At 39.7% G+C, this 72,089-nt stretch overlaps 1 protein-coding gene across 1 annotated transcript; it reads right to left on the bottom strand.

The window, feature by feature from the left end:
• Window positions 1-53,531: 53,531 nt before the first annotated feature.
• On the bottom strand, window positions 53,532-54,017 carry LOC18426540 (uncharacterized). Its single transcript, XM_006833186.4, has one exon. The coding sequence runs from the start codon at window positions 54,015-54,017 to the stop codon at window positions 53,532-53,534; it is 486 nt and encodes a 161-aa protein (XP_006833249.2).
• Between the last annotated feature and the right edge of the window lie 18,072 nt (window positions 54,018-72,089).

Here is a 72,089-nt window from a genome sequence, read left to right as displayed (position 1 = left end):
TGGGTAATTTTGCTCGTATGGCTTCAGTTGTCTAGTGGCATAAGCTATGACCTTTCTTCGTTACGTCAATAGACATCCAAGCCCTTTATGTGAAGCGTCAGTATATATCTCAAAGTCTTTGTTGCCCTCGGGTAAGGTCAATATTGGGTCCGTGGTCAGTCTCTTCTTCAGCTCTTGAAAGCTCATATCACAATCATCTTACCATTGAAATTTTACCTCTATCTGAGTTAAGCGAGTAAGGAGAAGCACTATCTTTGAGAACCCCTGTACAAAGCATCTATAATAACCTGCCAGCCCCAGAAAACTATGGACCTTAGACACATTTGTCGGTTTTCCCCTCTTCAGGACCACTTTAGTTTTACAAGGGTCAACTGTGACCTCGTCCTTAGAAATAACATGCCCAAGGAAGGCCACACTTGAAAGACAAAATTTGCTTTTCCCCATCTTAGCATATAACTTCTCTGTCTTTAGGATCTGGAGGACCATTCTTAAGTGTTGTTCATGCTCTTCCAGATTCCTTGAATACACTACAATGTGATCTATAAAAACCACCATGAAATCATCCAAAAATGGCTTAAACACCCTATTCATCAAATCCATAAAGGCGGCCGGGGCATTAGTTAACCCGAACGGCATAACCAAAAACTCATAATGTCCATATCGGGTCCTGAATGCAGTCTTAGGAACATCCTCTTCTTTGACCTGCAGTTGATAATAACCTGACAGAAGGTCAATTTTAGAAAACACTTGAGCCCCTTGAAGCTGATCAAAGAGGTCGTCATTTGTAGGCAAGGGGTACTCATTCTTTATCCTGACCTGGTTTCAGTTGCCTATAATCTATACAAATTCTTAAGGACCCATCTTTCTTTTTCACAAATAAAATCGGTGCACCCCATTATGACACACTAGGTCGAATGAATCCTTTCTCCAATAACTCTTGCAATTGCTCCTTCAATTTTTTCAGTTCGGATGGGGCCATCCTATAAAGGACTTTAAAAATGGGAGAAGTACCAGAAACCACTTCTATTTCAAATTTTATCTCCCGGACCGGAGGCAGAGTGGTTAGCTCTTCAGGAAAAACTTTTTGATACTCCCTCACTACTGGTATCTCATCTAAATTTAACTGGGCATCCTGATTCTCTACTATATATGCTAGATACCCAACACATCTTTTGGCCAACAAACGGGAAGCACGAAGAGCTGAGATAAGGTGTACAGGGGAAACTTCCTTTATGCCAACATAATTCAATTCAAGCTGATTAGGTCATCTAAGAGTTACAGTTTTGCCATAACAATTCACTGTTGCATAGTGAGCAGACAACCAGTTCATACTCAAAATCACATCAAAGTCTCGAATGTTTAATAGTATCAAGTCTACAGGTGGAACATTCCCTTCAAGCAAAACCACAATGCTTATAAATAATATCAATCTCTATGGATTCCCCCATAGCTGTACCTACAACCAATGTCCAATCAAGAAGTGTGGGTCTAACATTTATGTGGTATGCAAAGTGAGGTGCAACAAAAGAGTGTGTGGATCCAGGGTCAATTAGAACTTTAGCTTCCATGTTGCAGACATAAAGTGTACCTCGAATCGCAGAGGTGAATGCCTTCGCCTCTCTTTCTGTCAGTGCGAACACTCGATCTTCAGTCTCGGGTTGGTCTCTTGGTCCCTTCACCCGACAGTCTTTGATTATGTGGCTAGGCTTGCCACACCTGAAACATGTTCCTTTCCTTCTTCAGCACTCGGCTACCAAGTGATTGACCTCCCCGCAGTATGGGCACGTCAGGCACTAGTTAACTCTTACATCGCTCGAGAAGGCTTTCTGTATCTTCTTACATTCTTGATTATTATTCCCCTTGAAACGCCTCTTTGGGGGTGGCCGAGTCCTTCTTCTAAGACTTCCAAACTGGGCTGGTCTCATCCTTCCCTCTTTCCTGAACCGGGACCCTTCATTTTCTCTTTCTATTTTCATGGCTAGGTCAACTAAAGGGGAGAAGGTCTTTAAATTTGCCGATATTACCCCCCTCCTTATTCTGACTTGATGCCTCTCTCGAACTTACAAGCCTTCCGTTCTTTAGTGTTGATAATGTTCGACGCATATCTTGACAATTCAGCAAACTTAGCTGCGTATTGCTCTACAGAGAGTCCCCCTTGTTGCAGCTCAATAAACTCCACTTCCTTTCTTTCTCGCATTGAGTCGAGGAAGTATTTCTCATTGAAGGCTTCCAAGAAATTCTCCCAGGTCACTTATGTCCCTGACCTTTCCCATGATTATTTTATTGAGCCCCACCAGTGCTCAACATCTCCCCATCGCTCTGCTTTTTCTACTCCCCTATGCCCTAGGAACGTTAGAGGTGCTAGCCTCCTAAATCTTTCTATTAGGCCACTGTCAGCTTGTTTCGGGGCAGGAGTAATCGGGGACGACATAATATCATTCATCATCTGGGTCATGGCTTCCAATGCTCTGAAGAATTCTCCAAGGGCTTCTGTATTCTCAATGTTGGAGCTCTCATTATTAGTACGAGTCATTGGCATTTTGGTGCTACAACAGGCGTACCTTAGTCACTAGTCTGCTCAAAACTATTCTAGAGACACCTTTACAATATTCTAGGCCAAGAATCATAGCAAGGTTGCTTTGATACCATAACTGTCATGACCCCACCCCCTGAACCCTGCCGTTCCCAACCAGAGGGCGGCTGAGTACGAGATCGTGACTGGAGGTCACGTACGTCACTCAGATGGGAGTGACATCAACACGGTTTATTAATGCGAAATCAAAGAAAACCATAGGTCAAAATAACTCATAAATAAAGGGCCACAAGCAGAGCAGAATAAAAAACATTTATACAGATTCAGTCTCCAAAATTCTTTTACAAAAGTTTCAAGGCACTACTGGTCTGACAACAAATTACAATATACGTCAGAATGACACTGTGGCAATGCCACCAGACACCTACAATCAACAAATTCCTGGACATAACTTGAACTCTAAAAGGCTGCTACCACCGTCCAGCAGTCCACACACGAGCTATCGACTCTCACTCTACAAAGAAGGGGAAAAAGAGATGTATGAGCTAAAGCTCAGTAAATAGGTCACTACTCTTATGTTCCTGACTAATAGCATGAGGGATAGTCAAAGGTCGTACTGGCATCAGAAAGTAGAGTCATGCGATAGAATATGCACACTATCAGAATAAAATGAGAATTGCTCAGATTACAAAGTACTTAATAGTTCCTGAAATGGCAGTTACATTAATGCTTATCACAGTCGCTGTCCGACAATCATCCAGGGTACATAATTCAGACCGCCAAAAACATAAACAGAAACAGAAACAGAATAATTTACTCCCAAAGTAGAAGTCACATCGACCAGGCTAAGTCAATCCTGCAACTTGAAACTTCTACCCTCATTCGGGAGGGAGGACAATGACAAATGGAGGTCCCATTTCGTATTGTCCTCACTCACGCACACAATCCCTAGCACGCTTTGAGGCTTTTGATAGGCTGAGGCCTCGCAAGACACAACCATCTCCTTATGCCTTGAGGCGAGAGGGTGTTACACTACCATTGGAGAATTCAATGCGTCATGCCCATAGCAATTTTGGGGGCACGACCCACCCTGTTATTTACAGTTATCTCTCGACTCCACTACTATCACTGAAGGGAAAAAACCAAAATTTTTCGACAATACAGTATCCACTACCAATGGAGGACCCATTGCGTAGTGGCAAAAAATCACATGTGTCAGAGTTCATATAACAGAATCATAATATCCACTAGCAATGGAGGATCCATTGCATAACGGCTAGAAGTCACATTGTAACAATCCTAAAATTTTTTAAAAAAAAAAAAAAAAAAAAAAAGGAGTAAAGATGCTTTTAAATAGGTGATGGTCTGTTTGAGTATGATGGTCCTTGGGGACCATCACTATTTTCAAAACTTTTGCTTTGGATTAACTTTTGCTTTGCCTTTACTTTTTTTCCTTTGCCTGCTTTTGCCTCCTGCTGCTTGCAGCTGGTAACGTCCTTTAGCGGACGTGCTTTTCGTACGATAAAAGTCTACTTTTAACGCGACACCTCAGGTATGAGGTAGAGCGTAAGAAAATAATATAATAATACGTTATAAGAATTTAAATAGGGGATGTGAGCACTCCCACCCTAAAACAAAATTTTGAGATCTCTCTCTCTGGTCGAAACACAGTGAACTTCTCTCTCGAACCAAATTTTTTTATCGGAAGCTCCCTCTCAAATAATTGTGGGTAAGTGACATCGTCTTTCTGAAAAATAGTCTATTTTTAATAAATAGTGATATTTCCGTCTAGGATCTTTATTTTATGAGTTTTATGTGTAAGTGACCTCATTGTCTCGAAAAATAATCCATTCTTTTTAAAAATGAAATGAAATAATTATTTCTGCTTATTATCATGAATTTTAGGCGCGATAAATTTTATGCGCACGTGACCTCATTATCATGAAAAATAATCTTTTTAATAAAAATTGTGATATTTTATCTATGTTAGAAATTTTGAATGCTGTAAATTAGAAAAATAAATTTATTTATTTTTCTTGTTTATTGTTAGAAATAAATGTGATATTTCTGCTTTTAGTAAAATTGTGATATTTCTTTCTACTGTTTTGAATATTTAGACATTGTAAAATTCGTGTGCAAATAATTGCCGTATTATTTAAAAATTGACATTTTTGCAATTGATTATAGTATTGTTGTGAAATGTTTATTTGCAAATTAACATCCCATAAATTGTGATAATTCTGTATTCTTGAATTTTTATAAGAGTTTTTCTATACATATTAAATTGGCAATTATGCTAGAATGCCTTTACAAACTGCTACCTTTCTAAATTTGAGCCCAAGATATTTGATTGGTTATTTTTGAAATGTTATATAGAGTGATTGTTATTAATGGTTTAAGTGAAATTCATATTAATGATTTTAGTGATATGTTGAGTACATGATATTGCTGCTTTCGAATGTTTAAAGAGATTTAGAAATAATTTAAGTATGCAAGTGGACTCATCCGGTTCGCCGGTGAGGTATAAGTGGACCTATCTGAGACGCCGGTAGGGATTAAGTGGACTCATCCGGTACGCCGGTGAGGTATAAGTGGACCTGCAGGGATTAAGTGGACTCATCCGGTACGCCGGTGAGGTATAAGTGGACCTGCAGGGATTAAGTGGACCTATCTGGGACGCCGATAGGGATTAAGTAGATCCATCAGGACGCTGATGGGGTATATAGGTGACCTACTTGGGACGCCAGTAGGGTATTTTGTGAAATCCTTTGAATTATGTACTGCCGTTAAAAGTGTTATAAGCATTTCAATTACTCGGATTATACTTAATTATGCATTTATTGAAAGTGAAACTGTTGATGCATTTCTGTTAATAGATCTCATTTTTGGAAAATATTGATATCTTTCAATCATGATTATTTTTAGGATTATGATGATCACTTGCTAAGTAGCCAAACTCATCAAACTATGGTAAACATTTTTTTCAGGATAACTATGGATTCATTTTGAGTGCTAGTCAAGATCAACCTTGGAAGATACTGTTGTTGTGCTAGCTTTCTTTATTTACTATGTAAGACCTCGCCACTGTAAATTTGTCCTATCAATAGATGTATATATATTTTGTTCGTCACATCTCAGGAATAATAGTATTGTAAATTCTTGGGGTGTGACACACATATATCAGAGTTCATATAAAAGAATCAGAATATCCACTAGCAATGGAGGACCCATTGCATAGTGGCCAGAAGTCACATATATCAGAGTTCATGTAACATAATCATAATATCCACTACTAATGGAGGACCCATTGCGTAGTGCCCAGAAGTCACATATCATTGCATCGTGTATAAGCATGCATAACATTCATTCATTCATACTTTACTCTTTTCAAAAGGTTAGGAGCATTCAAAATTTGTAAGATCATAATCATGCCATTTCAGTGTCTTATAGCAGAAACTTCAATCACCTTGCAAAAGGCTCATGTTATGTTCAAAACATCAATGCAAGGCATGTGCGTAGTTCATATACAATCATAAAATTCATTGTCATTCTTATCAATCATGGGCATATATAGAATGAGGCATAACATTTAAATTATGAGGGGAAGTTAACTGAATTTTGATTCCCAATTTGTTAACTGAACATTTTATTACCAATTGAGGATTTAGTATGTCATTTAGAATCATACTGAATTCTGTCAAAAGTGACATAGGTTCATAATTCAAGTCGCAACTTTAAACCTAGCAGAATTTTCAAAATAAATCAAACATGAAACTTTTAATAGACATTCTAAGCTTTCAAACGGCTTTGGTTTCGGAGTAATTGGACTCCATTTATTCTACCAAAGTTCATCGCAATAGAGACCAAATTCATGGGTTCGTGTGAGGTCTGTCCACAGTGACATGCTGAAAAAGTTTGGAGCATAGCTCCGTATTGACATAGAATTTAGGCAAAGTTAAAACATGAAAATCATAAAGGGCTCATGCATCTAACACAGGGTTATGCTTTTGTTTCATTTGGACTCCAATAGCTCAGTTAACGTTTTAGTATAACAAGAGGAATATTTTAGAATTTGTCATAGTCTGCTAACAATGACATACATGCATAAAATAAGACATAACTTCCAAACTAGTAAGAATCTCAACTGGGAATAAACATCAAACTCAAATTAGATTCAAAGATCTTTCAAATGGTGGTAATTTGAGGCTGAATGGATATAATTTTTTCAATCAAAGTCTCATTAGAAAAACATATAAGTTCCAAAAACATATAAGTTCCATGGAAAATCACAGTCTAGCCATAACACCATTCCCAAAATCCCCTCCTAATGCTTTCTTCTCTCATCTCCGCTTGCTTTCTTCTTTCCATCGCCATGGACTCTCTTCCTTCCCTCCTATTGCCGCGCGTTCTTTTCTCCCATCGCCGCGCGCTTTCTTCCTTCCCTCCTATCACCGTGCGCTCTCTTCTCCCATCGCTGCGCGCTTTCTTCCTTCCATCGCTGCACACTCTCTTCCTTCCCTCCTATCACCGCGCACTCTCTTCTCCCATCGCTGCGTGCTTTCTTCCTTCCATTGCCGTGCACTTTCTTCCTTCCCTCCTATCGTTGCGCGCTCTCTTCTCCCATCGTCGTGCTCTTTCTTCCTTCCATCGCCGCATGGTCTCTTCCTTCCCTCGTATCACTGAACGGTAGCGACTTCATCAAGCTCAAGAAATTTAGGTTGTTACATTTGCATTAGCCCACTAGCTAATGCTACATTTTAGGCTAATGGCCCAGATTGAATATGGGCTGATCCAATGGTCATAATTGCATTGCGTATTTGAATTTTTTCTTTTTTATAAGTCCAGATCACTTAAAATTTTGGCCGTCTATACTCTAAAAGTAGGAGAATCAAATAAAATGCAAAAACAATAATAGGAAAAAAGAATAAATTGACCAAATTAACCCAAAAATCATTTAGGGGTATTTTGGTGAATTTATATTTTATAAATTATTTTGTTAATATTTTTATTAAGTGTGTCTTGATGAGTAGAGTGAGCACTAAAAATTTTAAATTGATTTGTAAAAGGATAATGAAAATTCAAATACGAAATGATGTTGTAACCATTAGATCGGCCCAGATTCAATCTGGGCCATTGGCTACACCACTATAGTTATTAGCTAGTGGGCTAACACCAGCCTTTCCCATTGTCAAAACCCCTTATGCCATTAATGTCATGGTGTAGGGCGCATAAGTAGACCACAGATGCCCCACTTGATTATTTGAAAGGTTTCATAAGCGATCACCCCACATGAAAAACTTAGGATTTTCTTGTGCCCTTGGTCGGTATCCAACGCTTCCTTGATAAAGGTTGTGGAATTCCTATTCAATGGTCTCTATGTATTGTTCATTGTACCTTTGATCCTCAGGCTTGGATCACTTTGAGCTTCCTAGTCCTTCAATCTCTAATTAAGCTTATTCGTTGGATTCTATTTTCTTATAACCCCTTAGGTCATTATTGTCGTGAAGTAGGGTTCCTACACAGACCATGGATGCCCCACTTGAGTAATTGAAAGGCTACATAAATGATGGTGCCTTAATTAAGTGGTTTGCTGGGGCACCCCAATAGGGTATTTTTCTTTGGATGAGATCGCTCTTATTCGAATATTGGATGGCATTACCTGAATTGTATTTTCATCTATTTGGAGGATCGCTATCGATCAAGTATTTGGGATTCCTTCTACTGGATCTTCTTCGACATTTTATCTTTTAAGGGTTAAGTCTTCTCGAATATGGGGGGCCTTAATTAATCGAGTCGTGCCCGTACCCCTATACTCAGTTTGGGGTCCTTTTTCTTGAGGGAATGACATAATTTGAGCTACAATATCCATTTCTAAATACCAAATGTGTGGGTTATTCAATAAATCTTGTGAGAGTAGCCCTGATGGTCCAAAACTTCTACGGGGGTTCTATTTCTCCCACCGGCTCTTATGAAAACGATTCTTCTTCTAAGCTTGCGTCTTTTAAATGGTCTTTCATTAATTGAACTTGATAAGGACATTGTTTAAAGACATTTTTCAGCACCTTGGGTCTCCGATGCGGAATAAAAAGAGAAGTCGGTCATTAAAGCCAGAATTACAGTGGAATTCTCAACAGTCTCATAATTGTCCCATAACAGGTGAAAATATTTATGAGGACTTCAAAAGGCCACCTGCTATGTTTCGTCTCAATTCGACATGTCTAAGGTAGTGCAGACAAAGAAACAATTTCAAAAAAATCAGCCTCTCGCACCCTGAAACAGACCCTGTTACTAGAACTCTTTTTTTGGTACATCAAATTGCTGTGGGACTATAGTCATTGAATCCGACACTGTCAAAAACCCTTATGGGTCAAGTTTCGGCTTAATCAGGCGCTCCAAGACAAAGTTATGGATAAAAGACCAAAAAGGGGTAGGCCGCACCCTATTCTAGTGCGCCCTCCCTGCACCAAATCACCATTAATGGTGACTGTTTTTACAGTCTCGGGTAGTAACTTTCGAGATCGACATCTCACTCATCCTAAGTCAGATCGCTGTCAAATTTTGTAAGCGTGTTCGTCTCGTAAAAATGAGCATTTCGATATGTGGCACGCCCCATGACCACACCCGAGCAAGGAGAAAATCTAGAGAGAAGTCGATGATTCGTGAAGGAAGTGTGCAGGAAATTCAGCAGCGACACGTCCCACTCGAGCGACCATATCACTGCGCTCACACATCGAATTGACACGAGACCAATTCCATCGAGTGCGTAAGGTCTAGGGCTACCATTGGTCCAATCCCCGTGCATGTTGAATGATCAGATTTCACACACGAAGCTAATAAAGTTGCTCTAAATTTTGGTTGTCGGAATTTAGATTCCGGCCAAAAACCCAAGACTGTAAAATTTTCGTTCGGCCATGAAATCGAGCTACGTTTGTTGCCACGTGATCGTGACGGCATACTCAGTGTAATACATCGAAGGAATCATGAAGAAACATAAAGATATGAGAACACTACCAATCCAAAGTTTTCTAGATTCATCCAAATTTCAAGTCGCATGATCGTGGATTAAAAGCACGATCTGTGGCTCGAAGTTGGTATCAAATCGATTTCCATGATAAGCCCTACAAGAAAGCAATCATCTTTTTGTCAATTGAGCATTAGAGCAACCCTGGATCATCTATGGAAGATCATGCACGTTCTCGGGCAGCAGCATGGACTGTTTTGAAATTCTATGTATTGTTAGGCAGGGGCAAAACACTCATTTTGCACCCATTTTTAGAATTATTTTAATTCAAATAAATTGTAATTATCATGAATTAGGATAAATATTAATTACCATCAATTAGGACAATTTTTGAGCATTCACCCATGTTTGGGCTCAATTCTATAAATACATGCAAAACTTAATTGTAAAAGGATCCCCTCATACTTTCAATTCATCAATAAATTTTGAGTTTTTACATTGAGTTGGATAGTCATGTCTTAGAGAGAGAGAGTGGAGAGAGAAGAATTGACCCGGTACCTCTCTTCCCCAAGGTAATTCTCTCTCCTCCTTTTTCTCTCTACTCTTTCTCTTTTTTGGTTTATTTTCTCTCTCCTTATTTCTCTCTTTTCTTTCTTCTTCTTCTTTTCTCTGCTTCTCTCTCTTCTTCTCTGAGAACATGCACGGCTGTGGCAGAGCCGTGCATGCCTCTATCTTCCTTTTCTTTCTCTCTTCTCTCTCTCTTCTTCTTCTTCTTCTCCTTTATTTATTCTCTATCCACTCTACCTTTCTCTCTGTTTCTCTCTATCAAAATGTGCTTGGCGATGGAAGTTCCATGCATGAACTTCTCTCTCTATTTTATTTTCTCTCTCTAACACACATGGTGGTGGCAACACCGTGCATGTTTCCTTCTCTCTCTTTCCTTCTTTATCCTCTATCGCTTTCCTAATGTCTTTCCTTCTCTTTCTTTCTTTCTCCTCTGACTCTTTTTCCTAACCTCTCTCCTCACTTTCCTTTTCTCTCTTCTTTCTTTTCATCTCTCACTGTTCACTTTCCTTCGCTCTCTACTTTCCTTTCTTCTTTCTCTTACCTAAACCTTCTTTCTTCCTCTCTATCTTTCTTTCTCTCACCTTATTATTTCTTTTCTCTCTCCTCTCCAGTCATGCACGACGATACCCATCGTCGGGCATGACATTCTCATTCTTCCCTTATCTGGAAACATGAATAGTGAGTCGAGCCTTAACATGAGTGGTTGGCCGAGCCTTTGTCCAAGTTTCCTGTTCCCCATGTTGTACCTGATGATGCTCATCGCCATGCATGACATTCCTTCCCTCATTCTTTGACAAATACATTGAACCGAGCCCTTCCCCGAGTGGCGGGTTAGATTGTGTCTGAGTCCCTTATGACATGAGTGGCGATGCCTAGCGATGTGCGTGTCTTTTCATTTCTCATTCCTATCTCTCTCTTTTGACATGGGAGGCAAAACCCATCGTCGTCCATATTCTTTTTCTCTCCGCTTTCTTCTGTCATGGGCGACAAAAACCCATTGATGTCCATATTCTTTCTCTCTTCTCTTTCCTCTGTCATGCATGACGGAAGCCCATCACCATTCATGTTCTTTCACTCTCCTCTGTCCTCTATCATGTACGGTGGAAGCCCATCGCCATCCATGTTTCCTTTATCTCTCTCTCCTCTGTCATGGATGGCGGAAGCCCATGGTCGTCCTTGCTTCCTTCTTCCTTCTCTCTTCTTTTTCTCGCACCTTTCTTCCTTCTCTCTCTTCTCTTCTCTCTTCTTTCTCTCCCTTCTCTTCTCTTACTCACTTCTTCTCTCTCCCCCTTCCTTCTATCTCTCCTTTCTTTTCTCTTATCCCTTCTCTCTCTTTTCACTTTTCTCTTCTTTTTCTCCATAATCCTCTCTGCTCTTTTCTTCTCTCTCTTCTCTTCTCTCTCCTTTCTCTCGTATCTCTTCCCTTTCTTTTCTTCTCCTTTCCTTCTCTCTCTTTGTCTCTTTGCTTTTCTTATCTCTACACTTTCTCTTTCGTCTTTTTCTTCCTGTCTCATTTGACCAAGGGACAAGTCTAGCACTATCACGGTACTCTCGTGAACAGTATTGCCACCATGTCAGTCTAAGTTACCGTGCTCGTCTTGCTGTCACGTCAAACTCGTCATTGTGGCAAGCTAGTTGGTGTTGGTGTTTTGTCGTCGAGTAGTATTGTCGTCGTGTAGTTCCACGTTTCTGTGCCCGTCTTACTACCACATCAAGTCAATCATCATACTAATAAAGCCATTGTGCTAGGCTATTCACCCAGTCAAATGTCTCTTTCTTTTCTTTTCTTTTCTCTTCTTTCTTCTCCCAACCCTCATCTCATCATTTCTTCACTTTTCTCCTCTTAATGTGCATGCCTGTGTGCATTCACCCAAAGACAAGGTGTGGCCCACTTGTCCTGTAAAATTAACCATGTGTGTGTGATCATGGAAATAGAACAACACAGGCCCAGGGAGGCGATTCCGAACCAGTTGTAGACTGGGGGGCTTTCTGACGTGATTTAAGAAGGCACCCATGCGAGCTAGCTCGAGTGATCACGGACCCAGGTGAGGTGTTTCTCGCCTCACAATAAATTCCTCTCTTATTGGTTGGTATACCTGCCCTTGTTCTTGAGCAAGGACCCTAAGAGAGAGATCTCAAGTCTCGGGTTCCCTTTGAAACCAGAGACACATGTCACCAGATCATCCAGTTCAAGGGGCGAGATCGAGGCACCTAACCAGCTTGGCAACTCCACTGGGGACTTGCTACCCCTTCGTTGGATCATACTTGTTTGGCTAGTTTCTCATTTTTTTTTCTTTTTTCACAGACCACATGCCTTATGGGTTCCTTAACCCATTCAACTGGATCGGGGATTTTATCATCTCGACATTCGTGAGCTTTCCACAAGAGAAAGTTCCTCAAACTTTGCTTCTGTGGGTCGCCGCAAGGCCACCCCCCATATTCCTTCACCACCTCGGGTCTGTTTGATTAGAGACTCAACACATCGAGGAGGAAACCCTAGGGCCTCCATGTCATGCATACACACTAAGGCTCATGGGTCATACATGGGCCACCTTCCTAGGCCATTGCTTGCTCCTGACCCAGACATCGTCCAGAGTCGAGCCCCTCTTCTTTCACCCTTTCTCCTCCCGGTAGATATCTCAAGACCTGATACTCGAAGGTTTTCCCTAAGAGTATCATCCTCAACCAGCCCCGTTAGGTCGGCTATGCCTTTGGAGCCCACAAAGGAGTTTGGGGCAATGGCTTGATGATCGATGAAGTTCTACAACTTCCAAGGCAACAGCCCAAGCTAGCCCCTGTCCATGGTCCACATTCACTGCGTTATCTTATGGACACGACCCTCTCATGCTCTAAGAAGGCAGGTCAACCTCAATTACTAGTCTCAGTTCTAGAGAGACGTCTACCGTAGCCTCAAAGATAAGCAAAACTGAGGACTGCAGATCTTGATTAAGGAGCAGACCAAAAAAGTCGGCGCACCCAGCTCCAGGGGTCTCCTTCCTGAAAATCCCTTCTACCGTATTTAAATCACAAAGACTAAAGACGAGGTGCGAGAATTCTGCACCCTGGTCAGTGTCATAGAAGATGACCAGACCACCCAACAGCCACGGTTCTAAGACAGTCAAGAATCAGTTCTTAAGCGATCAACATATAAGAGTCGAGTACAGTCGGGGCATGCTGAGCCCTTACTGACCGATCTACCGCGTATGACTCGCCAAGCTCAAAATCTTTCAAACTCACCTAAGGCTGACCACCTTGGAGAAACAGTCTGCATAATGGTTGTGAATGAACCTGGCGACTCATAGGAAGAGAGCATGAATAGGTTCGAAGACATGGGGAGCGCAATGACGGAGAAGATTGACCACATGGAAACCATGCAACACTCGATTAACCATGAGGCCAACTCCCATCACTCAGATGATGTAACGCCAAGGCAGTCTTCTCCCCTTGCCTCACTGAACAATTTGTCCCTCACCCTATATCACAGGTGGACATCGATGCGATGGTAACCCACAACTTAAAAAGAAGACAGGTATTCAGGGTTCAACACTCTATTAAAAATCATTGCCCTCTAACATTGATCAGGTTCTATTCCCCTCGGACTACAAAAAGGGGAAGTTTCCCTTGTTCAATGGAACAACATCCATGCACCAACATATCACGCATTTCCAAGCAGCATGTCGAGAGGCAGTGGCTGATGGGAGACTCCTCTTCCGTCAGTTTTTTGAATCTCTTGATGGCCCATCATTTCAGTAGTATGCTCGATTGCCCTCAAATTCAGTACATAATTGGGAAGAAATGGAGAAATTGTTCCACCAACTCTTCTATGAGGTCGAGAGGGAAGTCCAAACCATCGAGCTTCTTACCTTGACCCAGGAACCTGAAGAACATGTAGACCAATCCAGAGCAAGGTCGAGAGATCTGGTTGCTTGCCACCCTAATCCCATGCCTGATGAGTGTGAAACATGCGACCTGAGATCGCTCTACATGTTGAGGCCTCTAATCCGACCTCCATGTCAGAGTTGATCTCTAAGTCAGTTCACATAGAGAGTTTTTCATGCCACCATGACGGGTCATGACAACAGTCTTCAAGCTTGGGAAACAACAGGGGCAATGGTAATTCTCGAACCAACGCCCAGGCAACGAACAAAAAGGAGTGATCAGTGCTGCCGTAACCATAAGCGATCCAAAGAAGGCTTCCTCTAAGACTTTAGACCTCTCCTAATGAGTAGGCACAACAAAGACAACGTTTCAGGCAGGCAAACAACAACAATCATACAATCGGGTACCCCCACCTGCAAACCTTAATTGAAATGATTATTGGACTAACCATCAAAGTGAGGTATATCCTTTTGAAAAGAAATGGGTTTCTGCACTGCTTTGACTACTGTTGGAACAGAACATGATTGAGCTGCCCGAGACCAAGTTTCTTGAGAAAGTTGGACTCAACACACACATAAGACACTGTACTTGTCATCGAAGGGTAAACCACTCCACAGAAGAATGCTACACACTTAAAGTCCTCATCGAGGCTCTAATCTAGAAGGGTCAGATCAAGCACTAAGAACTAAAGAAAGCATTTAGGGCAACTGTGGCTTCCCACGTGGTAACAGTACAGGAGAAAGACAAAAGTATGCACCCTTCTGATGAGCTGTCAACAGATCTTCTCGATGCTCTGTTCGATATGATGCTCCAACAAGGACACATTATATCAAAGCCAATGAGGCAACCCAAGCATCTTGTTCAGGGAAGTGAAAATCAACTAGTGCCCATACCATCAGATATGGGGCCATGAGCTGAATGAATGCTATGGCTTCGAAGCTGTGGTTGTGAAAACAGTCTAGAGAGGTTACATTGAGGTTACATTACTTACGCCGAACCATGCCCATCCAATAGGACGTTTCAATGCAAGACTCCAATGATAAGCCTCTGATCCCACTGAACCCTCGACTTCCTAGCCATGGAAACTCCATCACGGGCAGAGCAGGCTCAAGTCTTCAAAGCGAGAAGCGATTCATCAAGCTAGGGCTATTAACAAATCTAGCAAGATGGACCAAGAACCTCCAAGGGTGACTAGAAGAAGATGAGCGCCAAGCGTTGCTCGCTGGAAGAACAAGCTTCCTCAGCCACTGGTCGAGCCAGAATTTCTCAGGCCTCTTCTTTCCTTGCCGACCTTACAAGACTTCATACCTGTCACCATCGACCTTATTCCTTCATCTCCTCAAGAGGATACCCCTGGGTCGTCTCTTACTCGGGGCACGGTCAATGAGGGTGAAGACATTAAAAGCACCCCCCAATGGTCTAAGCAAGGGAAAGACCTAAAAGACTCCCTGCACATATCCAACTCTGATGATGACGTAAAGAGCTGCCCAAATCAGTCAAATGAGGGGAACGACCTTAAAAGTACCTCACCTATTGACCCTTCTCCTTCTTCCTCTTCTTCTTCTTCTTATATTTCCTCTTTTATGTCTTCTACAAGTATAACCTTGAAATGTTCAGACTTCGATGCTTTTGACAAAGAGCTCGAAGGAACCAATATAAGCAGGATGGATTGGAGAAGGCTAAAAAATACGTTAGCCCGGGCAGCTGGATTCTTGTCAATTGTGGACGCCCTAACAGCTAGAGCCAAGTTAGATCCACCTTCTTCTATAAAGAAGCACAAGAGGTCAAAGCCAAGAAAACCCCAATGGCCTCTTGAGCCCGACTTTAAGCAGAGGCTGAGAGAATGAAGAGGGCAGAACTTCTATTCTCAGGAAGCTTACCACATGGTACAGTTCTATGAAGTATCAGTTAGTACGGGGCAAACACTGTAGACACACATGCAAAGACCGAGCAATTCATATCAGGGTGCCTCTGGCCCCACAATCGTTGAATCTCATCTTCCCTATAACTTTCAAGTCAAACATCTGTAGCCTGATATGCTATCCATGTTTGAGGTCGACCCTTTTGTTCCTCAGTTCGAGAAAGGTACAGAAATCATGACCTACGCTGAAGCTCTATTGGAAGTAGAGATGCTAGGATCATGGGTCTTCGCACTCTGAAACCATGATGAGGAGTTGCAGGAGGCCCCAAAAGAATGGGAAGAAGGTGGCCAAGCCACAACCAATGAACTTGAAGAAATAAATCTAAGGGATGAGGCTGATCCCAGACCCACTTTCATCTCAGCAAATATGTCCCCAAAGAAGAAAGAGAATTTCACTGCCTTCTTGCGAGCGAACCGAGATGTCTTCACCTGACATTACCATGACATGCCTGGTTTAGATCCTTAGGTTGCGATTCACTGTCTCGGCATCGATCCCTTTGTCAAGCCCGTCAAGCAAAAATCAAGGAGGTTCAGGCCTGATCTTGAAATGCAGATAGATGCTGAGGTGACCAAACTCAGGCAAGTAGGCTTCATCCGTGAAGTCAAGTACTCAAAGTGGCTGGCAAATGTTGCTCCAATCAGGAAGAAGAACAACCAAATTAGGGTATGCATTGACTTTCGTGATCTGAATACCGCCTCCCCCAAAGATGACTTCCCGTTGCCGTTCACAGAGATGCTCATTGATTCTACTGCTCATTATTAGGTCTTCTCCTTCATTGAAGGATACTCTAGGTATAATCCGATACAGATGGCACCAGAAAAGGAGGAAGCCACCTCATTCTTGACTCTAAAAGGGGTCCTATGCTACACAATGATGCATGCCGAAACCACATATCAGAGAGCAATGATGACCATCTTCAAAGACATGATGCACGAAGAGGTGGAATGTTATGTAGATGACTTGGTGGTGAAATCCGAAGAGAAAGACGCTCATATGAGAGATCTTGAAAAAGTGTTTGAACGGGCAGCACAAAATGAATCCGCTGAAATGCGCTTTTGCCGTGCATTCAGGAAAGTTATTGGGGTTCATTGTTAGACACCGAGGGTTAGAAGTTGAGCCAGTCAAGATTAAGGAAATCCAAGAAATTCCATCACCAACAACATTGCAAGAGATTCGATCTCTCCAAGGGCAGCTGGCTTATATTTGCATGTTCATCTCAAACCTCTTAGGTTCCTGTAAGCCTTTTACGCACCTGTTAAAGAAGGATACCCCATTCATCAGGGATAGAGCATGTCAGGCGGCCCTTGATGACATCAAGCGATATTTACTCAACCCTCTAGTGCTCTCTACACCAGTATTAGAAAAACCTCTCATCCTATATGTGACATCCCTGGACGAGTCACTTGGGGCACTATTGGTGCAGAACGATGACAAAGGGAAAGAAACCACACTATACTATCTCAGCCGCAAGATGTAAGGGGTTGAGAAGAATTATCCCCCTATTGAGAAGATGTGCTTGGCCCTAATCTTTGCAGTACAAAGTTTCGCCACTACTTGCTTGGTCATGAAGTAAAACTTATAACAAAAGTATATCCAGTAAATTTTCTCATGACACACCCATGCTTGTCGGGATGCCTTGCTAAGTGAGCATTATTGCTGATGGAATTCAACATCACATATGTCCCACAAAAGGCCATCAAGGGCCAAGCTTTAGCTGATTTTCTCGCAGCACATCCTGTACTAATGAAATCTCATGTATCAAGTGACCTCCTCGATGAAGAAGTCTTATGTGCAGAACTTGCTCAAACATCGGGATGTACTTTGATGGAGCCTTCCAATCTAATCGTGGAGGCACCGGGGGGGTATTCATGACCCCAAAAGGAGGAGTGCTTCCTCTCTCCTTCTCTCTCGCCGAAGATGCATAATGAGGTAGAATATCAGGCCCTTACAATTGGGTTTGAAATAGCCTTTGATCTAGACTTGGAGCAGCTCAATATCTATGGCAATTCTGAGTTGGTTATTCGGCAGCTTAAGGGGATCTATGATATGAGAAAGGAAACTCTTAAGACCTATCATGGTACTGCAAATTCGAATATGGCTCAGCTTGAGGATGTTTCTCTAAGTCATATCCCCAGGAGATTAAACTCGCAGGCCGATGCACTCGTAAAGCTCGATGCTACAATTCAATTGTCGTCACCAAGGCCTACGCCTGTTTGGGTCACATAGTGGAGACACATCGAACTGAGAACTAAAGTGGATGCAGATGGTGAGAGAATTCTCTTTCCCTAGTGTCTACCTTATCCATTCGAGGCACTTTTGGCAGCCAAAAATGTCATTAAAGCCAAGCAAAAAATGGCACGGAGTCAAAGTGCTGGAGCCAAAAGGCCAGAACCAAAGTTCTTTGATCCAATGTGTGCAGAAATTGAGGAAGTAGAAGATTGGAGAGAGCCCATCATTAATGTCATAAAACACGGTAGACTCTAGGAGGATAGTGTCAAGCGTAAAAATATGCTTTGAATGTCTACCAAGTACACCCTCCATGAAGGAGATCCTCTCTTCAGGTGGTCCTTTGATGGAATTATCCTCAGATGTGTAGACACACAAGAGGCAAATAAGGTGTTGGAAGAAGTACACTCAGGCATCTGTGAACTGCACCAGTCTGATCGTAAGCTCTATGAACGGATACAAGGAGCGAGGTGCTATTGGCCTTCGATGATTGCTGATTTCTTAAACTATGCCAAAATGTGTTGGGTGTGCTAAATACACTCAAGCCTTGTTCATCAGCCTCCAGAGTCCTATCACCCTACAGTGGCATCATGGCCCTTCTCACAATGGGGTATGGATATTGTGGGACCTATTGACCCTCCCTCTGCAATGGGTCATGTCTTCATTCTAGCCACAACAGATTATTTCTCCAAGTGGGCTGAAGCAGTCCCCCTTAAGCAAGTTCCTGGGACCACGGTGGCTAATTTCGTGCGACATCACCTTATCTACCAGTTCGGGGTGCTTGACCAGATTATATCTGACAACGGCCTTCAATTCAGAAGTCATCACATTGATCACTTGGTCAACCAGTTCAGTTTCGAGTGGAAGTACTCAACTATGTACCACTCTCGAGCCAACGGATTAGCTGAGGCTTTCAATAAGACCCTGTGCAACGTTTTAAGAAAGTTGGTATCGAAAATGAAGAAGAACTGGGATGAGAAGCTTCTTGAAGCGTTGTGGGCCTATCGTACTATCATAAGAAATTCCACCGATTCCACTCCTTATTCCTTGGTCTATGAGGATGAAGCAGTCTTACCCCTCAAGATTCAACTGTCCTCGCTTCATGTCGCCATACATCAAGGACTGGCTGAAGATGAGAGGGTCAAGCTTCATTACTAAGATGAGAGGGTCAAGCTTCAAGCTTCATCACAGGCTCAAGCAAGGAATTTAAATTTTATTTAATCTTCAAAGAATCCACTCAAGACCGAGAGGTGGGGGGGGTCTGGTTGTTTTTACTATGAGGCAGTGCCTGTTTATATAGAGTTGTGCCCAAACATGGGTGGATTGATCAAAATTAAACTAATTGCTATAAATTGATATTTAAGTAAATTAAAATAAATTCTAAAAATGGCAGCAAAAGGACCGTTCTGCCTCTACCTAACAATATATGGAATTCCAAAACAGTCCATGTGGCTGCCTGAATATTTGTATGATCTTCCGTGGCTGACCCGGGGTTGTTCTCCCGCCCGTTTGATCAAAAGAATATTGTTTTCTTATAGGGCTCAATATGGCGATTGATTTAATACAAACTTCGAGCCATGACATGTTTTTTAGTCATGATCACGAGCCTCAAAATTTGCTTGAATCTAGGAAACTTTGGATCGATAGTGCGGTCATTTCTTAATATTTTTCTGTGATTTATTCATCCTAGCGCACTAAGCATGTCATCACGATCGCATGGCAATAATCGGAATGTGATTTGGAGCCCGAATGAAGATGTCGCAACTTTTGAGTTTTGGTCGAAATCTAGAATCCGGAAACCAAAATTTCAGTATCTTCGTAGGTTTCATGCATGAAATCTGACCGTCCATCATGTACGTGGCTCGGTCCAATGATAGCCTTGAACATTACGCATATAATGGAATTGGTTTTGCATCGATCCGTTGCGCAAGCGTCGTGATTTTGTTCATCAAGAGAGGCATGTCACTACTGATGTTTCTGGAATTTCTTTACTGATCGGCAACTTCTCACTAGCTTTTCTCCCTGCTTAGATATCATCTCGGGGAGTGCAAAATATCGAATTGTTCGTCTTGATGAGACGAATACGCTCACCAAATGTGGGAGCGATCCGATTAGGAACAAGTTAATTACATGTGACAAAAGTGACTGCCTGTGACTGTAAAAACAGTCACCTTTAATGGTGCTTTGGTGTAGTGAGGCCATACAAAAATAGTGTGCGACCTCTCATGTTTCAATTTTTGCTCATATCTTTGTTCTGGACTGTCTGATCATGTCGAAACTTGGCCCATAAAGGTTTTCGATCATGTCGGATCCAATGGCGGTCGTCCCACAGTGATTTGAGATATCCAAAATGTAGCTCCAGTTTTAGAGTCTATTTCAGGGTGCTACAAGGAAATTTTTCGAAAATTGTTTTTTTGTATTTACTGCCTTAGACATATCTGATCGTGATAAAATTTGACAAGTGGTCTTTTGAAGTGCTGATGATGATCTTGAGAAATTCTTAGGGTATTTTGAGACTATCAGGAATTTTCCACTGTTTTGTAGGCTTTATTAACTTGCTTCCTACTAAGGACTAAGATGATGAAAAATACATTCAAACAGGGCTACTAGACAAGCTTCATCCCAGATGAATGGGGTATCTTTCTTTAGCAGATGTGCAAAGGGTTTACAACGACCTGAGTGGTTCGAGATGAGCCTGCGAATGTATGTCAGTTGCCCTTAAAGAGAATGCAGTTCTCAAAGTGTAGTGGGTGACGGCATTTCTTAGATTGCCTTGATCTTAACTGGCTCAACTTCAAGCCCTCGATGTATGATGATGAACCCCAAGAATTTTTCGGTGCACACGCCAAAAGCGTATTTTAAGTTGATGAAGGCGTAGTCACTCAAATATTTTTTCAAGGTCCTTCATGTGCGCATCCTTCTCTTTAGATTTTACCACCAAGTCATCTACATAATACTCCACCTCTTTGTGTATCATGTCTTTGAAGATGGTAGTCTTTACTCTCTGATATGTGGCCCCAACATTCTTTAATCCAAAGGGCATCATTGTGTAACAGAAGACCCCCTTTGGAGTTGAGAATACGGTGGCCTCTTAATCTTCGGGCGCCATCCTCATTTGATTATACTCGGAGTATCCATCCATGAAGGAAAAATTCTAGCAGTGAGTTGTAGAGCCGATGAGCATCTCGGTGAATGGCAATGAAAAGTCATCCTTTAGACAGGCGGTGTTCAGATCATGAAAGTCAATACACACTCTAATTTGACCATTCATTTTCTTGACAAGAATGACCTTTGCTAGCCATTTCGGGTATTTGACTTCACAGATGAAACCTGCATGTCTGAGCTTGGTTATCTCAGCATCTATCAACATCTCGAGGTCAGGACTAAACCTTCTCAACTTCTGTTTGACTGATTTGATAGTTGATCAATGCCGAAATGGTGAACTGCTGCTTGAGGGTATAACCCAGGCACAAAGCAAAGACGTCTCAGTTTTCTTTCAAGAAGGTGGTGAAATCTTCTTTTTCTCCTAAAGACATATTCGTTGAAATGAAATTGGGTCTGGGATCCGCTTCATCTCCAAGATTTATTTCCCCAAGTTCGTCAGTTGTGGCTTAACCACCTTCTTCCCATTCTTCTGGAACCTCTTGCAGTTCTTCATCGTCCTTATTTGAGATTTTTTGATCAACCTCAAGTGCGGAGACCCATGATTCTACCTCTGATAGAGGTCTAGAGTGGGTCATAATTTCAGCACCTTCCTCAAGTCAAGTGACAGAAAGGTCAACCTTCAACGCGGTAAACACGTCAGGTTGTCGATGCTTGTTTTGAACATTAGAGGGGGAATTGAGGTTCAGCGATGATGATGTGGAAAATGTCTTCGTACGAACCATATGGTAATTGTACGGATGCCTAGAGTGTTTGTTTCAAGCCAGTCGGTTCTTCACAGACTTGTATCATGTGGCAAGTTTTTTGAGAATTGAAGCTTTGTCCTCTTGATTCTCTCATTCTTTGCTCGAAGTTTAGGCTCAGGGAACCACTGGGGCATCTTTGGCTTTGACTTCTTGAGCTTCTTTGATGAAGGTGGCTCTGCCTTGGCTTTACCTGCCAAGGCATCATCAATTGTTAAGAATCCTGCTACCTGTGCCAAGGTCTTTCTCAATCGCTTCCGCTGCGTCCTGCTTATATTGATTCATTCGAATTCCCGGTCTAGAGACTTGAAGTCCTGCCACATCGAGGTCGTATCTACAGAACACATAAGAGAATGAGAAGCAGGGGAAGAAGGTGGGGAGGAGTTGGAAAGTGGGGGACTTTTAGGGTCATTCCGCTCATCGGATCGATTTGGGCAGTTTTTTACGTCATCACCAGGATTGGACGGGTACAGGGGATCTTTTAGGTCTTTCCCCTGTTCAGACCGTTGGAGAGTGCTTTGAACGTCGTCACCCTCATCGGACATTTGTTGAGTGGAAGATGTCACGAGGACGTCTTCTTCACAAGATGAAGAAGGAAAAAGGATCGTGTCATGGATGAAGTCCAGCAAATTGTGAAACGGAGTAAAGGGCCTGAGAAATTCCTGCCTGACTATGGGTTGAGAGGCCTTGTTTCTTCAGCAAGTAGCCCTTGGTTCCCGTCTTTTTCTGGTTTTTCGAGGTAATGTGTGATTCATCTCGTTTAGCTGGCGAACAGCCTTAGCTTGACAAACTGCTTCTCGCCTCAAAGACTTGAGTCTGCTTTGGTCATGGTAGATCATGACTGGGAATTTGAGGGTTTCATAGAGTCAGAGTCATTGATGGGAAAGTCCTGCCTTGTGAGATCTTCTTGCCCCGATGAGGAAATGATTTGAGGATCACTTACAGGAAGATTGTAGAACTCTTGATACTCCCACTTGCGAATATGTTAAGGAAAGTTGTGCATTTTGACAAGTAATGACATCTTATCTGGTGGTATGGACACCAACGATCTTCAGTCCCCTTAACAAGGCAAAGGGGTTGCCTTGCCTACTTTGGTGTATTATGACTTCTTGAAGCATTATAGTGAAGAAGGTGTAGAGAATTCCAGGCACTTCATCCTCCTTTTAGATGGTTACAACATGTTGCCCCGAAGGCCTTTTTTAGGTCTGCAAGCTTTATTTGACCCTTCTGAATCAGGGCCTCAATGATGTCCTTCAGCGTGTAGCAGTCATCCATAGGATGATTAATCCTCTGATGGTAAGCACAATAATTCGCTCGATTGTCAAGGCCAGATTGCTCGAGGAACTTGGTTTCCGGAAGCTGGATCATATTCAGCTACAAGAATAACTGAAACAATGAAGGGACGCATTCCTTCTCGAAGGGATAGACCTTATTCATATGTCTGAAGAGATAATCATTCTGATCAAAGTTGGCTAGTGGAGGTACCCTATTGTACAAGTTTGTTGCTTGCCAGCCGAGGGTGTTACTGTTGCCGCGGTTACCCCTTTAGAGGTTTAAAGTTTGGAGGGAAGCCTTCTTTGAATCAGTGACCATGAAGGCTGCGCTGATTACCCTTTCTAATGGCTGCCCCGTGTGTTATGCGAAGAGCTACCATTGCCCCGGTTACTTGCGAAACTTGTAGATGGGTGTCATGTCGCACCATGATGGCATGACAAACTTTTTATGCGAACTGATTTAGAGATCAACTCTGACATGGAGGTCAGATTAGAAGCCTCGACATGTAGAGCGATTTCAGGTTGCATATTCCTCACGCAAGTTTGGACTACTTCCTTCTCAGGCATAGGATTAGGATGGTGGGAAGCCAAGTTTCTCCATCTTGATAAGAACTGATCTACAAACTCATTGGGGTCTTGAGTCAGGGTGAGAAGCTCGATGGTTTTAACCTCTCTCTCGACCTCATAGAAGCGTTGATAGAACAGTTTCTCCATCTCCTCCCATGTATGCACCGAGTTTGGAGGAAGTCGGGCATACCATTGAAATGAACTGGCGGAGAAGAAGTCTCCCATCAGCTGCTGTTTCCTTACATGCTACTTGAAAGTGGCGATATGCTGGTTTTGGGAGGTGGTTCCATTGATCAGAGGAAACTTCCCTTTGTTATAGTCTGAGGGGAACAGAACTTGATCAATATAGGAGGGGTATGCTCTTTGATAAACCATTCCCACCTTTATGCCTGGAATTTATTTATTCTTTAGGCTATGGGTGACCATAGCATCAACATCAGATTGAGAGATCGGATGAGGGATAGAATTGTTCTGCGAGGTCGATGGAGGAGGTTGTCATGGAGGTATACCATTAGAGTGATGGGAATTGACCTCATGACTAGCCAACTGGCATGCAACGTCAATATGATCTATCTTTTCCATCATCGCACCCACCATATCCTCAAACTTGTTCATGCGATCCTCCTGCGCATCATTGAGCTCGCTTACGACCATTACGTTGACCGTTTCTCTAGTGAGGTCAATATTAGTGGCGATAGAAGGCTTACGAGCTTGACGGGTCGGACCTGCTATGTTTTTCAGTAAGCTGTCAGCATACCCTGACAGAACTCAACTTTTGTATGCATATCGCATTTGGAGTGGTTCTCGATGGTCTTGGGACTGTGGCAATGGGTTCGGTTCACGACGGTCTTGGGACCGTGGTTGTTCAGTGGTTGGGTTTTCTTCTACAACAGTAACCACAACACGGGGCTCATAGAACTCTTCTTCAGGCTTCATTGTCTGAAGGGGGTAGAAGGGATTCAGGTGAAGAGGGTCGTCAAAATTGACTGTTTGACTGCCTTGGTCACCACTCTAGTCAAAATTTGCAAACCTCTATCATTAGCCTTGAGGTTTTGATGGACCTCTTGCTAAATCTGTGATCTAGGTTGCAGTTGGTCAACTCTTCTTGCACAGGAGAGAGTTGTCTCCATCAGGTGTGATAAAGGATGAGGGCCAAGAAATGGAGTCATCTTGGGCCGAGGAGGATGAACGACTCAATCTTCTGTGAGGTCCATGCCCCGAGCTCTCTTATGAGCTCTGGAGACATGACCAAAGTGTTGGGGCTGGCTCAGGATAGTACTCTTGGGGAAAACCTTCGAGTATCAAGGCTGAAGGTGCTTGCTCGATGAGGAAGGAGCGAGCGGGAGCAGGTTTGACTCATGAGGAGGCCTGAGTTGAGGACGAGGGAAGGCCTGAGTTGAGGACGAGGGAAGGCCTGAGATGGCGACACGTGTGCGCCCCTGGAAGAAGGATCTTGAGGGACCTGAGGGTCCACCAGGGCTCGTACAGGTGAGCTGGCCTTAAGAGGCCAAGAACTAAAAACAAGCATCTGTAAGAGAACAGGTGCAGGCCTGCCCCTTATAAGGTGCGCTTGTGTGTGCATATGAGGAGGACGAGGAGGTCGTCTCCTATGTACTCAGGTTGGCGCAATAAAGGCGTTGCCCCGTGTAGTGAGATGCACATGAGTGGCGTGTGGAGGATCTGTCCTTGGAAAGTTCGATCTTGGATACGGACTCAAGGTAACACAAGGGTTGCCCTGAAGTGTGACTCGAGTGGGTGACCCACGAGCCTTTTGGTGTGTGTAAGGGGTGGAGACCGTGGGGTTTCCACCTCTCTATGTTGAGCCTCTAAGGATAGAGACCTCTACCGTTATGAAGACCCACAGAAGCAATGACAACTCGCTTACCTTTTGTAGAAAGGGACTCGGCAACCTTCCGGCGTACCTCAGAAGCATGACTAGTAAGTGACTTGCCGGTGGCTGAGTGCATGCTGTGTGGGGCAACATAAGTGTCGCCCATGCAAGGCACCTTGGTGAAATTTCAACCTGAGCGAGAAGATGGGGAGTGAGGGACCTTCAAGTCCCTGCTCACACCGGTCCAGGTTAAGACCTGAGAGCTAGACAAGGGGTCTTTTTCAAGAGGATGGTCAGGAACGAAGTCCAAGGACCTTGTTCCTTAAGGATACTCTGAATACGGGGATAAGAAAATCCCTGATCCGGATGAATGGGTTATAGAACCCAGCAGCCATAAGTGAATGTGAAAATTTGATGAAAGCAGATAAAGAAGAAACTCGCCAGACAAGAACGATCCGACTAAGGGGTAGTAAGTCCCTAGTGGAATCACCAAGCAAGTTAGGTGCCTCGATCTTGCCCTCCGGATCCCTAAGAGATCCGGCGGCTTGCGTCTCGGGTTTCAGGGAAGACCCGGGATGTTCGTGGGATCGCTCTCTCAGGAACCTCCTTCTAAAACGAGGGCAGGTGTTACCAACCGGTGAGAGAGGAATTTAAAAGGTGGGTTCGGGACTTACTTAGGCTGACTCGCATGGGTGCTCTATTAGATCATGAAGAAAGCCCCCCAGTAATGAAACTAGATTGAAATCACCTCCCTTGGCTCGTATTCTTCTTATTTTCTGCTTTCTGCAATCACACACATATATGGCAAAGGTTATGAGACAGGTGGGTCAGGCCTCACCCTTTTTCTCTTTTATAAACGTATGCAAGCATGCATATTCAAAAAGAAGAAAGAAAGACGGGGGAGAGAAGGATTTGACCAAGCGAGAAGGTCAAGGCAGTGACTAGACTAGTGGATAATTGACATAATGTGGTGGCGAAATGGGCTTGGTAACTACGACCGGCTCATGGGATCATTTTTAGATGTTATTGCCGATATCGACTAGCTAGGCACGGTGGTCGGTCTGTCATGGCAGTAAAGCAGGCCAAGTGAACCTGACGCAACAACATTACGGCTACACGATAGGACTATCATAAGATGCTAACCTCAATCCCTCTTGGTCGAACGAGAGAGCAGCAGAGGAATGGTTAAAGAGAAGAAGGGGATAGACGGAAGGAGCAAGAAGAAGGAAGAGGAGTCACAGTCGGCACTAGACATCACCGACTGTTTCAAGGGATGGGAGAGGGAGAAGACCAATCGACGCTAGGCCTCGCCGACTGGTAGGGAGAGAAAAGACAACTGGCGCTAGGCCTCGCCGACTGGTAGGGAGAGAAAAGACAACTGGCGCTAGGCCTCGCCGACTGGTAGAAAAAGAGAGAGAAGATCAACCGACGCTAGGTCTCGTCGACTGATAAAGAAAACGAGAGGAAACCATCTAGCATTAAGTCTTGCCGATTGATAGACGAAGAGAGAGAAGACTAACCGGCACTAGGTCTCGTCGACTGATGGACGAAGAGAGTGAAGACCAACTGGCGCTAGGTCTCATCGACTGACAGAGGAAGAGAGAGAAAACCAACTGACGCTAGATCTCACCAGTTGACAGAAGAAGGGAGAGAAGGTCAACATGTGCTAGGTTCATCAGTTGATAGAAGAAGAGAGAGAAGGTCAACTGGTGCTAGATCTCTCTAGTTGACAGAAAAAGAGAGAGAAAGCCCACCAGCGTTAGGTCTCGCCAGTTGACAGGGAGAGAAGAGAGAGAGAGAAGAGAGAGAAAGAGAGATGAGAGAGAAGAGAGAGGAGAGAGAAAGAAGAGAGAGAAAGAGAGAGAAGAGAAAGTTGCCTGTTTGAAGGGTACCGACCCTTTTCTTCTCACAAGCTCAAGCAAGGAATCGAAATTTTATCGAATCTTCAAATAATCCACTCAAGACCAAGAGGTGGTGGGGGGGGTCTTTTATTTTACAGTGAGGCAGTGCCTGTTTATATAGATTTGTGACCAAACAAGGGTGGATTGATCAAAATTAGACCTAATTGCTGAAAATTAAGATTTCATTGAATTAAAAGAAATTCTAAAAATGGGTGCAAAATGACTGTTTTGCCCTAGCCTAACAATGTGTAGAATTCCAGAACAGTACCTATGGCTGCTCGAGAACTTGTGCGATCTTCTGTGGCTGACCAGGGGTTGTTCTAATGTCCGTTTGATCGAAAGATTATTGTTTTCTTGTAGGGCTCGACATGGCGATTATTTTGGTACCAACTTTGAGCCATGAATCATGTTTTTGAGTCATGATCACGAGACTTGAAATTTGTTTGAATCTTGGAAACTTCAGATCGGTAGTGCACTCTTTCCTTAATGTTTTTCTATTATGTCTTTTTTGTAGCGCACTAAGCATGTCATCACGATCACATGGCAACAATCGGAATGTGATTTGGAGCCCGATCGAAGATTTCGCAACTTTTGAGTTTTGGCAAGAATCTAGAATCTAGCGGCCAAAATTTCAGTAACTTTGTCGGCTTCGTGCATGAAATCTGACCGTCCATCATGAACGTTGTTCAGTCCAATGATAGCCCTGAACCTTACGCACACAATGGAATTGGTTTTACGTCGAACCATTACGTGAGCTTCGTGATTTGGTTCATCAAGCGAGGCATGTCACTGTTAAATTTTCTACAACTTCTTCACAGATCGACAACTTCTCTATAACTTTTCTCCCTGCTAGGATATTGTCTCGAGGCGTGCCACATATCGAATTGTTCGTCTTGATGAGACGAATTTGGTCACCAAATTTGGGAGCGATCCGATTTGGATCAAGTGAGTTACAGACCCTGAAAATGACTGCTTGTGACTATAAAAACAGCCACCTTTAATAGTATTTTGGTGCAATGAGGCCATACGGGAATAGTGTGCGACCTCTCTTGTTTCAATGTTTTGCTTATATATTTGTTCTGGAGTGTCTGATCAAGCCGAAACTTGGCCCATAGAGGTTTTCGACTGTGTCGAATCCAATGGCAGTGGTACCACATGGATTTGAGACACCGAAAACATAGATTCAATTGTAGGGTCCATTTCAGGGTGCTAGAGGCCAATTTTTCGAAAATTGTTTCTTTGTATTCAGTACCTTAGACATGTCTGATCGTGATGAAACATGGCCAGTGGTTTTTTGAAATGCTGATGACGATCTTGAGTAATTCTGGGGATATTTTGAGACTGTCGACAATTTTCCACTATTTTGTATGCTTTATTGACCTGCTTCCTACCAGAGACCAACGTGATGAAAAATACGTTCAAACAATGATGATGGGAATTAAAGGTGAGAGGTGAGAAAGAAAAGAGGGGTTAAGAGAGAGAAAAGAGGACGGAAGAGAAGAAAGGGCGAAGAAGTGGGGGCGGCTAGGCCCCCCCCCTTTTGAGAGAGAAGAGAGAGAGAGAGATAAAGAGAAAGAGAGAGTAGGGGCAGCTACCCTTAAGGAGGGAAGAGAGAGAGAGAGAGAGAGAGAAAAGGGAGCAACTAGGGTGCCTCCCTTGAGGGGGAGAGAGAGAGAGAAAGAAAGGGGTGGGCTAGGCCAACCCCTTTGGCGGAGAGAGAAGGAAAGCAGGTGGCAAGGCCATCCCCTTTGGAGAGAGAGAAAGAGAGAGAGAGAGAGAGAGAGAGAGGGAGGAAGGGAGAAAGAAAGGGGGTGGCTAGGTTGTCCCGTTTGAAGAGAGAGAGAGAGAAAGAAAGGGCACGGCTAGGTCGTCCCCTTCGGGGGAGGGAGGGAGAGAGAGAGAGAGAAGAAAAGAGAGAGAAAAATGGGGTGCCTAGGCCATCCCCTTTGGAAATGGAGAGAGAGAGAGAAGAAAAGAGAAAAAGAGAGAAGAAGAAGAAGAGAAAGAAGAAAAAGAAAGAAGAGAGAGAGAAAAATTGGTTACCTAAGTGGATGTAAATAGGTCTCACGCACATAGGATAGGTTTACTCCTTAGGTCCTTTGAGTGCTTGTGAGAGAGACTAGGTCTTGGGGCTTGGGCTTGGAGTGTAGCCGAGCTTAGGTGGGCTAAGGTGAGGCTTAGCTAAGGTGGCCTAGGGTGAGGGCTTGTTTAGGTAGGCTAGGGTTAGGGCTAGCTTTGGTGGGCTAAGGTGAGGGCTAGCTTAGGTGGGCTAGGGTGTATAGTGGATGGGTTGAGTAAGGGTAAAGTGAAGTGTGGTGTAGGGAGTATGTGTATGGGGTGTAGGGAGTATGGGTGCAGTGGGGCGTAGGGAGTATGGTATGACAGGGTGTACGGAGTATGGGTGTAGTGGGGTGTACGGAGTATGGGTGTGGAGTATGGTATGGTGTAGTGTTGGGGGGACTAGGATGGGTGGACTAGGGTGTGTGGTGTAAGGTAGGGTAGGGAGTAAGGTGTAGAGATTTTAAGGGTATTTCTCTCAATGCTAAATGTTCTCTATCCTGTCTCTGTGAAGAATGAAAGCTCAAGACAAAAACTCGAACTATCAAACACCAGCTTTCAAATTATCTCTAACTTTGGTTATAAATAGTGAAAAAGAGCTTACATAAGATCTCCCCCAAACATTAGTGGATGATCAAAACCATGCCAAATTGCTGAAAATTACATTTTTCTAATTAAAAGTGAATTTCGTTTTTGAGGTGAAATGACCGTTTTGCCCCTCTCAACTTTCATAGAAATGACAAAACCATTTCTAAAAAGGGGCCTATTGACTTCCTTGTGGTTCGGGCCTCTTTTGTGCAAATTCCGACGAGCTTTCGAGCTATCCAACACAAAAAATGATGGTTGCATCACGATGATCATTTTGTTATTCAGTATTGAGCTTCAATCAAAGTTTTGAAGTTGTTCCAAAATCCAGCCAAACTCATGAACTTGAATTTTTTTTCACTCGATCTATCGCATCTTACCTTATTTCAAATCATTTTCTTTATCGCAAATCAAATGGGGGGGTCATTGTAATAGTTTTACAATGAAAACCCCTTGATTTGGTAGTCATTTGATCACTTTTATAATTATGTCCAATAACTGGAAAATATTCCTTCTTGCTAGTTAAAAATGGATAGTTTCTCGGCCTTCATCGCATGCAAGTTTTATCTCAAATCGAAGCTCTTTGAACCACGGTCGCAACAAACCCATATTTGAAGCTATCCGATGTCGGGGCTCTGAGATATGGCCGCTCGGATGGGACGATGTTTCACTTAAAAAATTCTGCAAAACATGAGCTTTTAGGTTCATATTCTCTCTACGATTTCTCTCATCTCAGTTGTCATCTCGAGCCGTACCTTATATCAAAAGATGCGGCTTAATAAGATCTACCACGTACTAAATTTTGGGTTCGATTGGCCTCCGGATTAGAGAGTTATAGTCATTACATGTTAATCGTTAAATTGAATGTCACAGTTTCCACAAATTGAAACTGGTTCATTGAGGGAAGCATGTGAATAGTGTTAAACCCTTTCATTTTGGATAAGTTGGCCCTAGAACGGTTCAAAAGCGTCAAAATGAGCCGAAATTTGGTAATCAGAGGGTTTTTCAGCCTCTTAATTCAATGGCGGTGGCTTGATTCTCATCTGAGACCTTGGGGATAGAGCTCATGTTATGAGATAGCTTTTGGCTTGAGAGATAGCGGTTTTGCAAAATTTAAATTTCATCCTGATCGGCTTTATCTGGATCGAATTGGGATGAAACTTGGCGGGCAGTCTTAGAACATCAAATGCCTATCTTTCATGCTATTAGAGCTAAGGGGACACCTTTTCAAAATTCCTCAAAAATTAAGCTTATTGGTGCAGACTTTCGTAGTCCACAAGTGTGACAAGTACCTATGGGCCTAGGTCGTAACGACCTCTTTTATTTTTCGACCTGGGGTGTTAGTGCGTAAAAAATGCGCTCAAACAGCTTGCCCTACCGAATGTCGATCTTCAAGAGGAGATAAAAAAGACACTTTCAAAACAAAATCACCCGAGTTCATCTTTCGAATCATTACCAATGCATTCTTTTTCTCCCAAAACTTCTCTATCTCGCACACCTACCAGGGTACTCGTGCCCATTGGAAGAGGGAGAATCACGGTTAGCCTTTCACAGAAGGGGTAGCTTGTGGCATTTTTTATTTCAATAATTGGGGGGGCCTTCTGTGGGGCTTGGTTCTAGTCCATCATAGTTTGGATGTATCTCGCAATTGGGAGCCTTGCATAAGGGCTTCAGTCCCAATGAGTCAAGTTTTCAAATTTCGATCTATTGGTGGGGGGCCATCTTTATTCTCAAAAGCAATTTTGTCCATTGTGTACATATATACTAAAATTTCGATCTATTGGTGGGGGGCCATTTTTATTCTCAAGGGCAATTTTGTCCATTGTGTACATATATACTAATGTATAAACCGAGAAGATAGGTATGGAATGAAATGCACTTAAGTGTGCTTTCGCTTTCTCTCTCCAGGGTTTCATAAACTTGACAAGGGGATCTCTTTAAAAGGAGAGATTGTCGAGAAAAGGGTGTCTCTTTCATTTTCGTTTTTTTGGAGAGTTGTGCAAGGCTCCATTGAATCATTCCCATCTCTTTCTTAGAAAACTACAGGGAATAGCCCCACATCCCTTTCACTTGCCTTCCTCTCATACTGATTCAAGAAACCCTAAAGATCCCTTCCTTGTGAGGTGAGAACTCTAGAACTATCCATCAAAACTTGGGATCTATGTTATGGAATCATCCTTGTGGTTCATGTAATCAAAGGAGAGGGACCTAAAGAGGTGGCGTCGAGATCTCCACTCAACATACAAAAGGGGGCAACAAGTACAAAATGGTAGATCAAATGTAAAAAGGTAGGCAACCTCCATTCGATCATATATTGTGACTTTTGTTTCTGCTGCCATGAGACACCCACCATGTCGAGCACCTCTCTCTCGATTAACTTAAAACTGGTTTTCTTGCAATAATTGCGCTTTCTTTTCTCTCTTCTTTGGATGTTTTACATATTTTATTCGAATATTTTTTTATTGGCCTTTATTTTTTGGATGTATATGGCATTGGAAATCAACACAATGCTTAAAATGATTTTTAAAGAAGAATCAAGCATAACGGCTGGTGAATCAAAGTGTTTTATTTCATGTCTTGCATCATTTGCACATTTATGGATCAAAATTGGTCGATCTAGATCAGGAATCGATCGGGCCGATCCCCATAAAATATCGGGAACTAGCTGGTTACCCCATGAATGCCGGTCCCAGCCGGTTCTCCGACAAAACCTTCTCTAAAGAATGAGGTGGTACCATTTTATCTCTGTACACACCACTTTTGTGCTAGTTCTTATACCATATACAAATTTGTTTTTATCTTACTACCGATAAGCCAAGAGGTTGCGAGTAAAACAAATGAATAGAAAAATGAAAAAGGTGTATTTTAGATAGTCAAGTAGAATACCTAGCACGGAAAGGTGAGTTTACCAAAAGCAAGACAGAAGGAAAATAGGACAGTATAAAAATGTTTCCGTAGAAGATTGATAAGAAGGCCGAGAGATAAAAAAAAAAAAAAAGAAAGGAAAATGGTTTGATATGGCTGCAGTCCTATCAGAACAAGTAAAGCATCACCTCATAACTCATCAAACATTGTAATTCAAGCATTAGAAAACACTTAAATGGAACATCTTGGCTAGAACATATAGTTGTGAAAAAAAATAGAAACTCAAGCTCTAAAAATATTGTTATTGTAACGTATTATCTAGACCATCCATTTCGCCCTAAAAATAAGTGTTTATAAATCCTCAAGATATGTACTCTTCTTCAAATTTCGAATTTCATTGTCAATATCGGAAAATGATTTTATAGCCATCATGTAGATATACATTGTCGAAATTGTTTTCCAGGTGAGGATTTGAGGTGAGGCTTTATTTTGTTTTCATAAAGCCTAAGTCTTAAAGAGACCTCATCCAAAAAAACATTGCGGAGGTACTCCGGGCTGTGGGTGTGCCTTTTACTTCTCAAAAAAAATCTTCATTGTCCAAATTAATGGATAGACTTGGAGCCCTATCAAACTGATTTCTTATACATGATTACATTAAGGACACGAATTCTATTAGTGGATGCAGAAATGAGTCACATCATAAAAATCTATTGTTGAAATGGATTTTTGAGCCTAATTTATAAAGATGTGTAATCTCTAACATGGAGATTATGAATATGAAAAAATAAATAATTTTTAAAAATTAAAAATAATAATTTTATTAAGAAAACATTTTGAACTATTAGTTTTAATTGTTTTTAAATGGACCACCTATTTACATCCATCTTTAAAATGATACTTTATACCTCAGGGATCTTAAATGACCTTAAATGGAGGAATGCCCTGCATGAAACAATTTCCTTACATTAATTAGGACCGGATAAAGTTTAAGTAAGACACGTAATGTTTTGGAAGCCAAAGGTAAGATGAAAAGACCTAGTTTTTGTGGGTTGTAGGACTAATATGTAGATATATCTCCCTTTGTAATTTATTTTTGAGATGGACTATAGATTTTATTTTGTATATTTAATCTCTAATATAGATATCCCGAACAAAACGAAAACAATATTTTCTGAAAGAAACTTAAGACTATTGATTTTTATTATTTTTTTGAGGGACATCCATCTTTAATATGAATGCGTTAATTTTATCTTTTTGGAAGCGTTTGGCTTGCATGAGGTTGCAACGTTAAACAAAGCATGCATTTCTAAACTTCATGCATTTCTAAACTTTGCCAAGAGGTGTAATTTTGATGCAAAAGTTATTAGGATAACCTAAAATCTATTTTCATCTCTAATTGCAAAATTTTGAACTTTAAAATGGTTTAGACGTAGCTATCTCGTGTTTTGGTTCTCAAACAATTGCCGTGTTATTATAACCGTGAGTTGCAGTCGCCTAAGCCGTGAGTCATGCTTTTTATTTATTTATTATTATCTCCATGGTAGGATAATTGTACCATCAATGATTTTTTTCCTCTCATTGCCATCTAAAAAAAACTTCCTCACGGATTCACCGCAATCTTGTGAAATTCACTGCAAACTTTGTGAATTTCACTGCAATCTTGGGAGTGCTTTTTGCAACCCACGGCCCTTCGCAGATTTCTTCTCTCTGTTCCCTTTCACTCTCTCTCTTTTTGTCCTGTTCTCAAGCAAACTTCATGCTTGGAGAAAAGAAACAAAATTTGTCTGATGCTTTATCATTTTTCATTTAATTTTTTATTTACCTCGCTTTGTCTCTCTCTACTGTAAAATTGATGCCGTCACCTACCCATTTCACCGTGGGCCTCTTTTGTCTAGTTGTTTGAGGCTTAATAAAACTTGAAGAAATAGCAATAGAAATATCTGCAACTCGCCGTGATTGAAAAGCGCAAGAGGGATGTATCTTTATAATGGAGAGGTTTGGAAGGAAAATTCTGAATTTTTACTTGAAATAAATTAAAAACAAGTGAAATTCAACTCTTGTTCCTGCTATGTATTATTCTGATTTATTTATTTATTTTGCATGCTTGATTTATAATTTAGGGATCATATTTATATGATTAATGGATACTGAGTCTCTTCAGAGAAACCCGACACTCTTCACATGGTATCAGAGCCGGATTCATCTTAGCTACATCCGTTCCTCGTCCCGAAGCATTGTTGACGATTTTCATTATAAGTCTGTTGCTCACTCAGTCGGTCCAACTTCTGTCGAGTTTTGTTTAGACTCTCGAATCTGTCTCTCGCCCGTGTAGTGTTTCTACTCTCTAATCTGTCCCTATGGCAAATCGTATTTTAACTCTCTTATCTGTTTGGTCTTCTCAGCCTCTTTTTCTGTCTTCCGAATCCTCTCATTTAAGCCTAGGGTTGTTTCAGAACAGCCGATCAACTTGTAAAAAGAGAAAAAAGAAAAAAAAGAAAGTACTTTACCATTTCGATGCTCAAATCCAAGAATGGATCAAATGTATTTGACTCATGGGAATATTGTGTGCACTTAACCTGACTCTGTAGACGCCCTTCAAATATCCTGCGAACCAAGCTTTTCTCATAAGCACCAGGATACTCGGTTAAAACACCAGACGAACCCAGCCATATGACAAGAAGATTTGTGCTTCTCACTCTGCAAATACGCAGCTAATGGATCCGTATTGGTCAGGCATTGAAGAACCGAATTAAGAAAGCGAGTGCTCCCCAGATTAGCCAAACCAGCACCAATCCGATGAAACCCAATTCCGAGATTGAGGTCGGGGTCCAAACTGAGCTCATGGCGGTCACTGTTGTCAAGCTTCTATCATTGCGGGTGTTTTCCGCCGCTGCTGCTTCTCTCCACGTGCTTGCCGCCCTCCTCTCTTACTCGTGGTTTTTTCGTTTACAACCTTGCTCGTTTTCTCTCACTGAGACGTTCAAGTGGGTTATGCTTTGAAAAGGGCAAATACAGTTAGTGGTCCACTGTGTTCATTTGGTCTTGCAGTTGTTGGGGACAAATATCATTTCCCGCTCGACCTAAATTGTGACTGACCCCTTTTATAAATTATGGCAACCAATTTTCTTTGTTAAAAAAATATGTTATGCCCTTCCGAAGAACAAGTTTGTTGTCTTTGAAAAAAATCAGCCAGTCTCCCAGACCTAGTAAGATCAGTTAGTAAACCCCTCTAAAAATTTGTCTTGAAAAATAAATAAATAAATAATAATAATAATAAAAAGGTCAGTCCCATCTATTTATCGAGACTTTTGTTTTATTGCTTGATTATGTCTGTTCTCGTCTGCGAGCTACTAAATCGGTCTTGGATCCACACCGAGTTCTGTCGGCTCTTCTAAGTGTCATTTTGTTCTCTCTGCTGACTTGATTGCTTTGTCTGGAATTTTTGTTTGATTGATCGAGCTGACTTTGATATGGTGCTCAATTCCTAAGGTCATCTGTTCCTGAGACTTGTTGATCTGCCGCTGTATTTTTTGCTTGTTATTCAAACAATCTGAGCATGGAAACTACTGCTTCTACTGGGCACTTTATGCACTTGAAGATTCAATTACTGATTTCCACAACTTGGTGTTCCAACACTAGCTGCTCTCTCTCATAGCATCTTGAGTTTGAGGGGGAATGTGAAAGGAAATTATATATTGTATACTAAATTGATATAGAAAGTAAATATTGCAATTAATATATATGGGAAGAGTTAGTAGAGTATCTATACTCTATGGTAAGTCTGGGTATAATTTAAGTATCTATGATTTAGTTTATATTATTGTCATTTATGATTTGTCTATAAAAGACAAGTTTGTATATTCATATGATTAATGGACACTGAGTCTCTTCAAAGAAACCTGAGACTCTTCACACTTTTATGGATATTCCATTTGCATCATAATCTTCTTTGCTCGTGTAATTTCCCAATGCTTTGATCTATTTGAGTGGGGAGAAGTCATGCTCTTGATTTTCTAGATTTTATGAAGTGATTTTCTTGGGAGTAGCAAATAATACCTATTGTAAACAATAACAATAGACCCTCTCATATTGATATATTGTTTTGAAAATGAGTCTTGTGTTGACTCGCATCATCTCTCTCTCTCTCTAGTATATTGAAGAACAAGTATTGGTGTAAACTAATTTGCTGCCTCATTTTTCTCTTGGTCCTTGCATAACATGGTACACACATCAGCTGTTCGAGTGAAGTCTTCATTGAGGTTAGGGACCATAAAAAGTCGCATCTTTTGGTTTGACTAGTGGATAATTCATTCTAAAATAGTGTTTATGCTCCGATCTGCACCAATTTTTATGATGAGATTTGTTTAAATCTTTGAAAAACTGAATTAAATCTGAAAAGATAGAGAAAGTAGGATCATCATAAAATCTCAGATTTATACAAATCCATTAGTCCACTAGCAACTCCAAATCCGTATTTTGACTTAAAAACGCTTCTAAATTTAATTAAATCTAATAATAAAATAATTTTCAGAAATAAAACAACGTGACCCGAAACTCAGAATTTCAGACTTGGATAAGGTCGCTTTTCTGATTTGGACCACCATATCCTTCTTTTGCATGCTTTATGCTTGTTGGAATTAATAGATCTACGGTTCTTTGACCTAAATCTAGGGTTTCTATGGTAGGACGAAAGCTTGTGAATCTTAAGTAGATTATTAAGGCAGGGGAAAAAGCTTGGGAACTTTAGGTAGGTTCCTAAGGCAATGGAAATAGCTTTAGAATTTAAGATAAGGTCTACCTAGGATTTTTTTAGGGTTTAGAAAGGATTTTTCTTAGTTCTCTAAGATTTTTGAGACCTTCAAAGATTAAATCCGAATTTTAAGATTTTATTGGTTTTTTGGAGATTTTTTTTGGTATTTTTCTTAATTTTTTAGGAATTTTCTAGAGCTTCTTCCTTATTTTAGGTATTTTTAGGCTAATTTTCCTAATTTCAAGAATTGTGTCCTATTTTCTAATAATTTATAAAGGATTTCTTATCTATATTTTTGGGCTCTTGAGGGGGGTATTTATAGGTTACAATTGGTAATTTTTCTTATTTTTTTTATTTTTCAAAAATTATCTTGATCTTTTGGCTTTATATAATTGGAAAAACACATTTACTGCATCATCTGATCTCCTTTGGACCTGATGGGCTGTGACACGGCCGGCCCCAGAGGCCCGACCTTGTAGGGTCTCTCAGGGACCAAATTGTTATTTTCTAGATCTTTTTAACTATAGCTCTGATTTTGGTGATTTTTGGACCGTTGGAAAGCTCTTGGGGTCTACTTCAACTAAGGATAAGCTGTGGGAAATTCTGTGATATTTTATTGGGTCTAGGCTGCCTTTGTTGTTTTGGGCAATTTTGGGATACTTTTATTGGGTCTAGGTTGCCTATGGTCTACTAAGGTTTGTATGGTCCTTTAGACTCAAAATCGAGGTTTTTAGGAGTTCCCTTAGTCAGAATTTAGAGGAGAGTGTCTACAAACACAAATCTTAATTAAAATTTTTAGCTCAACTTTCCTACATTTTTATACCTAGGAAACTTTAAAACTTAGATGGCGTCTAGGATCCTGATGGCAAAATTATCAATACCCTGAAAACATAATGGAATGAATTTTTCTGTGGAGTAAAATAAGCTACATCTTCTTGATAGGAGGTTATGTTCTAGAATCAAACCCACCAGTTGTAGAGCCTAATACCAGTGGTCAAGATAGAAGGTGATTAGACAAATAGTTAGTAGATGATAAAATAACTAGTACCACAATGTTGACTTTTATAGAGGATGAACTAATTAGGGTCTTTGAGGACTACACCACTGCTCAAAGCATGATGGGTGCCCTATTTGAGAAGTATGAGACTATTAATAAAGCACATGTGCAACTCCTACTAGAAAAATATAACTCTTGCAAAATGATGGGAACACTCTCATTGGCTTAGCATTTCAATAAAGTGACATTGCTCTTCATGGACCTTGCTACAGTCTGGAATCCAATCTTTGAGCCATGCAAGTGTCCATTGTCTTAAATAGTCTCCCTCCATCTTGGGAGCCTTTTGCGATTGTCTTAAACCATTTTACACATGTCATCACCATGCTAAATCTTCCCATGTAACTTAGCATTGAATGTGAGAAAAGGATGAGGAAGAAGTCAAATTAGCTTCACTTTGCTCAAAGTTCCACTTCTCAAAACCCTAAGAAACCTAACAATAATTAGAGCAATAATTACAATAGATATAAGGGACAGGGGAAAATTTTAAAAATTAAAAGAAGCAGATTGATAGGACATATTTTTATTATAAAGAAACTGGGCGCATCAAGGCTACTTGTCTTAGAATGGAAAAAAAAAATAGCAACAAGAATAGTAAAAATGTCGAGAATGATAATCATTAAACTAAAAGAAAGGACTTGATTTATGTTGTCTCAGATTCATTGGTTATCTACCATAACATGAGGAATTGGTGGGTAGCCTTAGCCTCTATTCGACATGTTTCAAGATCCAATGATGGATCAACAAAATTAAGTGAGATCGTCGTCGGTAACTGATAGATGTATATGGGAAATGACACCTATTGTGATGTACTTGGTATCAATACTTATAAGTTGTGTTCACTTGGAGGAACTAATTTCTTACTTATTGATACCTTATGTGCACCCAATATGAGGCATAATTTGATTTATGTTCCTAGGCTAAATGACAAGGGATATGAAATAAGGTTCAGGTCAAGTCGGCTAGTGTATGGTGCCAAAGTTAACAATCTATATTGATTATGTATTAATGAAAACTCATCTTATTCTAGTTATATTGATGCTTAGGTTTGCGAGGATGTTCCCTATTTATAGCATTTAATATTGGGACACATAAATTAAGATAAAATGAACAAAATGGTTAGGAGATAATTAGTTCCCAACTTAAGAGAAATTATTTTCAAAACATGTGAGGCATGTATTTCTGATAAATCAACTAAGAAACATTTTCCTAAAGGAATAATGTCTAGTGACGCACTTAATATTATTCGCTTTGATATATGTGAGCTATTAAATGTAAAAGCCCACAGAGGCATGAAATATTTCATAAAATTTATAGATGATTATTCTCATTATTAAAATATATACTGAATTAGTAGAAAATCAGATGTATTACAAAGACTTAAAGAATATCTGACCGACGTAGAAAACAAACTACGAGGACATATTAAAATTCTTAGAAAAGATAGGGGAGGTGAATATTGCTCCAACTTAGATATCGAATTTGTTAAGGAACATGGTATAATTCACCAAACTACCATGCCATATGCAACACATCAATATGGAGTAGCAAAAAGAAAAAATAAAACTTTAATAGACATAGTTAGGTGTATGATGAGTCATTTAGATTTATCACCTCATTTTTTGGGTGAGGCCCTCAACAATGCAATATACATTATTAACGATGTACCAACTAAATCCATAGACTTAACTCCCTAGGACTTATGGAATGGTAGAAAACCAAACCTTAGTATCTTCAACATTTGGGGTTCTTGGGTACAAATCCTCATACACCATAAAATATAGATAAACTACAAAGTAAAACTATCAAATGCTCCTTTATAGGTTATTTAGAATATTCCAAGGCTTACAAATTTTATAACAATGATAAAAGATCATTAGAAGAAAGTCATGATGCTCACTTTTTAGAAAATATAGATGATGAATATACTTTAAATAAGTTTATGAACTTACCCAAAATTGAAAAAGATAAGGGTCTTGAAGACCCTATTACTCAGTCTCCCTCAACAATTGGTGATAATGATTCATTTGAACCTAATATATTAGATAAACCTAAAACAACTAAAGCCCTAACAACCACTTTAGAAGGATTTTATGTGTCTATAAATGAAGACAATTATTGAATATAATATATGAACCTCAAAACTACAGTAAAGCTACTAGCTCATAGGACTCAACTGAGTGGAGTCAAACCAAGGATGAGAAAATTGATTATATTAAAAGAAATCAAGTTTGGGAGTTGGTTGATCTCCTTGAGGATAGAAAGGCCATTAGTCACAAACGAGTAGAAGCTTAATGTTGTTTTTACATCCATATGGTTCATCCTAGCATTAGTTGCACATTATGATTTAGAATTATTTCAAATGGATATTAAAACAACTTTCTTTAATTGATAATCCAAGGAAAACAAATACATGAAACAACCATAAGTATAGTAATTAAAGACCAGGAAATAAAGTATATAAACTTAAGATATATTTACATTGTCTAAAATAGTCTCCTAGGCAGTGGTATTTCACCTTTCGTAATGTTATCACTGAAATTGGTTATATAGCCAATAGATTAGACCGTCTAAAATAATGGGAGTAATTTTATTATTTTATCTTTATTCATAGATGATATTATGCTAGCCGGTAATGACATTGACATGATTAACCATACTAACTCTTGGCTAAGTTCTCATTTTGAGATGAAAGATATGGAAGAAGCATCATATGTACTAAACATTAAGATAACAAGAGTAGAAGTTCAAGACTTTATGTTTATCTCAATAAAATTATTCAGAAAGCATTTTAAAGAGATTTACAATGGAAACTTCTATAGTAAAGGTTTGAAATTGTGAAAGAAAATGTTTCCATCAACTAATAATGGAAAAACTAAAATAGATATAAATCCATATGCACATGCGATAAGATGTATAATGTATGCCATGTTATGTGCTAGATTTGATTTCAGTCATGAATTTGGTCGTGTAAGTGGATTTCAGAATAACTCTGAGATGATTCATTGGCAAGTCGTAAAAAAGATACTCAGGTATATTAAAAAATAAAAACTACAAATTGTGCTTTCAAGCTAATGATTTAGAGGTTATTGGGTACTCTAATACAAACTTTCCAAGAGACCTAGATGATAGAAAATTAACATCATGATATGTGTTCCTCAGTCAAGCAAGAAGCAAAAAGCAATTTGTGTATCTTAGTATACTATGGAACCTGAGTATATTGATTGTAGTATTGCTACAACTTATGCAATTTGGATTAGACACTTTATAAAAGATATGAAGACAGATATAAGCGACAGATATAAGTTTCTTTGTGATAATCAGGCTGCCATCTCATCAATTAGAAATTGAGCCTATCCTTCCAAGTGCAAGCACATTGAAATTGATTGACATTATATTTAGCATAGTATTGAAAAGAATGAAATAACTGTGAATTATTTACGATTAGATGATATGATTGTATACCCTTTGACTAAGGGAAGAATTATTTTCAAAGCATATACCTTTGATGGGAATTAGGAACATCTAAGTCAAGAACTCCCAAAAGGGATATGTTATGATGTCATCGTCATGAGAGGAAAAACCACATCAGTATGAAATCCCCATGACAAGACTTTGGATGACTTTTGGGTCATGAGATGTATAATCATACTAACATGAAAAGCGCGTGACAAGGATATACTCCTTAAGTGGTACGAACTTTAAGGCATATCTATGTATTTGGGTATGTGTAGCCATAAAGCCTCACATATGCTACATTTTTTTTATTTATCAAATTAATATTTTCTAAAAGTAATATATATTAATTATTATCTATCTTTTAAAACATTTTTAGAGAGAGAAAACCCTTTGTCCTATGGATACTGGATAACTCCCTAATCTCCTAGATATTGAAGGCCACTTCTCAAGGATTTTGAGAAAGAATGTCAAACGTTGGAGATTGACCTCGTCTCATCTCTCTATAAATTAGGATTTCATAGCTAAAACATAGAGAAAAATAAAATGCTTATCAATTGATCTGGAGAAATCCTGAGCTCTCAACGATACAAGACATTGCCCATCATGATCTCGAAATTTTAGTGAGTTTTTCACCTACTTTTATCAAAACATTTGCCCGGTATTTACACATGAAAAAAGACAAAGATATTCCTCTACGAAAACTCCCACATTAGGAAAGAAGTATATATCCCCCACAAATTGTACTTTCTAGGCATATACCCCTCAATACCTTTGATACCTCACTATTAACTCCAGGCCCTAGCCGAGTAGGTGGCTTGAGTCTGAGTAACTTGGCCCAAGTTGGGCGAAGTACTATTTAAACTAAAAAAGAATATTAAAAAATGTAAAAAATACTAAAAAAATACAAAGAGAAAAATAAATATATATTTACAATAAAAGTATACAAAACGTGTCTAAATGAGGTTAAAGAGGCAGTGGCAAAAAATCCAATTTGTGAGCGAGTATTTTAAAAATAATCTAAAATGTAGGAAAAATGTTGAAGTAAGTATTCATGACCAAAATATTTTCCAATCTTTGCCAAAATAAATGAAAACATAAAAATAAAATAAAAATAATAAAAAAAAATAAGAAAAAATGTTACAAATAGATTCCTTATTTTGGTTTGACATTTTTATAATGTTTTTGATTTTTTTTTAAGATCCTTGAGTTGGACGAGTGACCAAACATATATTTTTGCGTCCACCCGTCCAAGAAAAAAAGTTAGACTTTTTTTTTATATCCAAATGTCCTTTTTCTAACCCTCACACTTTTACTTTCTCTTTCTAAGCTGGTCCGACACAAAATGTGATAGACAACACAACTTCAATATAGAATTGTGTTCACCACATTTTGTACCAGAGGGACACAATTTCACTATATGCCATTGTGACACATTTTGCATAGGACAGGCAAAAATTTTAATATTAGAAGCCGGCCCGGCACATGAAGACCATGAATGTAGGTTCAAATGGGAGTATTTTCATCATAAACGATCTTGCGTTTTGACTTGAAGGATGGTTATTTAAATAAAAAGTTTTAGCGTTAGGGGTATGATTTACATAGCATTAGTGGGTGCCGATGACATGCCTAGTGTTGCATTTATGTAGCCTTTAAAGGCCTTACGAAAGCTTCTATGAGTATTTTATATAGTGAAACACAAACTTAGTGGGAGTGTGGTTCTCGTGTGGACCATACTAGGCAAATGCGATTTTTCAAAACTCGGACTAGGCTCAACGTGTTAGGTCAACGGAGTTGGAAAAACCCAACGTACCCAAGCAAAGGGATGTAACTGAGAAGGGTTTAGTAGGTTAGCCCTGATGAGGTTGGAGTATGCCCGGATGAGAGTCAAGGGACTGGGTGACCTTTGTGTGTGATGAATAGCCTTTAGAGACAGGGCTAAAATTTCATCGTTGTATCATCACAAGACATGTACATAGATATCCATATTGAGATAAAGATCCACCATTGAGGGTGGAGCATGTACATGTATGAGAGATTACCTCTATACACCATTGAGTCGTGATTGCATCATGATTTGGGGACCATGGTTTTATCTCTAGGGGAGAACTTGAAATCCACAAACTGGGATTACGTTCCCTAAATGATTCGCTGACTTTGGCGGTCCAATCATGAGCTTTTGCAGTGGACTGTGGACCATGGGAACTGTTGGGTCAGTTTTAGAAAGCTAGTGTGGATCGTGGTCCACAGTTGAAGGTGAAATACTCTTGTACTTTGATAAAATCTTAGGCCTATATAGATCACATTCCCATCAAAATTAATTTAATTTAATTAATTTTATATTTTTTTTATTTTTAGAATGTTTTTTTGAATTTTTGTGAATATTATGATATTTTAATTTTGTCATTTGGATTTATAAATCAAGAGAAATTCATTTTCTAAAGTTTTAAATAAATTAAGAGGTTTAAAAAATCTAAAAATCAAAATATATGTAGGACCTACCATTACACATGGGGCCCATTTAATATTTTTGTGATTGAGTGGGGCCCATGAGAGGCCACAATGGGCAGCACGCCCCACCCATGAGGAGGTGACCTCTTACTAAATATTGTGAGGGGATCTCCATCTTAGTTGGCTTTCCTTCTGTGGTGAAGCCTACTTGCATTAAAAGAATGAAATAAATGGTTTTAGAATATCTTGTGAATCAAGAAGACTTGGCTGTAAAGTAAAGAGTTATTTTCCTTATTTAATTTATTTGATGAGAATAGGTTTTGGAATAGGAGGATAAAGTTCTAATACCTTCCTTTGATTATTAATGGTGGATCAAACGAATGGATGACTCACATCTCTAACGTCATAAGTCTGCCTAGATCAACAATCAAGATTTGCTCCTACGAATTATATCAAACTCTAAGGCATAGAAAATCTATAAAATGAGGCTCTCCCATCTCCTAAATCTCTACACCTCTTTTCTCTTCTCTCTTTATGAATTATCTCTCTCTCAAGTCTCAAGAGGGGTACGCCCCAACCTAGGAAGCCATCTCTCTCCAAGAATTCTAAAGGTTGCACGCTCAACCTTAGCCTTCATCTCTCTCTCCCTAAGTTTCAAAAGTGGGACATGCCCCAACGTAAACTACTCTCTTTGAATACCCAAGGGGGCACACCCATGTTATCTTCTCTCTATCTCTCTTGTAGGTTCTAACGGGCACCACCTCGCTTGGGATTGGTTCTTGATATGTGGGTAGCAAAGGGGAGCATCCCCTTGCTAGTAGATCTCTCTCTCTCTCTTTGATTTCTATCTCTCATCTCTCTCTAAAGATCAAGCCCCTTGGCTTGAGTAAGACTAAGGCATTGAGGTCTTAGGTAGTTGGTTATAGATCAGGATTCATATGTTATTGAGTACAAGAATCAAGAGACCGATTATAGATCTCGAGTACCATCGGAAAGAAGAGACTCGACATGGGGTGTACTAAAGCCCAGTTGAGGTACTCTCCGGCAATCTTACTTCTTTAAATTTTATTTTTGTGTTGAGCTCTTCTATTCCCATAAAGTAATGAGTTAAGGTTATGATTTAAATAAGTGTATTCAATACTGGTAGTGATGCAGTTCAAATTTTGGTGGCTACAAAAATTTAATTTAATTTTTAAAATTTTATTTTTAGGGATATAGGTAGGTTTATTTATTTATTTATTAGGGTTGATTATTAGAAATAAAATTTTTAAGTTAGTTTGAATAAATCTATTTATTTAATTGTCAGTGAGTCCATTTATTTAAAATAAATAATCTTTTTGTGATAAATCTATACGACAAGTATTGTTTTGGTGCTCTTTGGTTGGTAGGCTCCTTTTGTTTTAAGATGGTGACGATCTTTTATTTTGTAGGAATAGATTAGGTTTTAGAAAAAGATGAAGTTTTTTGGAAAGATTACTATAGGCTTTTGGGATTAGTGTGGAAAAGTCGAGTTTTTCTTCTCAATAGACTTATCATCATCAAGATGAAGACTAAGTGCGTTGTTTTAGAAGGTGAATCTTGTCTTTTTAGTCAAGGCTTTTTGTAAAGGGATAAAAGAGTCCATGGTTTATAATTTTATCTTTTGGCAACGAGATAAATGTATCTTTTAGGAAAAGGGCATGGAATTTTCATTTTGGTGAAGGCAAACTCCTTCAAAAGGAGCACGTGAATTGTAATTGGGAGATTTGAATTCTAAAGAATAAAGAACATGTTTCTTGTAGAGAGAAGTCCCTTTGTTCTTCTCTTGTGTTTATAGGCCCGTGTCAGAATACTTGTATCTATGTGTTTTTGTTCTTTTTTCTTGTGATTCCTATCTCATTTTTATTTCTCTATTAAACGCTGTTATTTTTATCAGTGTTATTTGCAGATATATTTTATATTGTGTCAGGTAGCAAGTAAGAACCGTATTTATTTGTTTCAAGAGTTATTTGTTTGTAATTAGATATTGTGAGTGGTCTTGCCGGTGTAAGAATAAGAAAAAATAAGAAACATTTTAATTTATATAACAGTAGTTGATCACCAAAGTCCAACTTTCATTGGTATCAGTGCTAGATCTACTTGATGTCCTATTTCATTTATTTCACTACTTTTGATGAGTTGAAATGAGATATAAGAAAGCCAAGGACTTTTGTGGTCAAGTGATACACCTTCGGAAGAATTATTGGCATGTTCAGCATCGAAAAGGCACTCTGTAGATTGGGGTATTGTGTGCTACTGTGGAGTAGTGATATAAAGAAGATAATGAAGTATTTATCTTATGTTCAAACACTAAAAAGGTACTCTGCAGAATGAAATATTGTGTGCTATTGTAGAGTAGTGATATGAAGAAGATAATGAAGTATTTATCTCATGAATATGTCAATGATATTATGTATTTTTTAGAGTCTGATCTACCTACAAAATTGCAATAGGAGAAGCTAAGGGAATTGAGAGTTATGGACTCATCAATGAAGGGTGTCAGTTTTGACTTTTCAAAATTCAATAATTGTCTATTGCGTTCCATAAATTTTTCCACTTAAAATATAAATTTAGTTTTAGCTGAAATTTGACTCTGACTCATCAAATTGAGTCTTCAAACAAGAAATAGTTTCATGAAGAAAACCATTGTGGTTTAAAAGATATGCTTATTTTATTGAAGAGTGTGTAAGTGCAGTTTTTTGCAATAACTTTATTTCAATGACTTGGAAGTCATGATTTTATTTATATTCTTAACAAAATGTTTTAAGACTCACACCAAGTTTATAGAATGTCATTTTTAGTCTAGTTTCTAATAAAAATTATTTAGGAGAGATATATCCATGGGAAATAAGGAATAAAAATTTTGGATTGGAGAGAGGAAATCCTGAATTTTCTGCAATTTAGTGTGCTTTTTTTGAGATGTGAATATGTATTCATTTAGATGTGAGTATGTATATTCTTTAAGCCTACTTAACAAATTAATATCAGGCCTGTAGAGACATATTTGTTGTCCTTCTATGTTTACTTTCAATTAATATAGGTTTGAAAGGAAAACTCTATGAGGATGGAGAGGAAAATCAATTTTACTAGGTAGTGTTCATTCTAGAATTTTGCAGTATGATATATTTGTGATGTAAATGTTACTTATTTATTTCTATGAAGAAAAATATTATTTGGGATTCATACCATGATGTTATGCTTTAGTTTTGAGTCTAATTTTCAACATAAAAAAGTTATAGGAGAAATATTTTGTGGATTGAGAGGAACAATTATTTTATTGGGAGGTGTGCGTAACCTAATTTTCTGTTGAGAAAATTGTATTGTGATGTGAATGTCACTAAATCATAGACTCACTAAATGTTGTGATTTAGGGATGGAACTGAGCGCTATTTTGTATTTTTGAGTCTATTTAAAGGCTAAACAGTTTCAAAGGTAAACTCTTTATGAGTTGAGAGATATCATAATTTTATCATGGGCTGGTCATGTTCTATTCTGCAATAAATTGAAAGATTGTATTCCTCGTAATGGAAGCCTTTTAGGGCACATTCAAAAGTATCATAGTATGTCATGAGTATAGTTTATAACAAGTAAAACTTCAGAGAGAGATAATACAAGGTTGTTATGATATGGCACTCTATGTAAAGAAGTATTCAATCTGTGAATTGCATACTATAGAAGAAACACAATGCATGTGAAAATATCTTGGTTTTTTTGTAATGAATGGATATATAGAGAGACTTAGTGGCAGCATGGAAACTCTAAAGATCAGCGGCAAAATTAAATTTGTGATCTTTGGAATGATGGGATGAAGAAGAATATTTTTTTATGTGTATGGGAGAATTAAAAAGCCGAAGTGGTCAATGCTTCATCAACATTTAAAAAGATGATGACCAAGTGTTTCTTCATCAGTTGTGTGCTCTTCCAAGTTAATAAAAGTTCGTTAGCAAGTAAAATCAAAGAATAAAAAAAGCTTAGGTACCACACTACATAATTTAGATGTATGAAATCTATCTCACATTACATGGTAAGGTCATATAGAGAAAGATGATTCAATTTTTTGTTTTTTACATCTTTGACTATGTTTTGATTGTTTGTTTATGAATATGTATGGAGTGTATGGATATTAGGAAATAAGTGCCAACAAGTTTGAAAAAACTATTTTTTAAATACCCTGTGTTTTAGTACCTCATTGTGCTTGTAAGAACTACTTAAGGTAGTGATACACATGGAGATGTGGTTTGATCAAGGACTATGAGCCTAAGTATGAAACACAAGAGATGGATGTGGCTCATTCAAATATGTAAGCACGAAGGGAGTGTTCCGATGGAACGCGGTATTTGTGACCATCCTCCCAATAATGTTCAGCAATCTGATGTATTGCATGTGATGACGATCTCATGATAAAGTCTCCATATTTGCCAATAAGAAGTGTTTTGTTAGGTCTTGGTAACCATTATTTAGTCATCCTTTATTTTGGATAAAATTGTAAGATGGACTTTATTATTTGTTTTGTAGCTATAAACATGACAATAAAAGCGATTTATGAAGACTAAACATGTATTTAAATTTAAATTGGATCATTTATAAAAAAACTTAAGTCTATGGATATGGTTTTGAAAAAACCTCAGAGTCTTGTGAGGTCCACTAAGTATTTAAGAACAATCATTTTAAACCACTATGTTATTTTCTAATTATTTAAAAAAGTATATCAAGTCAAGAGTATTTTATATAAGGAAAAATATTGGGTCTTGAAAGTATTTTTTACACATGTGAAAATGTGTTATTAATCTATGCACTGTTTTCAAATACCCACATGTCTTGACTCATATTTTGATAGTATTGATTATGTGACCTAATTTTGAGTTCTTTAGAGTCCTCGATTATCTAAGGCCTTGAATCATAGGGTATGTCAAAGGATGGTCATCTTGCTAGGTCTGCTTGAAGTGTACTATGTGGGTTAGATAACTTGGTTTGTATAGGTATACTACTAAGAAAACTAGCGTGGCTGAACCTTTGTACTGCAGGAAGGTTTGGCATATTGTGACGCTAAACGGGCGTTGAGTTACTAGAGACTTACTATACTAGCTCATGACATATGCATATGAATAGTTAGATAATATTTCTTACGTGTTATGTTTGAGTAGGTGTTGTTAACAATCCCACGATTATCTTTAGGTACTTGAATATTCAGATATATAAGTATCATATTATGAAAGATCCAGATGAACTTAATATTCTAGTGGGAGCACCTGCTTGTGTTTGACGATCCAATTGGAACAACATACTGCTGTTCACCCATGGAACTCGGATGTGTAACGCAAGTTGTATGGCTACAAAAGGGAGCAGCTTGTTTGAAGAACTGCTTTAAGCCCTTGAAGATACAACCCCATGCGAAGAGGGTACGTGATAATCTTCTGCGACAACATGTAATGATCGGGATGAGATCCGAGCAGCAAAGAGAAAGAGGTGTTACCTCCATAAATCCTTTGTGAAAGGATTGATGGCAAAATCCATGATTAATGTAATAAGAGAGAATAAGAGAAAAATGATTGAGAGATAGATTGTAATTGGGGGGAAGACAATGTGAGAATGAGAGATTATAAAGCCTCCAAAGGCCAAGTGGGATATGTTAGATTTATATGGCCTTTCAAGGCCTTATGAGAGCTTGTGTGAACATTTTATATAGTGAATTTTGAAAATTTATAGACTTGTAGGGTCAAAAGGTATCTATAATTTTTCCCTTGACCCCACAAGTCTCTCTAGATCGACAATCATGATTTTGTCATACGAATTATGACAAACTCTAAGGCATAAAAAATCTATAAAAGGAGGCTCTCTCACCTCATAAATTTCTACACCTTTTCTCTCTTCTCTCATTAAGAATTATCTCTCTCTCTCTCTCTCTCTCTCTCTCTCAAGTCTCTAGAGGGGGATGCCCCAACATAGGAAGTTATCTAAGTCCAATAATTCTAAAAGGGGCACACTCCAACCTAGGGCTTCATCTCTCTTCCTAGGTTTCAAGAGGGGGACACACCCCAACCTAGACTACTCTCTTTCAATTCCCAAGAGGGCATGCCCAAACTATCTTCTCTTTATCTCTCCAATGGGTTCGAAGGGGCACTACTTAGCTTGGGATTGGTTCTTGATTTTTGGATAGCAAAGGGGAGCATCCCCTTGCTAGTAGATCTTTCCCTCTCTCTTTGATTTCTATCTCTCATCTCTCTCAAAAGATCAAGCCAAGAAACTTGTAGAAGACTAAGGCAGTGAGGCTTTAGGTAGTTGGTTCTATATCAAGATCCATATGCCATTGACAGGGTTTCTCAAAAGTAGAAGAATTAAGAGACTGATCATAGATCTCGAGCACCATCAAAAGGAGGAGACTTGACATGGGTTGTACTAAGTTCGGTTGAGGTAATCTCTAATAATTTTAAATATTTAAATTTCTTTATTGTGTTGAGTTCTTCTATTCACATAAAGCATTGAGTTAAGATTTTGATTTAAGGAATTGTATTCAATTGTGGTAGCTAGTGAGAACCGTATTTCTTTTCTTTTATTTATTAGTTTCAAGAGTTATTTGTTTGTAATTGGACATTGTGCATCCAACTTTCACCTTGTAGGGTCAAGGGGTATCTATAATTTTCCCTTTAAATTTGAAAATTACAGCCCAGTTTTGCTCCTCTATTTTTACCAAAGAGGAGCAGATTAACTTTGGGTCTATATATCGGACTACCAACATGGCAAGTTAGAGAGAGAGAGAGAGTTTGGGCATCAATGAAAGATGGTGGTTTGGGAATCGAAAGATTGAAGCTAATAAATATTAGTCTCATGACTAAATGGTGTGTCGTTCTCATTGCTGTTCTCATTCCCAATAGAAAGGTTTATGGTGTGAAGTTCTCAAAGCAAAATATGGGATGGATATGTTAGGTTGTCTGATTAAAAGTCCAAGATCTAGGGTTCTCATTCCCAATAGAAAGGCATATGGTGTGAAGTTCTCAGAGCAAAATATGGGATGGATATGTTAAGATGGTGTGAAGTTCTCAGAGCAAAATATGGGATCGATATGTTAAGTTGTCTGATTAATAGCTCAAGATCTAGGCCTTCGCTTTCTGGTATTTGGTGGCATAGTCTATTGTAGGCCTATTTACTTGAGCCGACCTATTTTGGTTGGACAAATGATTGGGCAACACTCCCCTTCACTATTCCTTCCCTGAATTGTTCCCCAAAGCCCTCAACCCTCTGGCCTCTGTGAAGGATTTGAGTGAAGCTTTTTCTATTAACTATGTGTGGTCTATTTCTATAAAGACGAATTTATTATTTTAGAGCTGATCCATGTGGACTTTTTAGTAAAATCTACTAGCAAATTTCTTTATAAGGAGAGACGAAGAATCATTGACCCAAGCTTAGCAGCAATATGGCACCTCAGAGTCCCTTTGAAGGTTCAATTATTTATCTGGGTATCAAGCCAAAAGAAGTTACCGACTATGGATAATCTAAGAAAGAGAGGCTTCATCTTACCAAATGTTCGTCAACTATGCTAAAGGGATAATGAATCTGTGGACCATATCCTTTTTCATTTCTCTTTTTCACAGGAGATTTGGAGTTGGTGCAGACAACTAACCAAATTACGGATCGTTATTCCTCAATCAATGAGGGCTGTGCTTCGATAATGGATGAACCCAGAATTAAAAAGGTGGGGACAATGTAATGGAAAGCTCTTTGGGTATTTGTGATGTGGAATATTTGGAAGGAGTGTAGCAGAAGTGTTTGGAAAACAAACATCCTTGCTATGACGGCTGATTGGCTTTCCACAAATAAGGATTGCACCTTCATTATTAGAAATCAGATTATTCAAAATCATGTAAATCTTCATAATCGATCCTCTAGTAGAGAAGCAACATGGATTCCACAACCACAGGATGCCTCAAAACACAATTTTGATGGCATCTACTTCTGGAATCCCGGTCCTGCTGGTTTTCGTGAAGTTATTCACGATAACAGAGGGAACATTTTATTGACAATAAATAAAGCAGAGACTATCGGAAGGATTGCAATTATTTGCAGTGCATGGGCTAAAAGAGAGATGAAGCCGCCATGGAGATTGACATCCCTGCTTGATGAAATTTTTCATTTTTTATCTCGTGGCTCCTTTGAGCTTTCGAAGCAGATTGCCATGCTAAGGCTCGTGCACATCAATCTTCTTTGGTGGTCACATCCTTCTCTTCATTGTACTCCGAATATGTAACTTATCGGGTTAATGATTTCCATGGTTAATAAAATTAACGAAAAAACGATTTATTTCTCTTGGCGAGTAGAAAACCTGCGATTCAATAAAATGCAAAAAACAAAAAGCCACCTTTTTTCTGAATATTGAATTATTTATCCACTATCGAATTCCATCTTTCATAGTCGATAACAAAAAGCCACCTTTTTTCTGAATAGTGAATTATTTATCCACTATCGATTTCCATCTTTCATAGTTGATTTTGAGTCTTAATACCGGCCTAGAGTTAAACCCATTTCCCCCTATTTCCACTACGCCCAAGAAAGACGTAAAACAAAAGAGCATGGAAAAGTTGATAACAACCAACCAAAAAAACTAAACGGCAGACCCGAAAAGGAAACCGAAATTGGTCTTCTCGCTCTATATTACGTTGTTTTAGCACTTCACTTCACTAACTAAAAATAAAAATATATTCTTTTCAGCCCTGAAAGAGGGCAAGCTTTCGACTTAACTAAAAACACCCCCATCTTCATGTATGGTCTCTAAACATGGCCTCCACCCTCGAGAATGACCTCTGTTTGAGCCGTCCTCCATGTTCCTCAAACTGGAAATCACATCAGCAACTGAAATACTCTTAGCCAAGAGCTCTTGGAGCTGCTGCTTCGTTATAACCACCTTAACTCTAACCACGCCACCACTTTCTCTCTCTAAACCTTGCTCTTCGGTCGAAGCAGGTTCTTCAACCGTTTTGTTGGGCATGAGGTAATAGGGTTGTCCAGGTTTTAGCCGATAGTCGTTAGAGAGAGAATCCGAAGAAATCCCTGAAGTATACAGCGCCTGACCTTCGAAAGTGGTTAGGACTTGTTCAACGACAAGGGGAGCTCTGTATTCAAGGATCTTACCATCTTTTTTGGCGATTCTCACTATGTTTTCCTCCTCTGCCTCCAGCATGAGGGGTCTCGTGGCTTGAGGTACAAGCACACAGTTACCCATCGCAGGTTTGTGTTCTAGAGAGAAGAAAGGTTTTAGAGAGAGAGAGGCACTTGAAATTTAAGATTCAGAGGCGGAGGGTTAGTGTTTTAAAGAGAGTGAAGAAGGAAGCCCATGTTTCAAAGAGAGACGAGATGAAAAGGCCATGGATTTTTAACTTTTTATGAAGAGGGGCGGTGGTAAGAAAGGCGTGGATGATTTTTTTCAACACGCGTGATTGAGGTGTCGGTTAGTGGATTGGGTGGCGTCGATAGCGAGGGAAAACTTCTCGTGGGATTTTCTTTTTTGTTTTTTCTGGTTTTGCTTTTTTATGGGAGGTCTCAGTGGGGTTTTCTTTTTTGTTTTTTCTGGTTTTGCTTTTTGATGGGAGGTCTCAGCTTTCCCGTGGGGTTACTATGTGCGTGATGACGTTTAGACACGTTTATTTTGGAACCGGTTCACGGATGTATTGTTGGGTCGGGACCATTCCCCTAATCTCTCAACTCTCAACTCTTCTTCTTGCAACTTTCTGGGCAGGTCTGATGAAATTAAAAACCCTTTCTCACCGGGCCTTGAATGAAGAGAGAGATTCAATAATGTGTTTTCAAGAAATTCTAATAGACTACAATGTGATCTAAAACCCAATGTTCTAGATGGAAAATCACTATTGGGAGAAAGTATCGGTCCCAGGCTGGTTCTCATATAAAACTCATCGTTTTCTATATATATATATATATATATATATATATAGAAATCTTATAAATGACTAAAGATGAATTTTTACAGCGTTTCGCTTCCATCACGGACATGTTATATCGGTGACGGTTTTGCCTACAAGTTGTCACGGATCTACGAGAGCCATGATTGTCCTGGCATATTTTTTACGTCAATTTACATAAAAAAAATCTCGTCACTGACATACTATATCCGTGACCGACAGCTACGGGCATGCTATGTTGGTGACAGTTTTTAATTTATGCAATCTGATTTTTTCGAACAGCGCCGAGCTTGTGGGTGAAAATACTGTTCATTTGCCATAGGCGTTTTGTAATCTCTTTGTATTTTTGTACTCTTTTGTTTTTAATATTTACTTGGATTGCTTATTTGGAAGCTACCGGATTGACCATTCGACGATCTAACTCGGATATGTGGGGAAGATCCACCCATCAATTCGGGTCTTGAAAAAATTCAATATACCATTACTAATGTACAGAAGTACCTCTTAACAGTGATACGACGGGATAATTCCACCCTTTTTCAATCAAGTTTAAATTAGTTGGTCTTTCTCAACTCGATACTTGACCGAGCCGTGTAACTCGGACGAATCCAAATTGACTCTCTCGACTCCTGCGAAGTTAATTCACTCTCTCGACTCCTGCGAAGTTTCTAAACATACCTAAGAGACAGAAAGCATTTGCTTTGGGCATGTTCCAAGTGATAGAGAGAGCTTTGGTCAGGTGTCTCTTTCTTGTCCTGTCTTATGGTCGTTCTCTCTCTTGACCGGTCCCTTGGTACTGTCTCTCTCCTTTGGTCCTGTCTCTCAATCTCTCATGCATCACACTCTCTCAGCATAGTGCTTATACTGGGCATATTTGTTTGCCTACTATAGCACCTGGGTGGGGTAATTGGCAACTGGCCTCGGCAATAGGCCAACACCATCGAGTTGATTTGGTCCAGTTACGCTCAAAAAATAAAAATAAAAATACATGCTGTCAAGCATCATTCAATTTCCATTTACAGTTAAAACTTTGATATAGTGTTTTTTGTTTTGCGAAGAAATATGCTTCATAGTTGGCCTTCTACACCTATGAACGAAGATGATAATCCGTCCAATTCATAAATGAATAATTTCATTTAGCAGTGATATTAACCTCCATGGTATATTTTGTTCTCCTCTACATCACAACACTTGTCCATGACTGCTCTATCAGCTTTAAAAACTGTAAAATTACCGAACTTCAGTGCCATTAGCAATGATATTCCTTGTATGTTGTGAATGTGTGATTTTGGTTGATCCTCGGATCACCCACCTAAATTGGGCTTGGGTCAAGATGGTAGTAGCTGGGTTTTCATAAGGCTCCGTCTCGAATTTCATTCCTGTGTAACCTTGTCAAAAATAAACAAAATGGACCACCCACACCTGCTATTCAAGGATTGCGACTAGACTTATCATCGAAGTTTCGGTTGATAAATACACTAGGTGGGGTACATTGAACGACTCTTCTTTGTTCCCCTGGATTTCTTTTAGAAATAATAACATTCTTATCATCTTTGTTCATTTTTTGTGAATTGGCTGAAATTTCAATTAGAATGAATGTTGCGCAATCCGATAATTTCAAAATCTATTATAATGTTTATGTTTCTATTTTTCACGTTGAAAACTAATTAGATCGTACAACCCGTCAATGAAATGTCTCATATATAACGTTCGAATATTTTTTTCCTACAAAATTCTTATTACCCGTTTAAAATTTTGATATTTCAATACATGTTTCCTATTATACCATATTTATCACTTTTTAATTATAAATTTTCCTTATTTATATTTTACTAATTTATGCATGGTCCGAACATATTGATTTCCTTTTAAGAAGTCCTCGTTATTACTTATTTAAAGGGTTATGTTAGGGTGCTCACATTATATAGTTTTACTTTGCATTTTAGAGTTTTACTTTGCAAATTTTAGACATTTAGATACTCGTATTTTATAATAAAATATTCTTTTAGTAAAGGTATTTTTGGTCATTAGGAGGGGTTTGATATAATTCACATTAAGTGTGACATCACTTATATAGAGCATTAAATGCTATTAATGTACTCCATGTGGGTGATGTCACACCCCTCCTAATGACAAAAAATACCTCTACTAAAAAAATACTCAATATACAAAACAAAGGTATATAAAAATTCAAAATTTGTTCAGTACAATTATAAAATGCTTTATAGTGTGAGCACCCTAATATAACCCTTCTAGATAATATTATATATGTTTAAGTAGTTAATGCCAACGCAGAAAAAGAGGTTTAGAATTTTAAAAAAGACACTAGAGAAGAGTCCTACTTTCCATAATTAAATACTTTCATTATGAGAGAAAATTTAGGAATTTGTGGAGTTTATTTATTTACTTTTTTTTCTTTTCTTTTTTTTTGCGTTAAATCAATAAAGATTTGCGCTGTTGTAGAGATAAGTATTGAATTTACTTAGATACAAATTGATAATAGAATTCATGAAGAGAGTTTATAAAGGATTGGAACCTTATTCCTTCTCTTAAAAGGAAATTTTATAAAAATTAAAGGGAAAAAGAGTTACTCATTCACTTATAAATTTTTAACATGATTGGAGAAAAGTTTATGTTGACCGCGATAAGGATTTAATATAATGGACTCTAGGCTGTCTTACCCATTGAACTTAGAGAAAACCAGTACGTCATGACTTGCCCGAGTCCACTCGGATTGGAGCATAGGGCAAGCCCGGGTTTCCCCGATTTGTACAACTCGGGGTTATAAAAGTTTTTTATAAATTCTAAAAAAAAATTAAAAATATTAGATTGTTTTATAATATTTTTGTATATGATTTGCATGCATTTGGCAAAGTTTGATAACTATGTTTTGCTCCATTTGTATGTTTTCAACCTTTTTTTGGAATTTTTTAAATGCCCAGAACTGGAAATCACTCTTTTTTAAATCTATTTTCCTGTACATTTTTAAGCTTGTTTTAACTTTACGAAGCAGTTGTAAGTTTCGATATAGGGTGCGATTTGTATAGAGGCTCTAAACAATCAAATTAGAGCCTATCTTCAAATAGTGTCAAGAAATGTGGTTTGAATACCTAAATATTTGTGATAGCCTTAAAATATATTTTTATCATTATTTATAAAGTTTAAAGCCTAAAAATAGTGTAGATCGACCGATCTATGAAAATTTGAAAATCTTGAAAATTGATAGTCTAAAAATGCATTATAAAATATACTATTTCCAAAACTTGAAATCCATTTTTTTCTCATGTCCATGCATCTTGATGTCAAGATGATCAAGTTGAGGATATTTGGGCATCAAAACAACATCTTCTAGTGAAATTTTTTAGGTACGCTCAAATTTGAGCCTCAGCTCTATATAAATTTTTCCCTTCAATATATTTTTACTGCAAGTTTTGGAATGATGTAAATCAGTAAGGGCCTATTTGGATGATGTAAAATAATCATGATAATGAATAATCTGTTGTTTGGTGACGCCCATCGTAAAGTTGTATGACACAATTTTATAAGCATTTTTATGTAGAAGTTTGTCTTTGAAATATTGTGTCATACTTTATTCAAAATAATTGGCTCAAAATCACATATTTTTAGTCAGAGTTAGTGAAAAATAGATGGATATCACTAGAAAATTTAAATAATTACATAATAGTATATATAATATAAGATATGCGCCAAACAAGCAACAAAATAATATTATACAAGGTTTAATTAATTTAAATAATAAAGTTTACTCTTGATAAAATTAATTTATATCCAAAGTGATCTAATATTGAGTTTGAGACACATATTCATGTACCTCACATGCCAATTATTTCACTTGGCTAGTGCATCTTGAGTAAAAATAAAGTTCCACCTTAGCCTAAGAGATAATGCCTTGGAGGCTAGGGCATCTTGAGGGCAACTTGAGTTAAAATAAAGTTCGACCTTAGCCTAGGAGATATTGCCTTGGAAGCTAGGGCTAAGATGCTAGGATGCTCATCATTAGGGCTAAGATGCTAGGATGCTCATCATTCTTTTGCCTATTTGTTTCTTAACATGCAAAGTTTGCTCCCACCTCTGAAGGATGGTGCCTTTCATGACTCTCCAGGACGAAGTAAAGAACTGTACTTAAGCTTTGCTTGCTCCAGGGTCCTTGACATTTCATATATGTATTTGTGACACCACCACATCGGACGTGCATTGCAAGGCACTTCAAATTAACCAGATTCCGTTTAAGTCACCCCAAATTCGTTATTTTAATGATGCCTTCATTTTAAGGAAAAAAGCTTTTATATGGTTGAAAATCTTATAATATAGAATGTGCCCAAGATGAAAAACATTCTAACTTATCAGTTTGACTGTGAGATGTGAAAAAATAAAATTTCATGATTTAAAATTAATATATTTTGTAATAAAATATTTGGATTTTTAATTTTCAAGGTTTTCAAGATCTTATAAATCTGCTCGATCTACATCTTTTTTATAATATTAAATTTCATAATTAGAATTGAACATAGATTTTCAAGCCATCGTGAGGTCTCCTACATGGAGCTATATCTTCTTACCAAATTTAGAAAAGTCTTACAATACAATATAAGCCAAATACCTTGTACATGCCTCACCTTTTATTTAAATGATGAATTTATCAACTTGAGGGACCACACTGTGTCCCTTTCCTTCTCTGTGCGATTGATACATGTGGGGTGGGTTGTTAGATGTCGCCCATGTCTTTTGAGTTTCAGGTTAAAGTCGTTAGTAAGTTGTCTCACGGAACTGCCTCCACTTATGGATTAGGTCCCCAGATCAAGAAAGAATAAAACAAAGGAAGAAAGAACCCCTACCTCTTCAGTTGTTAAATTATAAATGAGAAAGAAACAAGAAATAAAAGCATGGAATTGTTGGGTTCGTTTGAGATGTTTTTAGGGTTTCAATTTTGATTTTGAGGGTTGATAACGAATGGGCTTGTTGGGTTTGGTTAAGATCTTGTGGGGACACCACCACAAACTTAGTGGGTGAAGGAATTGAAGTTGTTTTGTTGATTTGTAATAAATAGTTCACAGCATTTCATTAGTGGTGAGAGGAATAAAAGATGGCCAAGTGCACGCATTGGGGGATTTGCTTTTTTGCTTTTTCCTGGATGCTTTCCATATATTTTTAGGACTATTTTATGGCCTTTTTCTTAAATAACGTTGACCATGAGAAGGTTATTGGTTGACGATGATGCACAAATCACGTCACGAAACAAGTGGGCCCCTCAATGTGCAATAAATTCTTAGTAGTTAATGGTTTTATGTGGTTAAAGGACTAAACTGTCCATTTACTCATTCGTGGAAAACCTAGAATTTTTAGGATTCAAGTTAGGGGGATATAAATCCCTTTAACCCATATACTAACCTAATTAAAAAAAGTGTCTCAAGATTTAAGGGAGACCGTTCACAATTTTAAGGCAAGATCTCAGTGTCGAGAATCAAATTGTAAATTTTTTCTTCTAAAAATGATTATTATCTACTGATTTTTAGGCTGGTTTCCAAAATTTCAGACTAAAACAAAAAAAAAAACAAAAAAAAAAGGGAAAACTCCCAAGCATATCTTTTGACTGAGGGAGTAAATGCACAATATATACGCCCCAAGTGCATAACATACCTAATCTTAGATGTGCGCCTCATAATTAGTGCAACACTCGACCTTCCATTGATCCACTCCACTCATCTCTCTCTCCCCAATTCCATTTTTCATCATGACGCCACTTCATTATTGATATGTTTATTCTGTTAAACAGAAGGTGCCAAATATTCATTGCGCAATACGAGAGAGGTGGTTTTCTTTTAACTGCTGCAATGTGCTTATTAAACCCCGTGAGTTACTTCACAACAGTTAATTTGATGCTTCCTGACAATATAGGTTGGTTAGTTGCCTTCAAAGAAAATAGTACACTAAGTTTAATCATTGTGTCGGTGTTTAGTTGGTAATGACGCGTGCTATTTCTCGTGCGCTTGAGCCAACAAATTGAAGTAGCATAGCGTCAATGACAAATGTGTATTTAACATGTTGGATTTGGACAAGGTTGTGGTTTGAACCATAAACAATCAATGTAAGGTGCATCTTCAAATTGAAAACTAAAATTTCAAATATTTTAAAATGAAAATTAATTTTTTTTACCTCTAACTTATGAGAACTAAAATTTTAAAAATAATAAAAATTGACAGTCCAAATAATGCGTTTCAAAATGCAGTATTATTGGGACTTGAAATCGTTTTTGGTTCAAAGTCGGAACAAGCTTGTTTGATGGATTTTTTTTCAGACGTGCCTTATATCTACAATATATATTTAACACATTGTATAAATTTTTTTTCTTAGAACAATAATCTCCCATTCACATCTCTGCCGATGTTACAATGATATTCTTGACCAGGGTGGATCTAAATCCACACTGCTCCACTCATGGGGGGATGATGCTTCTTCCCCTTGCAAAAGCATATTCTTATAGATTTAACCATGTCGGGTCATTGTTCTTCATGATCTCCGAGGTAGAGCTGCGAGAACTCACTCCTCTTTTAACAAGGGGGGTGAGTCCAACTAGACAGATGCTCTATCAAGCACAAAATTTATGTAATTAAACCTGGAAATGACTAGTTTAAGTAAACAATGACATAAATGAAAGTCGGACAAGGTGATCTAGCATTGTGTAAATAGGTTTTAATTTTTTTTCTTTTCACCAACTAGAACACTTACAATGGTCCAACTACAATTAAATCAACTCAAATCAATTAAATAAATAACCAAAAGAGGTTCTTACTTGTTGCCATTAATTACAACTTCTTTTGTTTAATAAACAAAAATAACATTATGCTTGTTGGAATAAGAAAGTACAAGAAATAATAAGACTGCAGTGTATTAGGCTAGAGGTTGGAAGATTACCTCAACTGGACGTAGTATACCCTTCATCGGGTCTCCTCCTCCAATAGCGCAGGTGATCAATGGTCTATCTCAGATCTTTGAAGCATGAGAAAACTTTGAATACAACCCTTAACAATATGAGAACAGTGAAACCATTATCTCAACGTCTAAGGTCTCAATGCCTTATGTAAGTGGGGCGTGCCCCCTCTTGCACTTAGCTTTGGGGCATGCCACTCTTCTCTTACTAATATATATATATATATATTTTGACAAAGGTTTCAAAATTTTATTAAGAAAATTAAGCAAAGGATATTACATTGAAAGAAAAAGAGAGAGAGGGCAAGGAAACCCCGCCTTTAGCCAAAGAATCGGCAAGTGTATTAGCCTCTCGATAGACATAAGAAAAGGAAATTGAAAGGGAGGCTGAGATGTTCATAATTTCTAGCCAAATGGAGTGAAGTTTCCACGGAACCCGCCTATCCTCCTTACACCAACCAATAGCATTTAGGGAGTTCCCTTCAACAACACAACAACGGCTCAGGTTACTAGAGATAAAGAATTTTAACAGCAAGGAGGCTATTCGGCATGATTTGAGGTCGCTTGGCCCAGAGGCCCCGTAAAGGAAAAGATGACCTCACCTCGACTATTGTGCAGCACCCCTCTAATCCCAGCCAAACCTGGAAAATCAAGCGAGCAACCGTCGAAGTTCAATTTGAAAAACCCTTCCTCTGGGGGCGGCCAAAAGCAATGGGGTCTGAACTTAACTTTTCCCAAGAGAAAAAGGCTGGGTAGGTTAAGGATTACATCTGAGAGAGAGAGGCCCCAACCACCCATAGTGATCAAAAGCCAATGCAAGATGGAAAGCTTGATATTATCAAATAGGCCACAATCATCCGAAAGGCTCAATCTGTCGAAGGTACGTCGGTTTCTTTCTTTCCAAATCTCCCAAAGGACAGCCCCTCTAGCTTTTTACCACACCTTAAGGCCCCCAGTAGGTAAATGATGAAATTCTAAATGAGAGACAATGTCGATCACCGACAGGGGAAGAGAGGCTTGGAGGCTTGGATGCCCAATAAACCAAATAATCAATACCATATACTGAAAGCAACTTTGCAATGGATAAAGAGGTGACTACGTGTTTCCTCGTCCATTTTGTACATAAGACAGATGTTAGGTAAAATCTTACCTCTCTTTATCAAATTGTCGACATTCAGAATCTTATTTTGGATGGCAAGCCAGATGAAAACTTGAACCTTATGAGGAATCGGCCACTTCCAGACCTTAGGTATAATAGGTAGCGACCAACGCCATCTATCATGAAAGAAAAGTCTATAACATGACTTCACCGTGAAAAGGCCATCACTTTCTAGTTCCCACACGAGATCGTCCAAATGATCGGGGAGATGTAAACTTGGTGTAATAAGTTCAACAATTGTAACCACTAGTTATAAAACTCCCCACTAATATGATTGTACGAAAAAGTAATATGCCAGTTTACATTGGTACTTGCAAATTCGAACATATCAACAATCAAGGCATTCGGATGGAGCACCTTAGCAAAAAGTAGTGAGAAGCCCAACTTTTAAAGAACCTCCCCAACCACTTATGGTACCATAATGAAATTTGCCAACCGTTCCCCACATTCCAGCGAAAGTGGCTAGCAATCATCGGTCTACACCTAAATATGGGCTTCCACAAGAAGGAAGTTTCATCTAGGCGGCCTCCTGCAATCCACATACCAAATCTATCACTGCCATATTTGGAAGAAAGGACCTCCACCCAGAGATGGTTAGGACATTGGAAAATCCTCCACCACTATTTACAAAGTAATGCCCTGTTCATATATTTTTAGTTTGCGGATACCCAAACCACCTTCCTTCTTGGGGTACAAACTTGATCCCATCTGAGCAAATGAAATTTCCGAATCTCCCTAATGGATCCCCACATAAAATTTCGCATCATCAATTCAATTTTCTTAATTATTGCGGATGGCATCTACAAGAGTGACATGCGATAAATCGGCAAGTTTGAAAGACAAGATTGTAACAAAGTCACTCTACCACCAATGGAGAGGTACTTGGGCTTCTAAAGACCCAGTTTAACTTGAAATTTTTGGATGACCTTGTCCCAAATTGAGACAGGGTGTCTAGAGAGAGAGAGGAATGCCCAAATAATAAAAAGGAAAGGAGCCAACTGCACAGCCAAAATGAGCAGCCAAAGTCAAGGGCAAAGGTGATGGCAATTGATTCCAGAGAGAAGTGTCTTATTATAATTGACTTTGACTCCCAAAGCTGCCTCACAACAATAGAAAAAACAAGCAAGATTAGAAACTTGTGCCTCTGAAGCATCGTAGAAAATGAAAGCATCATCTGCATATTGTAAGTGGGAAACGAGAGGACCCGAAGCTGACACTTTAAAGCTAGTAAACCTGCCATGATTCTCCACGTTCTGGAACATAAGAGTAAAGTACTATGCATAGAAAGAAAAAAGGAAAGGAGATAAGGGATCTCCTTGGCGAAGACCCCTAGTAGGAGAACCTTTAGCAAGGATTAAAAAATGGGCAGAAGAGAGGTACCCAAAGATCCAGCTCCTCCATTTTTTCTTTAAAACCCATTATTCTGAGAATATCCAACAAGACACTCCATTCAACTCAGTCATAAGACTTCTCAAGATCTAGCTTAATAACCACCCCAAGACTTTGACTTTGCACTCTAGAGTGAATGCATTCTTGGGCAACCATGATACTATCAGTAATTTGGCAGTCATAAACAAAAGCAGATTGGTTAGGTGAAATGAGAGAGGAAAGTACGGGTTTTAACCTTTCGGCCAAAATGTTTGCCAGAATCTTGTAGAGACTTGATAATAAGCTAAGAGGTTGGATGTCAGACAACTCCGCAATAGTAGGCTTTTTAAGGATCAGAGCAATAAAGATGGCATTAACCCCTTTAAAAATTTGACCTCGACGCATAAAATCTTTGATCATATTGAGAAGGTCCATGGTTAGGTGCCTCGATCTCGCCCTCCAGGTCGGGTTGACTATGTGACGCTGTTTCGGGTTCGAGATGGACCCGGGACCTGAATCGCTCTCTCAGGAACCATGTAAAGAAGACGTCGGTAGGAGTACCAATCGGTGAGAAAGGAATTAGGTCAGGACTTACCTCGCGTAGGTCCATGATACACTTGGGCTAGCTCGCATGGGTGCCCTTGGATCACGTTGGAAAGCCCTTGGCATATGGCCGGTTTGGAATCACCTCCCTTTACCTGTTTCTCCTTTCACTAAGCCCAAGAGTACCGACCCAAAAGTTTCTCTCTCCTTCCTCTCTCTCTCAAGACGTGACCCAACAATGAAAAAAATGGAAATTTTATTAAGCAAAAATAGGGTCCATGTACAATGATAATACGTGATATATATATATTTTTGCCCAAACATGGGTGGATTGATCAAAATTAAACTTAATTGCTGAAAATTAAGATTTAATTGAATTAAAGAAGTTTTAAAAAATGGATACAAAATGACTGTTTTGTCCCTTCCTAACAATACATGGAATTCCAAAATAGTACCTGCTGCTGCCCTAGGTTGTACGTGATTTCTCATGGTTGATCCAGGGTTGTTCTGATGCCCGTTTTTCAAAAAGATGATTGTTTTCTTGTAGGGCTAGTCATGGCAATCGATTTGATACCAATTTTGAGCCACGTATCATGTTTTTAAGCCACGATCATGCGACTTGAAATTCATGTGAATCTTGAAAAGTTTCAATCGATTGTGGGCCCATTTCTTGATATTTTTCCGTGATTTTTTCATTGTATTGCACTGAGCATGCCGTCACGATCGCGTGGCAATAAACGTAGCTCGATTTCATGCCCGGACGAAGATTTAACAACTTTGGAGTTTTGGCCAGAATCTGGAATTTTAGAGCCAAAATTTACAGTCATTTTATTGGCTTCGTGTGCAAAATTCGACCGTTCATCATGTATGGGATTTGGACCAGAGATAGCCCTAGACCTTACACACACGATGGGACTGGTCTCACGTCCATCCGATCCATGAGAGCCGTAATTTGGCCGCTTGAGTGATCCGATCCATCAGAGCAATAGTGTCGTTGCTGATTTTTCTGCAACTTTCTTCATGGATCAACAACTTCTCTCTAGCTTTATTCCTTGCTCGGGCATCGTCACGGGGTGTGCCACATATCGAAATGCTCGTCTTGACAAGACGAACATGCCCCATAAAGTTTGAATGTGATATGATCTCAAAAGAGTGAGATACGAGCTTCGCAAATCACTGTTCGTGACTGCATTTTAATGGAGATTACTTGTAGGGTGGCCGCACGGGAATAGTGTGCGGCTACTCCTGTTTCTGTCTTTTGCTCATAACGTCTTCTTGGAGCATCCATTTAAGCTGAAACTTGACCCTTAGGGTTTTCAAATGTGCTAGATCCAATAGAAGTGGTCCCACAACCTTTTGATGCCCCAAAAGTAGGGTTGTAGTTAATGGGGTCCGTTTCAGGGAGCTAGAGGCTGATTCAACCGAAATTTTTTCACAGTCTGCACTGCCTTAGACATGTCGGAATGCGACTAAAACTTGGCAGAAAATATTTTGGAGTCCTTATGAAGATCTTGGCCAATTTTGAGGCCATTATGAGATTGTCAAAATTTCCACTGTTTGTCAGGCTTTATTGACTGTCTGCTCTATTTAATTCAGCATCGGGGACCCATGGTGCTGAAAAATGTCTTCAAACAGCCTGCTCCACTAAATGTTGTGCTTCGAGAGAAGCAAGAGGGATAACATTCGGAAAATTTTCTCTGGCTTTATTTCTTTTTTCTTCCTATACACAAGACTACGTGAACGCCAAGGAGATTCATGCAATGCTGTAACTAGGATGTTTAGATGTTTGGGTGTAATGTACAGATCCATCCGTGGAGACTTTAGGGGGAGAAGAAACTTTGAGGGATCCTATCAAAGTCCTCACCCTCAAGGGACTATTTGTAATTTTGACAGCTGAGGATTTTGTATGGACCTCATTGGTCAGAATCAGGCTCGCCTGGCAGTTGGGTGCCATGCTAAAGGGAATTTTTCCATTTGGTCTGGGTTTGTTTGTTTTTGGATTGACAACCAAAGAGCCTTTGGTTGGTGTTGTTTGTTGCTACACCAGGTTTGCTTTTGACAAACAAGGTACCTTTGTGGGTCCCATCCTGCCGAGTCCAGTCGGGGGATTTTTGTTGGCCTATCCTGAAAGTCTGGGCCTGTCAGCTAGGGAGGGATTTTATCAAGGTGGCCTCATGGCAAGGCATCACCCTGGAGTCTCTGGCAGATTTCAACCTGCTTTTGTTAGTTTCTTGCCTTTGTGAGCATCTTTGGTTTGTCAAAATGGCTTTCTTGTTTTTGTTTTTTAAGGATCTATTGTACATCGCCCCCACCCTAAGGGAATCTTTTTGTTTTTAGAGGGATCTTTCAAACATCGTCCTCACCTTCAAGGACTCTATTTGATTTTGGTTTGGGAGCTCTTGTGGGGTTCTCACTCTCGGGAGAGCCATCTTGTGTTCTTTATTCGATCCTGACAACTGAGGAGTTTGTGTGGACCTTGTTAGCCAAAACTACACTTGTTTGGCAATTGGGTGCCGACCCAGGCTGTGATGCTGTGTCAACCTGATTTATTGGTCCAAGCGCTGTTTGCAAGTTTTCACTTGGACTGGGGAAGTGGCACCGTAAGGACGGTTTTCGCCAAGCTCCTTTATTTTTGGGTTCTTTTACCCATGACCTTGCAACCTTGTCCACCCTTTTTTTTTCCATTTTTACCCATGATGCCCTTTTGGGGTTTTCACCGTGCCCGGGTTTTTATTTTTACATAACTATTTTACTCATGGCTTTGTGACCATGCCCGTCCATCATTTTTACTCAAGGGATTCCCTTGTTTAAGTATACTTCATGCCCCTTTTTTTTTTTGTGAAGGCATGTTTAGGGTCATGCTTTCGAGACCCGTGCAAAGCCTTTTAACGTCATGCAGTCAGGACGTGCACTACAGTTTGGGGTTATAAATGGAAATCTGTAGAAGCCATGCAGTGAGTATGGTGGTGGTTTTGACTCATTTTGAGGTGATGACACGAGGCTACTTATGAAAGATGAATGATGTATAAATGGTGAGTGAAAAGTGGTGACCCACTAGCTATTGGTCAGTATGGATGGCGGGATGGCTCGTCTCTTTGTTAGCATGGGTGAGACTCACTGGGGAATGATGAATGATGGTAATGAAATGAATTGAATCAGCGGGGAAGCAATGAAGGTGGTGCGTGCACACGAACGGGTCGGTTAGGGAAGGCATGCGTGAAGATGCACGTAAATGGTGTCTGCGCATGTGTGGGGGCATCTTTAAAGCATGCCTCCTAGATCTGGGCGAAGCAGGTTAACGTCAACCGGTCAGGATGTGCACTATGATTTAAGGTCATACAGCTTGGACCATCACTATAGTTTAAGGTCATGTAGTTTGGACCATGGTGCTAAGCCTTTATCATCATGCGTCCAGAATGTGCACTATAGTTTTGCGTCATATAATTCGGACTATGGTTGTCTAGTTTAAAGTCATGCAGCTTGGACCATGCAGTTTAAGGTCGTGCAACTAGACCTCCACTACAGTTTAGGGTCATATAGTTAGGACCATGCAGTTTAGGGCTGTGCAGCTAGACCATTTAGGCGGGTTGCCATGTAAGCAAAGCTCTTAGGGGATAGAGGCAGTGGCTCAGTGAGAAGTGGACCCACTGGGGATTAATGGGGTAAATATGACTCCATGGGGAAAATGAGCAATGGTATGCATGTAAATCCGCTGAAAATGGCGGCTGGAGCACAGATGTAACCCCACTAGGGATTGAAGAGGTAAGAATGACCCTAACTCCACTGGGGATAATGGGCTGCAATACGGATGTGACCCTTACTAGAGATGTGGGACAGTGGCTTGCATGTAGCTCCACTGGGAATAACAGTTCGGAGCATGGTGTAACCCCATTGGGGATAGTGGTGGAATACACTTGGTGAAGAGGTGTGTCCAATTCATAGTTTTAAAGCCATGCGAATGGACTATTTGTCGTGTGTTTTAACGTCTTTCTATAGGGACGTGCATTACAGTTTTAAGGTCTTGTAGCTTGGAGCATGGCTATGCAGCTAGCTTAAAGTCATGTGCCTAGGACTATGCAGTTTAAGGTCGTGCAACTAGACCTCCGCTACAATTTAAGGTCATATAGTTTGGACCATGCAGTTTAAGGTCGTGCAATTAGACCTCCGCTGCAGTTTAAGGTCATATATTTTGGACCATGGAGTTTAGAGTTATACATCTAGACCATGGCTATGTAGTTTATGGTCATGCAGCACGGACCATTGTGTGGGTCGCCATGTAGGTGAAGCTCCATGAGGGATAGATCTGTGGACAGCAATCTAACTCCCTGGGGACAAAATAGTTAAGGCTATACACAAGCAGATAGCTTTAGACGAAGATGCTGGCCCTACGAGGAGTGGCAAACGAAAGCGAACTTCACTGGGGATTAAGAGGGCAAGTGTGACTCCTTTGGGTGAAGGATGAGGCTTCATGTAACTCCACTAGGGATGACAGACCGGAGCATAGGTGTAACCCTACTGGGGATAATGGTAGGACACGCCTGATGGTAATGGGGTCTAACATAAGGGCACACATGACAAGAAGTGGGGTCATGGGCAATTAGGGTGTATGATGGAGGCTTAAGGGGGCTATGAGTGATGTGACTCAACTAGAAAAATGGAGGCCAGGAGGGTCTCGAGGTAATGGTGATGAGTAGAATGGGTGGCGAAAGCATCTTATCAGGTGTAAGGATATATGATTGAGACTGCAGTTTGCCTCTTTGAGATATTTCTTTGTAGAGGTGGTCGCATGCCTTGACGGTTGCATGCTCTGCTACGAAACCTCACAGTTGGAACTGTGGTACACCTCTTTAATATATGGCTGTGTAGAGGCGGTCACGTACCTTGATGGTTACATGCTCTGCTTCGATGCCTCACAGCTAGAACTATGGTACACCTCTGTGTCATATGGCTTTGTAGAGGCGGTCGCATGCCTTGACAATTGCATGCTCTGCTTCGAAGCCTCACAGTCGGAACTGTGGTACACCTCTTTGATGTATGGCTTTATAGAGGCGAGCGCATGCTTTGATGGTTGCATGCTATGCTTCGAAACCTCACAATCGGAACTGCGGTCTGCCTTTCAGAGAGGCGGGTGCATGCTTGCATGCTCTGCTTTGAAGCCACACGGTTCAAATTGTGGTACACCTCTTTGAGATATGGCATTGTAGAGGAGGGCGCATACTGTGACGGTTGCATCCTCTGCTACGAAACCTCATAGTTAGAACTGTGGTGCACCTCTTTGGGGATATGGCTTTATAAAGGCAGGCACATGCTTTGAAGTGCACGCTTTGCTTCGAAGCCTCACATTCGCAACCAAGGTACCCCTTGATTAGGGAGGACACGTCAGAAGGGTGGTGTCATTTCACCGAGGGCTTGTGAAGAAGGATGTAGTAGGGGATGTGTAAGCGGGTGTCATGCCGTAACCTCATGGAGACATGTAGGAATATGAAGCCGTTTATAGTCATGCGAATGGACTATATGTCGTGCAGTTTAACGTCCTGCTACAGGGACATTTGACATTTTTACTCGTGATGACCCACTGGGGAGGATCAACACGCCCGTCATTTGAGAGTGAGTTCCCCGAAGGGTTTTCACCACATCCCCTTTATTTTGACAATCTTGGCCAAAGTTCCCTTGAAGGTTTTCACTATGCCCATCTTTTTTTTTTTGACATATTTTACCCATGGTGGCCTTTGCGGATGCATACCATGTCTGTCATTCTTTTTTTTTTTGACATTTTTCCCCATGATGCCCTCGCGGGTTTTCGTCATGTCCATCTTCTTCTTTTTTTTTTTTTTTTGTGGAAGTGTGTTAAGGTCATGCCACCGTGACCATCAATTTGGCATGTTTTAAGGTCATCTGTCGAGACCTGAGGGCATGTTTAAGGTCTTTACCTCTGAGACCGTATGTTGTGCAGTGTAACGTCATGCCCCTAGGACGTGTGCTTGTTTAGGGTTGTATCGCTTGGACCGTGGCTATGCAGTTTAGGTTATTTTAGCTCAGACCGTGCAGTTTAAGGTCATGCAACTAGACCTCCGCTATAGTTTACGGTCGTATAGTTTGGACCATGCACTTTAGGGTCGTGCATTTAGACCGTTGTGTGGCACTGGATCACGTGCAGAATCTGGCCCCAAGTTCAATTTTCTCATGTTTATTGAAGTTCTGGATAATGTCCCTGGTGGCACGACACTTCTCAGTGCTATGATAAAGTCTCCTTTGATATTGGCAATAATTGGGCTTGTCATCCCTCCCAAGTTCCCTCGATATTTTCAGCATGGGTAGCTCGATCATCCCCTCTGATAGGAGAGCCTCGAGCAGCTTGGGGATCATACACTTATCAAAGGAGCAATCCTCATGCCCGCCTTGGCTTGAGGAGTGCATGGTATTTGTTATGGTAGCTGATAATTGATCATCGTCTTTGACTAATGCGAAGGGTCCAGATATACTTCCATGGTGCTTGAGCAAACCTTTAATTTGAATTGCCTTGTTGACCATCTTGGCGAATGTATTGGGCCATGATGAAGTGACATAACGAGCCAATTCTGAGTGCATCCCGTCTATGCAGTACTCTATCTCTTCCAGCTCACCTATTGGTGTGGCAAGATTGATGGCCAGATTGCACGACCTTCGATGTACTCGATCACTGGCTAGTGTGGGTTTTGTTTCACCTCAAAGAGGTCAAAGAGTTGCACTTTCTTTTCTATGTCCCAAAAGCGCTTAAGGAGCTCTTCCTCTATTTGTGCCCATGATGAGATTGACCCTGGTAGAAACCGAGAGTACCATTTGAATGCTACTCCTGTAAGGGTTCCCACAAATTGCCAAAGCAATAGGTTCTCATTATGAGCTGTATTGCCACAGGCTATAATGAAATGGACCATGTATTGCCGTGATGAGCCAATACCATCAAACTTGGGAAAGTCGAGTCTTTGATAGCCCGGTGGAAATGGAGTTTGGTCAACATACGTTGGGTAAGGCTTTTGGTAGAAGTTCAGCTCTTCCATCATTGGGATATTGTACTTTTTCAATGCTTCGGCTATCATGCCTTTCACTAATTCTTCGTTCCCAACCTGAGTCGGTGGGGAAGGGACCGGTAATGAGAGAGGTGAGGGTGGGTGTACTCTTTCTTCTGATGGTGCTGTTTCGATGACCCGAGACGGTGCTTGAGGGACAGTAAAGAGGGCTTCTTGTCCTGAGGGGGTACGAGACACCAATACCTCTTGGTGCAAAGTTTCCATTGTTTCATCTTTTGACCTCATCTCAACCTGTAATTGCCTTAATCTGGCCTTAAGTTGCGTAATCTCGTCTCTATAGGATTTTAGTACTT

Source organism: Amborella trichopoda, chromosome 9 (genome assembly GCF_054954075.1).
Source record: "Amborella trichopoda isolate Santa Cruz 75 chromosome 9, AtrichopodaSantaCruz75HAP2 v2.0, whole genome shotgun sequence".
In the NCBI taxonomy this organism is placed as follows: domain Eukaryota; kingdom Viridiplantae; phylum Streptophyta; class Magnoliopsida; order Amborellales; family Amborellaceae; genus Amborella; species Amborella trichopoda.
The sequence above is the reverse complement of the archived record's forward strand: the minus strand, read 5'-3'. Positions and strand labels throughout refer to the sequence as shown.

Bases quoted from the DNA above. Each gene is read 5' to 3' on its own strand.
- LOC18426540 (XM_006833186.4), bottom strand. From the start codon at position 54,017: ATGGGTAACTGTGTGCTTGTACCTCAAGCCACGAGACCCCTCATGCTG.